We start from the raw sequence: 72,089 nt of genomic DNA, 5'->3' as shown, positions 1-72,089 counted from the left end.
TATAACCTTGGAAGTGACATATGACCATTTCTGCCATATTGTATTCATAAAAATCATGAGTTGGGATCATTAGAGCCATCTGAGGGTCTTCCTACCACATAGAGCTACATATGGTGCCTGTTGAAAATGTGGATGATTGCAGGAGATTGGTCAGGGTGGTGGGAAAAATTATAGGAAAGATGTAAACCTTCTTGGAAGGCTGGGAGGCTTTGCAAAAGCTTTGGGAAAGGGTTATGGTTGAAGGCAGCCTAATCTTCTTACCTTGAGCTAACAGCAAAGAGCAGATAACAAGGGAATGTAGAGGAGTTCATCTAAATAGCTTGTTTAAGCATATTGTTCTACAATCAACCTTTGATCATTCTTGCCCAAAACTGCTCTGTACTGTGGGGGAGTTGGGAAGGGTTGACAATGTTAATTACCCACAAATGGTGTTTGCTCTAGGCCTTTGTCATTGAATCTGTGCTAAATAAATCTCGGCTTATTGGGGCTGCTGCTGACTCTGGCAGGGGTCCCCCAGTTGTGCTGACAGGCAAGTCTATGTCTGTATATTCCGTTCATCCACCACTTGGCCAGAGTCTGTGGGACAGCCTCAGCAATTGATTCAATTTCATCATTCATCTCTTATTTGTTTATTTACTCCCTGAATATTAATTGAATGACTACTAAATCACAGGCATTATACTTGTGACTAAAGTCTCAATGCCTAAATGAAAAAGAATAATCATTGGAAGTCAATGATGGCAAGGCATAAAGTGTAAAATGTTTTGAAAGGTGAACATATGTTACCAACCAGGAAAACTATTCAAATTGAGGATAATGACAAAGCTATGGATGAACAAGATAATGTGGCTAATTTTGGCAAATGCAAATTTTCATAAGCAGGGTTAAAAGAATAGTCATTAGAAATTTATTTTTAAAAGTAGATTATAATCCATAAAGCGTTTTAGGTACTAATTAAAAGAGTTTGTCGATTATTAATTAAGCATTGGGAAACCACTATAAAGAGAGTAACATGATCAGAGTAATGAAAATTCCTATGTTTGTAGAAGATCTAGAAAGTCGCCATGGTCACAGTGTGGAGTACTAACTATTTAGGGAGCAATTCTAGAGACAGAATAATTATTTATATATGTTTTTCACAAGAGACAAAGTAGGAGGTAATCCAATCAGCAGTAAAGGTGGACTTTGAGAATATAGATTCAGTAATTATATAGGAGGTGTAATCGATGGATGTAATCCTCAATTGAATGTGGTGGGGAGAAGGAGGCCATAATTGAAACTGAAACTTGGTCAGATTATGATTGGCTTTGGTAAAAAGTGGCACCCTTTAAAATTATAAGACATGTATTGGAAGAGACATTTTTTGTGGTGGATCATATAATGTTATTGTGACATATATAATTTAAGTTGCCTGTGGCAATAAAGTATAGTGGTTGAAAGCACGGGGTGTGCAGAAAGTCATACATATATTAAAATATTGTGGAGTCCACTATAGAAAACGTGAACAAGATTTTTAGCTTCTCAATGGAGGCACACAAATCTTCATCTGCAGGTTTGGTGAAAATGAGCACATTGACATGTAAATCTTATAAAAGTAAAATTTTACTTTGGCAGCTGAAAAGATACATTATTAGCAAATGAATCCAGAATGCACCTGACCCCGGTTAGTGACCAGATTACTCTGAGTCTCTCCATATTCCTGAGGGGAGCATAAGATAGGTGGCATGGATAGTCTGTAGCGCAAACCCCAAGTGGGATGTTACAGCAATTCTTATGTCCAATTCAGATCATAGTGCATGTACCTTTAGCACAACTCAGATCCAGGTTTTGGGCAATATATTTTCCTTTGGCCTATCAGGGTCAATTTGCTCCACTGTTTTTATGTTTTATGATGATGATCAGGTATCATGCATGCATAAATACAATGAAACAATGAAATTATAATCAAATTCAGTGGCAATCTCCTGTTCCCTGATGAAACTTAATAATCAAGAACAACATAATACGGCAGTAATACTTCCTACCTACTAAGGAAACATGTTATGCTAACTTAATTGCTACGAGGCACATTACACTATTTTTAGTAACTGAACAGTTTATTGCACTTACCCTCAGACACTAATTGGAATGGTTCAGAGCCACCTTCATTCTTATTGCCCTGTTTTAAGGTACAGTAGTGGCTGACGAACCATTGTATTTTAATTTTTTCCCCAAATCCTTTACTGATTTATATAGATATTTTTTATAGATAAGAACATGATCTATCTAACATGGTGTGTAAATCCTCCAAACTGCCAGAAAGAAGTTGAGGGCCAAGTGATTTAGTATTACAACTTCATAAATTCTATCCACTTCCATTAGAAGAGCTGCCTTAATTCTTGTAACAATAGTACCAATAATTTTTATAGTGGTAAAAATATTAACAATCATACTTTTCAATTTCCATTCCCTTATTTCCAGAGAGTTTGTATATAATATCTGTGGGACCTGGTACCTTACATTATGTAAATCCCAATTCTGGCCCCCTGTGATGAGTGAACTGCTGTTAATAAGTCATTGCAGAAGAACGGAACATACGACAAGACCCGCTGCTGGTATCCCTGTTCCAATAAAAAACAGTATTTTATAAATGAATAAGTCTCCCAATCAGGAACATCACTTGTCTCACTCTGCAGATGACTGTGATTCATGCTAATACTATAAATATCATTTATAGCGGTAAAAATATTAACTTGCACTGTTAGGTTACTTGCACTGTGGTGAATACTGATATGATATGTGAACCTTCTGTTTGTACCTCAGGCAGTTTGTATAAAATTAATACCATGCTTACTTCTGCATCCTCACTTCCAGTACTGAAAGAACAGTAAATAAATACTTTTTTTCTTTTAGACAGAACTACATTGCTTGGCTGTGTTGATATTTTTAGCTAGATAGATAAACAATGGCATGGTAATTTTCACATGAATTACTATCAATTTATTTCAAAGTTTAGTGGTTATTAGGTAACCAGGAGGTTTAATGCACATGGCCAGTTTTGCCTAATACTGTATAGCTTTGGCTGTAAAATTATTTTCTTTTTACTGGGGATCATTTGGGTTTACATTTATGAGTGTACAGTTTGACTGTGAGGATAATAGTTACAGTTGCTGCAGGCATGAGCTCTCTGCAACCAGAGAAGGAATCCAGTGCAGTCAAGTCAAGGCATATTTTCACCTGGCCTTGATGGTAAAGATGCTGTATAGTCCACTTTTCAAACCTGACCTTCCTTTGGGCGCTGGGAAACAGTTTTATGATGCTGTAATTATGAAGGTTTCTTGCTGGCTTGGAGGGCTGCTGCTATGATTGCTTTATTTTTGGTTAGTAGCACAAAGTGTTTTCTAGTCCTCAGTAAGATAGCACCTAGCCATTCTGGGCCTATTAGATGTGAGGCCAGGTTGTAATTTCAGACATCTTTGTAATAATATCTGCTTTGCAATTCCAAAAGGCAGGTGGAGAACTGCCCCTTTGGTGGGTATTTGCATTGAACATGTTGGGAGATTTGTTCTATTTCTATCCGAAGCCCCAGCTCCACAATACGGCTCCACAAATGAATCAGCTTTTGATAGACCATTCTGCCAGGTCCATTGCAAAGTCTATTAGTATTTGCCTATACTTATATCTGGGCCTTGACTTGCACTCCTGTGCTATGGCCTATCCAAAACCATGTATTGCCATATGTTATGCTGTATTGTTCTGGCATCCACTGAGTATTGAAAGGAACTGCCTCAGCACAAAAGAGTTACTGCTCAGTAACATTCCCTTTCCATAGGATACCTCACACCCAGTCACAGGCCATTGCAAAGCTATGAAGCCCCAACTGTCTCTCTGTAATTTAGGACAACTCTGAAGGACTATGTCCTTCACAGCTACCTATCCATGGTGAAGTAAATCATCATTTCATTTCTTTTTTTTTTTTTTTTTTTTTTGAGACAGAGTCTTGCTCTGTGGCATAGGCTGGAGTGCAGCGGCGTGATCTTGGCTTACTGCAACCTCCACCTCCCAGGCTTAAGCAATTCTCCTGCTTCAGCCTCTCAAGTAGCTGGAACTACAGGCGCCTGCCACCATGCCTGGCTAATGTTTGTATTTTTAGTAGAGATGGGGTTTCACCATGTTGGACAGGCTGGTCTGGAACTCCTGACCTCAAGTGATCCGCCCACCTCAGCCTTCCAAGGTGCTGGGATGACAGTTGTGAGCCACCACGCCCAGCCAAATAAATCATTAATATGCCTGCCACAGCATAAGATTTCCCTTTTTCAAAATCTACTTTCTTCTTAGTAATTTTCCTAGACACCACTAATTTCCACACGGAGTTTGCTTCCTGGAAAATACAATTTTAAGCAGATATTAAAAGAATACCTTTTTATACTAGGGAATTTTTGGGGTGGTGATATTAGTTTGACCCTAGTATCTAGTAAGCCTATAAAGGTTTGCTCATCTGTTATTTTCCAATGGACAGTCATACCAATATATGATGCTGGCTATTTCTTCCCCATATTTTTCTAACCATAGCTGTAGCCACTAATGAATGAATACTCTGCCGCCTTAGGCACTTCAAATCTGTCTTTTGAGCCATATTGATATTGCTCTCCTGTAACTAATGTTTGTCTCTCACCCAGACAGGAATATTTTAAATGATGTTAATTCACTTGTTATAGTGACTGGAGTTCCCATACAATATCTATCTGGACTTTCCAATAAGGAGGAGGCTCTGTCAATAATAAATACTCATTCAATTCATTTTTCACTCCTAAGAACATCCAAAGCTAGAGAAATGTGTAATCTCCTCCCAAAAGATGAAATTTAATCTTAGCAAAATGATATAGGTTACATAGTTCATCAAGCGTCACTATTTCGTGATGACTACTTGTTCCCTGGGCCCCTAATATTGCATACCAAGGGCAGAGGGTACTTCTTGATTCGGCGATAACTATGTAAGTCTCCAGATGCCATTCACACAGGCCAGGGATGAAATCTACAGGTCCTCTATTAGGCACAGTTTGGTGGAATTCAATTTTATTTAATCAAATTAGTTGTGACCCACCACCATTCCTTAGGTTTGTAAACATTGTTCTTAGTTGCTATCTGTCATCTTAGGAATACCTAACATTAAACAGAAGTTGTTTCTTAATATGTACTACCTTGTAGCCTTTGTCATTTGCCACATCTCTCTCACTGCTTCTTTTTTATCATTCGCCATGATATAATTCCAGGCAGTATACTGTAGCAGTTAGAAACATGGATTCTAAAGCCAGACTGCCTGTATTCCAATCCTGACTCTACTGTTTTTCAGAAGTAGGGAATTCTCAGTTTCTTCTTGTGTAAAATGGTGATCATAATAGTACCAACCTTAAATATCAAGTTGTAGTAAGGGTTACTACTTGATAAATGCAAATATGCATCTTACTACAATATCTGACACATCATAAGTATTCTATAGTATGAACCATCAATTATGATTAGGCAGAAACAGTTGCCAGGCACCTTCTGTTTGAGAAATTGCCTTGCCCATCCCCTGAAAGTGAAAAGGAGAAAATAAACAGACCTTGGTATCATTATAGCATTCCGTTTTTGCATAGATGCATGGAACTAGAATAATAGCAATCTTCTCTTTAGAAGACAATACTTCCAGATTCTCATCCTTCCAGCTTTATTCTTTCTCAATAGCATAAATTTTATCTAACAGAAGGAACTCGTGCATGCTTGGAGTATGCCTGTAGGCTCCAATCTCTCTACACTTGAGTGGTAATTAAATCAATCAAGTCTTTCTCTACTATGATTCCAAGTGCTTTCAGAAAGTGCAAGCTGCCTGAGGCAGCTTCTCCCCTTCTGCTTTCAATTAAGTTATCACTGCCCCCACCTGTCTAGTGAATCAAGAAAAAAGGTAACATATGTCTTCCAGGAAGATACTCCACTTCCATTCCTGTGTTTCGTGCTTCTTAGCTGGTACAATGTACCCCCTGGACCCTACTCCTGTCACACTGCTGGGCAGGGAGAGATCTCTCAGAGGACTCCATGCTCTGCTGTGAATAATTACGGTGGTTTTCTGAACATCTCTCTGTAGAGAAGGGTATTCTATTAGTTTTTTAAGACTTAAATCAACAGGTGATTTTTTACGAAAGCATTGGTTTTTACGCCCAATAAAATAGAACATGGGGTCAGAGGATGGTAAAAAATGAGCACACTACAATATATATAGAATTTTTTTTTTCAATGCACTTAAAATAAGCAATTTCAGGTCAGGATTTGTCAGGCTGGAGAGTAGTTGCTGAGCATGTCCCAACTCTCATTCATGATGGATAAATTGGTATTGGGTGGTGGTGGTTTAATGCCTTTCCAGAGAAGATCCTGCCAGGCTAAGTGACATGGTTTGGATTTGTGTCTCCACCCAAATCTCATGTCAAATTGAAGGACAGGCCTGGTGGGAGGTGATTGGATCATGGGAGTGGATTTCACTCTTGCTGTTCTCATGATAGTGGGTGAGTTCTTACAAGTGCTGATGGTTTAAAAGTATGTGTCATTTCCTTCTTAGCTTTCCTTCTCTGCCGACACCATGGGAAAAGGTGTTCACTTCCCCTTAACTTTCCACCATGATTGTTAGTTAGTTTCCTGAGGCCTCCTAGTCATGGTTCTTGTTAAGCATGCAGAACTGTGGTAAATTAAACCTCTTTTCTTCATTTTACTTCAAATTTACTTCAAATTACTCAATCTTAGGTAGCTCTTTATAGCAGTATGGGACTAGAATAATACAGAAAATTAGTACCAGGAGTCCAGTATTGCTATAAAGATACCTAAAAATGTGGAAGAGGTTTTAGAACTGGGTAACTGGCAGAGGTTTGAACAGTTTCGAGGGCTCAGAAGAAGACAGGAAGATGTAGGAAAGTCTGAAACTTCCTAGAGACTTGTTGAATGGTTTTGACCAAAATGCTGATAGTGATATTGTGACGTGGTAATTGCCCCATAAACTGCATACCTTGACCATACCTCGGCTTTCCGTTGAAACTGCTGTCTGTAACCCTAATGTGACAGGCAAGCAGTACCAACCAACACCATTTTGGCCCCTGCACCATTTTAAGAAGAACTAAGACTTGTAGTAAGTAATTAAGGTCTGTAATTTCAACCCTATTCAGACAATGTGTAAACTCATGCTTATCTTGACTTCTGTGAACCACTTAAGCAACATTCAGAATGTCCGAAGTCCCCTGGCCCTCGGAATGTCCAAAGCCCCTCACCTTCACCCCCGCCCAGGAGGTGGTTTACGGAATGTCCAAAGTCCACTGGCCCTTGGAATGTCCAAAGCCCCTTGCCCTCACCCTCACCCTCACCCAGGAGGTGGTTTACTGGCATAAAAGTTCTTGACACCCACCTTTCTGGGCCGCGGGTTAGAGAGACGAGAGTCCTCCGTGGCTACTGGCAATAAAGATCCCATAATCTGGCCTAGTCTTTGTCTTGGTGGTGATTTCGCACTTGCTCAGTTACAACAATATGGACAATGAAGTTCAGGCTGAGGTGGTCTCAGATGAAAATGAGGAATTTATTGGTAACTGGAGTAAAGGTAAGTCTTGCTATGCTTTAGCAAGAGACTGGTAGCATTTTGCGTCTGCCCTAGACATGTGTGGAACTTTCAACTTGAGAGAGACAATTTAGTGTATCGTGCAGAAGAAATTTCTAAGCTACGAAGCATTCAAGATGTAAATAAAGTATATTTACAAAAGTGTACATTTTGTAAAACTTATAAGTGTATGATCCGTTGCATGAAGAAAGATGATCTGAAACTGGAAGTTATATTTGAAAGGAAAGCAGAGCATAAAAGTTTGGAAAATTTGGAGTCAGCCATGTGGTAGAAAGAAAACCTCATTTTCTAGGGAGAAATTCATGTCTGCTGTAGAAATTTGCATGAATAAAGAGGAGCTGAATATTAATAGCCAACACAATGAGGAGAATTCCCCACGGCATTTCAGAGAACTTTACAGCAGCCCCTCCCATCGCAGGCCCAAAAGCCTAGCAGGGAAAGATGATTTCATGGGCCAGGCCCAGGTCCCAGCTGTTCTGTGCAGCTATAAGGCATGGCACCATGCATCCTCGCTGCTCCAGTTCTAGCCATGGCTAAAAGGAGCCAAGGTACAGCTCAGGCCATGGTTTCAGAGGCAGTAAACTACAAGCCTTGGTGGCTTCAATGGGTGTTGAGCCTATGAGTGTGCAGAAGGCAAGAGGTGAGGTTTTAGAACCTCCTCCTACATTTCAAAGGATGTATGGAAATGCCTGTGGTGTCCAGGCAGAAGTCTGCTGCAGGGTCAGAGTAGGAGAACTTCTACCAGAGCAGTGTGGAGGGGAAATGTGTGGTTGCAGCCTCCAGATGTGAGAAAAGGGCCATTGTCCTTCAGACACCAGAATGGTAGATCCACTGATAGCTTTTACTGTGTGCCTGGAAGAGCCACTCAACACTAGCCTGTGAAAAACGCCTAGAGGGCTATAACCTGAAGAGCTACAGAGGCAGAGCTGCCAAGGCCTTGGGACCCTATCCCCTGTATCAGCATGCCCTGGATATAAGACATGGAGTCAAAGGAGATTATTTTGGAGCTTTCAGATTTAATGGCTGCCCTTCTTGGTTTCAGACTTGCCTGGGGCTGGTAGCCCCTTTGTTTTGGCCAACTACTCCCATTGGGATACCCCCAATGTATTTTGGAAGTAACTAACTTTTTATTTTCCAGGCTTATAGGTGATAAGGACTTGCCTTGTCTCAGATGAGACTTTGGACTGTGGACTTTTGAGTTAATGCTGAAATGAGTTAATACTGGGGGACTGTTGAGAAGGGAAAATTGTATTTTGTAATGTGAGAAGGACATGATATTTGGGAGAGGCTAAAGGAAGAATGATATGGTTTGGATTTATGTCCTTGATCAAATTTAAGGTCAAATTGAAGGAGGGGCCAGGTGGGAGGTGATTGAATCATGGGAGTGGATTTCCCCTTTGCTGTTCTCTGACAGTGAATGAGTTCTCATAAGATTTGATGGTTTAAAAGAGTGTGGCACTTCCCTCTTTGCTATCTCTTGCTCTCTCCTTCTGCCACGTGAAAAAGGTGCTTGCTACCCCTTAACCTTCTTCCATGAATGTAGTTTCCTGAGGCCTCCTAGTCGTGCTTCCTGTTAAGCATGCAGAACTGTGAGTCAATTAAAACTCTTTTCTTCATAAATTATCCAGTCTCAGGTAGACTTTATAGCAGTGTGATGACAGACTAATACACTGCAGGAAACTCTGACCTTATCTCTGAGAATTTATAAGCTTAACATGGTGAAAGACCAAAATAATTACTTTATATGCCTCTGAAAACTACCTTTTCAGCAAGCCATTTCATCTGGATCTAACCTCTGTTTTCTTACAGTTTTGGTTGTCATATCCAAACCGTCATGTTACACAGTCTCCAGGAAATGTGCAGTGATAGGCAGCACACAAGGGTATGTGCATTGCAGCTCTGTGTCCATACTCAGTATGTAGCACAGTGGATGCACACTCTGAAAAGATCCAGAGGAGCCTAAAATTCTAAGCTACCTGCCAGTTACCAGTGGTCTGTATATGTGGGTCAAAAGACTGGTGCTGTAAAAGCAAATCAAGCTCTGATAGAAGGTACATGCTAAGAGTGTGACCTGGATGCAGTTGGTGGACATCTCAGGACCCTAGTTCAAGCATCCACATTAATTATGTTATCTTAGTTTATTTCTGAGGTAACATATCATCTATCACTTACGGTAGTGTCTGGCATTTAGTATAGTTGATCAAGTACTAATTCATATGCTTCAAGAATATATCTTTCATTGGTCTTCGAACATAGACATTATATGTCCATTTAACCTCATTCTAATACACCAAATTTTTCTTATATTAATACTGTAATAATTCAGCTTTCACTAATGATATTAGGCTTTTCAGTTTTTTCAATTACAGTGTTTGTTGGGTTTATTTAACTTCATACTTCAAAGTGGAATCATGACATAATTATTTAAAAAAAAATCTCAAGTTCTGCAATAGTTGATAAGTATTTTGGGGGACAGGCAGGGAGTGGTTAAAATATCTTAATCAAATAGAAATAAGGTTTGTCCTGTGTTTGAGATAGCAGAAACAACTTAAAACTGTGGTAGTTATCACGACAAATATTGGGAATTCAGTCTAGTATAAGGGCAGCTCACAATTAAAATGAATATAGGGAATGCATAGAATTTCAGTGTAAGAACTGTTCAAATAAGTGGTCTCTGAGGTAGAGTTGGCAAATGAGGTGGGAAGCAGGCTTTAAAATCTTGCTTTAAGCAGCATTTTCTTGCTTATTAATCTGACAGTTTTTTCTGCTGCTCTCAAGCTAACTACAGCAGTTTTAATCACGGAGAGAGCATGTCAAATTGCTCTCAACTCAAGCCCATCAAAAGTGGAATGCCTTCAGGATTTAAAGAACCTTGAGAGGTCAAAGATCTTACTCCCTATTTACTATGTCATTTGCCATCAACTTTGGTGAATATAGACAAGGACTTAAAATACTCATATGCCTGTCTTCCGTTTTCCATTATCTATTTTACCTATTTTATGAAGTTACACAAAATTATGTCTCCTTTCACTAGAGATGTTTTCTTATTGTTTAAATGCTGCAAATTTTGGTATTGTCACTATAGAACATGCTGTGTTTAAATGCTCCAATATAGGAAAACAAGCACTAATCATACCCCTGCTTGAATTTTCCATTTGTTTATTTTCCAAATTATTTTTCCCACGAATATTTTTCTACCTAATGAATCCTAAAATAACACAGAGTATACAAGCAGTACTTGCATTGTACAATACATTGTTTAAGTGAAACACATATATATCAGAACCCTATCAGCAGTTTGCACAGTTCATGGTAAACAAATACAAGAAATATCTCTGAAATCTAGGTCTATGATTCTTTCTTTTATTGTAGTCATATTATGAAAATAGTGTTGGATGTCAGAAATATTTTAATCTATTACTTTTGAATTTTTTTTTAATGATTCTCATTCAATCTCTCACTCTTTGATTTGTCACCTTTCAATAGCATCTCTTTCTCCTCTGTCTCCTTATCAATTGTCAAAAGCTGAGCTGAGCTGGAGACAGTTGAGCTGCCAGATGTCCAGTAGCTAATTAAGACAAGTCAAAATGAAAGTAACAGTTAAGCCTTTAATCACTTAGTTGTGACTGTATAAATGAAAGATGAAACAAGAGAAAGCATCAGCTCTCTTAATATTCCAGTTTGCCCCCATGGAACAGCACCAGGTGGGCATTGCTAGTGGATTAGGGCAGATGTTCGGGGGCTTTTGGCTGCACAGAAAGCCTCAGGCAGAAGGCTCCTGCTATTTTATTGACTTGAGGGTGGAGTCAAGGGAAAAGAGAGAGGAAAGGGTTAGGTGTGAAAAAGTCCTGAGTACTGAGTTAAAGAAAGGAAAAGTATTTCCAAGGTCCCCAATAAGGAGAAGTCTTGGCAGAAACACTTTAGAGAATGTCTTACTTCATTTGGACTGCACTGGGTAGATTATAAACAACAGAAATTTATTACTTACAGTTCTGGAGGCTGGAAAGTCCAAGATCAAGGCACCAAAAGATGCAGTGTCTGTTGAGGGCTCACTTTCTGTTTTATACATGACATCTTTTCACCAGATCCTCACACAGCAGAAAGGATGAGAGAACTCTCCAGTCTCTCTTTATAAGGGCACAAATTCCATTCTTGAGTGCTCTACCTTCATGACCCAATGGTACATAAATGTTATGTCCACAGCATAGACTGACAATTGATTCTAGACTTTGACCTTAATTGTTTTTCTGTGGCCATCATAATAATACCTGTGGGAAAAATATAAAGTTAAATAATGTTATTAATGAGATGAATAATGTATAATTGTGAGTACATGTGTATACACACACCTCAATTTTTACTCTCCACCTAAATGACACATCTTACTAACACTAGCGTAGGCTAGATTTATAAATTAGATGTTTTTTGACAATTTGGAGTTTAGTCAACATTCAGTAAGGTAGCCTTCCTAGGTGAGCCTACTGTTGTCATAGAATGAGGTATGGTTCCATTACTTTATTTTGAACGACACATTACTGGTTTTCAAGAAACAGAAAGTAACCCCAATCAATGCCAGTTTTCAACACCATTGGAGGTCACTGAATAATGTGAGTAAAAGAGGCAAAGAGACTTGACACAAGTTTAATTATTCCTGTGGCACAGCTTCATAATTGTATTGGATGTTTCAGTCAACAAAATTCATAAAGATCACTTTATTAGCTACCATGGTAAGTGATATTCACCAATATACTATAAATAGTTCTAGTTATGCAAATAGGTACTGTAGCATGAATGAATGTTCTCAGTGATGGCATCACTCATGGATTTTAAACAGATGCTTTATTTCAAGCAACATGGATAAAAGTGAAAGTGATGTGCCCTAGAAAAATCGTTAGATAATTCAAAAAGTGACCCCATTCATGACAAAAATGCTGAGGCAGAATATGTGTGTGTGTGTGTGTATATATATATACACATATATATATGTGTTAAAAAGTTATTCAAATTATACATACATATATATGTATATGTGTATATATGTAGATATACACATATATGCATGTATAATTTGAATAACTTTATATATACATATATACATATATGTATATATACACACAAATGTATATATATACACACAAATTATACATGCATGTATATAAGTATAATATGTATGTGTAAAAAAAGTTATTCAAATTATAAATACACATATACATGTATATGTATGTACATATATATACTTACCTAAAAAGTTATTCAAATTATAAATACTTACATACATGTATATATGTACATATATATACATACATATGTATTTATAATTTTAAAAATAAATAAAATGTAACCTTAAAAGTTTTATTTTGAAAAATAGTACTATATGTAGTATGTATTTTTAAGTATGTATTCTTAAATTCAAAAATTAGAAGCAAGTCACAATTCAACTATACTGTATATATTATATAAATGTTATATATTAAAAAGGATAACAAAAAATATGGGAGGTTTTCTTTTATTCAGGGTTGTCTCATCTATTTCATGGTGATTGAAAGAAAAGAAAAACTTCAGCCAAATTAAGTTTAAAAGAGTTTCATTGAGCAATGAACAATTCATAAATTTGGCAGCCTCCCAAGCCAGTGTATGCTCAGAGACTCCAGCACAACCACGTAGTAGAAGAATATTTATGAACAGAAAAAGAAAAGCGATGTACGAAAAATGGAAGTGAGGTACAAACAGCCAGGTTGGTTACAGCTTGGTATTTGCTTCATTTGAACGTGGTTTGAACAGATGGCTACATGTGATTGGCCAAAACTCGGGGCTTGGCACACATGCAGGCTATGGTCTGTTTATACATTTACTTGTTATAGTTCAGGATATACAGAGAAACCTTTAGTCCAACATCAAATATGAGAGGAAGCAGCTTTAGGCTAAACTTGATTTAACAATGTTGTATATCATGTTATTATTTTTGTATAGAACATTATACTTTGAGCCTGATTTGAAACCACTAAGTGAAATGACAAAGACCCCACTATGTTCAAGAAAACTTTAAAGGTCCACTTTATTAAAATAGATGCAAAAAGCTTAGCAATTTAACTCTTAGAAAAAAGTATTCAATCACAAAAGCAATGCTTTTTAGGACATGTTTTGAATTTGGTTAAGAAAAGTCACCTTAGTTTGTACAAAGTGATACTAACTCATTCATTCATGTCCTTGTGTCTCCGGCACAAGAAATAAAAGCTTGTTAGTGTTATTTACACAAGTTTTGAAATAAAGAAGAAAAGAATCTCTGTTGCTATATTTCTTTTGTGCTTTCCTACTTTTGGCTGAGCCTCCTGTAAATAAATCAGCTTATGTAATGCCTTATACAAACAGATTTAAAGAGTTCTATTTACTTTTCATATTACAGGTAAGAACTTTTATAGGACATTTTGTTTTTAATTGCTTCTCGTATCATCTTGCATGATTTTTTTTTGCCACAGGATCTTCAACGATACCTGTTGTCTGGCCAGAAAGTCCAGCAGAACCACTAGCCTCTTTGGAGGGTGATGTTATTGAAGCTGCTTTTCCAATTGCCAGCAAATGATATAAATTGTAGGAGACTGAAAAGGTCACCTCTGGAACAGTCCTACTTAAATTAGCTCAAATGATCACTAACCTGCAGCTACAGAGAGAATCTGAAGCCCAAACTGCAGGAGTGGTCATTCCAGCTGACAGCGAGCTGGTGCCTCGACCCCACATTAGTTTTCATTTGGAAAACAAAATCAAAGCACAATTGTGGCTGAAACTCACTTAGATATACTTATGAAATTTAAAGATGTTTTTTCCTGATGTCTTGTTTCTTTAAGAGATATAACTATCTGTTCTTTTGGTCACTTCAATATGTCTATATTTTATATAAAATATATTTGGTTACATTAAATCTCTTATTTTAAAATGGGACTTAAATTTATTACATAGATAATATGCATATATATATAACCATAAATATAGAAGGTAGTAGAAATATAAAGAGTCTGTATCATCCTATTGCCGTTTCCTTGAACGTTATTTGCCAAAATACAAGTGTAAATACAATGACTTTCTGTTTAATTTGTAATACCTAGGACCATACAGAATCACTTAGAGTTTATTTCTGAGTCAAACTGCTTGGCTATAAAGTCCAACTCTCCTTGGGCAAATTGCTTAACATCTCAGTACCCACATTCACACAACTTTAAGAAGAGCAAAATAATAGTCAGCTCCAAGGTACCTAACATCCAGTACAGCCAACTACCCTTGCTACTCTGTTTCATGGGGTCCAGTGAGCTTCCTGCTAGGCAGGATATCAACCCTTTAATTGCTAGAACATGCTGAGGTACAGGGACATGCATGGGAGAAGCTGGTATGGCCAGGATAGAAGTGGAGTGTATAGTGGAACAAAAGTATTTCAAAAGTTTATTAACAGATGTGAGCCATCTGGAGCACACTTGCAAAAGATTGGCCTTGTTTGTGAGCATGGATTAAGTTAATATGCATTAACTTTAGATAGCACCAGGCATATAATTTCTGAAAAAATTCTTTTAGAACTATATGCTCAAAATGTTACAATATGAAGAGTTAGAGGCCTAAGAGATACATTGGGAAGTTAATGTAGGAGATTTTCGGTCTCTAAAGAAGCCCCTAGTGTTCCATAGGCATTTACATTTTATCTAGTTGATTAGAACAGATTACAAGACTAAAAATTCCTTCTAAAAAGAAGAGTTGATGGAGACATGGCCATCAGATATCATTTCTAGAGAAGTTGCAAAAACTGAAATAAGATGTACATATAACAAACCCCAAAATAAATACTGTTAAGTTTGTGATGATGTCTTACTAGTAGTAAGTTCAGACCAAGTCAGTAATTTGGTAGTTTATGAAATGCAATGGTTGTTGTCTTTACTCAGGTTTAAACAGAGAAAAGAAACAGTACAATACAATAGAGAAAAGTCTTTAGAGTTGCATTGGCCTGTGTTTAAATCCTGATATACATGTTTATTAGTAATAAATAAAAGAAAGAAAAAAACCTCACCCCTATAATCCCAGCACTTTGGGAGGCCAAGGCAGGCAGATCATGAGGTCAAGAAATACAGATCATCCTGGCCAACATGGTGAAACCCCATCTCTACTAAAAATACAAAAATTAGCTGGGCGTGGTGGTGGGCACCTGAAATCCCAGCTACTTGGGAAGCTGAGGCAAGAGAATAGCCTGAACCAGGGAGACAGAGGTTGCAGCAAGCCAAGATCCGTGCCACTGCACTCCAGCCTGGCCACAGAGCAAGGCTCTGTTTAGAAAAAAACAAAACAAACAAACAAACAAACAAATAAAAACAGAAAAACCATGTAACAAGTTTTGTGAGCCTATACACATACATATCTGTTTAAATCATGAGTCATATTAATTCCCAATACCTGGGTTTTAATACATTTGACATTCCTCTGGAAGCATTTCTGCACTTCTTAATTTTTAGTGAAAAATCTGGGTGGGGTAATCAAAATTTATAATATACCTTTTAAATATTATAGAAGAATCTGAAGATTTTCAGTTTATCATTACTAAAACAAGTTGCATGCATATTTAGCAAATCCATTAACATACGCATACACAAGAACATTAAAATAAAATATAGAAAAAAATTCAGAATGTAGTAAGTGACTTCAAAATAGTGTTACAAATGCTATGTCAAGGTAAACACAGGAAATGTACAGATGTATATCACAGAAATACAAACCTAGGCCTAAGGGAATTAGAAAATTGGGTCTAGCTGTTTTCTTCTCCTATGTTCTTCCTGTGTCTCCCAAATCACACATAAAGAGATCTAATTGCCAACTGCATCCGGAAGCCTAGTTTTAAAGCATAGTGGGGACATCTCACTTTTTCTCCCCCAACCCCTCTAATGATTTTGTCAGAACCAAGTTCCCTGAAATAAATATCTTTTATGCTTGAAAAGTCTAGAGATATTTCTGGTTTTTGTTTTTGTTTTGCATTGATACAGAGGACTTTCTAGAGAAAATAAATGTGTCTCAGAACAAGACAGTAAATCTATGTATATTTAATTATATAATCATAAGTTTGGGAATCAGTATCTTTTTCTTAAAAAAATTCAGATTCATCACCAGAAGCAAGCTAATCTTGATGATTAAACTTTAAAGCCATTATTTTTAAGGTTAGCATTACTTTTTTATGGAAACCACAATATAATGCACTGATATTGCACAATGGATGTATCTATTCCTTTTTCTGCATAACAAATGACCATAAATGTGGTTGCTTAACACAACAAAAAATTATCTAATATTTTCAGTGGGTAGAGAATCCAGGTCTTAGTTGACTCCTATATCTGGACAGGGTCTTATCTGGCTGAAATCAAAGTGCTGGTTTGACTTGCATTCTCACCAGAGGCTCCAGCTCTGCTTCTAGGCTCACTGACTGTTGGGAGACTTTAGTTCAGTGTAGTTGTAGGACTCAGGTTCCTGTTTCCTTGCTGGCTGTTGGCAAGGAATTGCTGTCAACCCCTAGAGATGGCATTTATGCCACTGTCATGTGAATGCTTCCACAGACAGCCCACAAAGTGGTTGTTTGCTTCTCCAAGGCAGTGAGAGAATCTCTGTCACATAAAATCTCACTGACTGTATTAATCCGTTTTTACACTGCCGATAAAGACATACCAGAGACTGGGCTGTTTACAAAAGAAAGAATTAATTGGACTCATAGTTCCATGTGGCTAAGGAAGCCTCACCAATGATAGTGAAAAGTGACAGGGATGTCTCACACCGCAGTGACAATACAGAGAAGGAGAACCAAGAGAAATGGGTTTCCCCTTATCAAACCATCAGATCTCGTGAGAGGTACTCATTACCACAAGAACAATATGGGGGAAACCGCCCCTGTGATTCAATTATCTCCCACCGGGTCCCTCCCCAAACATTTGGGAATTAGAGGAGTACAATTCAAGATAAGATATGGGTGGGGACACAGAACCAAACCATATCACTGACTTCTTTGAACTGCTCATCTGATTAGATTGGGCCAACTCATACTAGTCCCCTTTTTTATTAATTCAAAGTCAACTGACTAGGGATATGAGTTACATCTGCAACATCCCTTCACTTTTGCTATGCAATGTTGTTAATGTGAAAATAGTTACCCCGCCGTATTCACAGAGTTTGTTTGTCTCTCAGGGTAGGTAATTACACAGAATGAGTAGTACACCAGAGGACAAGATTCTTGAGTCCATGTTCGAATCCTGCCCATCACAAGAGTGTTCAGATAATCCAGAAATTAGTGACATACTGTAACTGGGTGACAGAAGCAGGGGTGCGGGGGTGTTCCAAAGACACTGTTCCCCAATCAGACGTGCTTTCCCAGATCCTTGGGCCTCACTCACCCAAGAATGGGGAGGGGGCCCTGGTGGCCTGGCGTTCAAGTAAATATCGGACCCAAAGAGCTTTGCAGAAAAGTGATTTATTAGGTGGAGAGAGAGAAAGAGAAATATATAGAGAGAGATAGAGCTCCCATGCCATCTTGGGAGGGGATCCAGAGATGGAGTCCGTATGTACGTAAGGGAATGGGGGGATTTTAACCCTGGAGTTACTCCCACTCCATTCAAGTTATCCTACAGTGAGAGGAGCTTTTCCAAACTTCCTCTAGAGTGACTGATCTTTGACCCTGATACTGGATTGGCTGCCTGGTTCACAATAGATTCACTCCTTCCAAGGCTTTTGGTGAGCTTTCTAAATAAAGGAAGCTCACCTGAGCTATCTACCTTTCCCACAGCCAAGGAAGTTAAACAAACAAAGAACTCTAGGCTCCCGGATGGGGAGGTGGATGGAGGCATGGAGCTGGGAAGTGCTTGCCTTTGAAACTACACCCCTTGTGGACCCCAGAAGAGAAGTTAACATAGTCACTCAATATTATGAACATAATTACTAAAAGTTATTTATCACCCTTTCCAGTGATATTATTCAATGGCTACTTAGAGAAATGTATGCTTTTATGTAGAATAAGATGTTCAAGTTATTTAACCCACATGCATAAATATTATTTCATGCCAAAAAATTAAAATAATTTTTAAATATTAATTAGATTTTTTGTTCCATAATCTTTGCTCTTACTCTACATAATCATATTTTGTGGACTAAAGAAATTCGTTGATAATAATTATAATAGTAGAGGATAAGAGAAATAAAAAGTGAATTATGTGTTTCAGAGAAACAGAGGATACTTGTCAAAATTTATTATACTTACAAGAAAACTCTCTGCCTTTGTAACAAAAATTTTAAAAATCCTTTCAGAAGATCTATCTGAACAGTAAGATTTGGGCCCTTTCAACAGCAAAATAATCAAAGAGCAAAAACAAATGCTTTTGGAAAACATCTTTCTTTTTTACTTTTTTTTTTTTGCATTTGTTTGATGGAAAGCTTATTTCTGGCCTAAGGCAATGTTTAATTTAGCCTTAATATATTTAGGTGAAAAATGTCCCATGTAATGTTGAAGCTTAAATTATTATGGATTAAAAATATATGCTTTAAAAATGAACATTTAATAAAATAATTAAATGCCCTGTGTTATTTAAAAAACTAAAGCTGAATTTCCAATATTTCTATTTTCAAAGCTCAGCATTACTATATTCAAAATAAATTTATGAATTGATATTTGATTAACATTTTACATCACTTTTTGTTGTAATGGGACAACAGCATAAGGCACAGCAGAAGCTGTTCTTTGAAAATTGTACTGGCATGTTATTTGTATTGACATATTTCTATAACTATTGGAGGCATTTATGATTGCTGCTCTTATTGAAATTTTTCTCTGGATATTTCCTTTTCAGAGACAATAAACCTCGGGGTTTCCTCTAGGGCAGAAACAATAACAATAGTCATATCTTTTTAGGAAAATACATGTAAAATTGCCTAGTTGCCTGCCCTACCATATGCGAAAAACTCATGTTAGTGAAATTTTGTTGATCAGATAGCATTAAGAGTGGTGCTGCTTCTGGATAATTATTGGTAAAACACATAGGCTTTAAATAATTATTGTCTATTACTTCATATTATATAAAATATTAATATTACTGACATATGCAACATTTTAAGTTAAAAATTGATAAAATGTTCAAATTTCCTAGAGTTGATTATTCCAGGTTCTTCACCTCAACCACAAATAAGTATTTAGTCCCTATTGTGTGTACCATCATGGTGGCAAATTGGAAAGAATATTTTATATTCTACAATCAGAGAGAACAGGTTTCAATTCAGGCTCTCTCATTAATGAAGTGAACCCAGGTGAATACACGTTTTAAATTCTATGAGTTTCAAACGTCTTATGTGATAAAATAAGGTTCTGATAATTAACTAACAGACAAATTACCTAAAATTATTCAGGTTATTTTTTACCATAAATGAGGTAACTACCTGGAACATTCTTCCTTTCTTACCTCATCTCATTTGTCTGACTAACTCCCATTAGTCATAATTCAGCTGTCAGTTTAGATATCATCTCTTGTGGAAAACCTTCCACAGCGTTACCCTCACCTCATCCCTCCTTAGACGGAATTAGCTGCCCTGCTCTTTGCCCTTTTATTACTCTTTCCTATAATCGTAGCCCTCTCATTTTCTTTCTCCTCTGTTCTATGTCTAGCTCTTAGAAGACTGTCAAGCAATGAAAACATACATTTATAAAAATTGCACTTATATATTGTATTTATTCCTAATAGTACAACCCGGCCCATTAATAATCTGGTGAGTTTAAGTGATTTTTCTGAATCATCTATTTGAATGTTAATCCCATGAAGCTACAGGCTTTGTATATTTATGTAACGTTAAATATATGTGGCAAAAGGTAGGTACCTAATAATCATTTTTGAAAACTTTATTAACAATAAATAGCAACCAATAGAGTACTTACAGAGTGCCCAGCACATAATCATTTATAAATGTTAATGTCTTCAAACATTCCCCTAAATATCTGAAGTCTTAAAATGTTTTTTGTAGTTAACTTTGTACTGAGCCATCAATACTTTGGATTTATAAATATGACACGTACAAGAAGGGCTGACTAGAAATAAAATACCCTATTTAACCAGTAATGTAAATAAATCACTGACCTACCTTTAGATAGCATAGATCTTGACATAGATCTATGTGACACAGAAATTGGAAAAGCTAAACTAGGGCTCTAACTTATAAGATGGATACAGATAAGCATTCACAAACACACACATATTTTAGGAAGGAGATCTAAATTGCACCAAAGCATAGAAAAAATTGTAATAAAATTAAAATAATTACATAAATATAAGTAACATACATAAGCAAAAATTTAAAAATACAATAATAGAAATTATACCAACTGATTTTATGTTGGAGAATACTATAAAACAGTTTTAAATAAATTTGTGGGAAATTAAGCACACCATTTCTAAAGAAATACATAGTCAATAAAATAAATATTATATGACTGTGATAATTTGGATCTCCTCTTTTGTGAAAAATAAAGCTATCTGATTTCAAATTTGAATTGCTAACACACCTGTAATTTTGTGTTTATGTTAGAAATTAACACAATGTAATTAATAACATCAACACATTTACAGATTCATTAAAGTACTTTTCAGCATTAGGTTATTTGTTCTTATTTTTAAGTTTTTTGTTTCATATGTAGTATAAGCTTGTATGTGGGAAACATTTTTCAGTGTAACTCATGGGAACAATCTTATTCTAGGATCCTCTATGGGAAACTATTGTTAACATACGTAACATGAGAATGGCCTAGTTTCCAGGAGTTTCTCAAAACTCCAGTTAAATATACATTGGATCTTAGCCTAAAATCCTTGGCAACTTTTATTGCCCACTGCTTACAGATATAGTTGCTTGGATGAATGAAATATTTTCAATAGTAATTATCATCAATGGAATAAATAGTTCCATAAAGACTTGGACACAATTTCTATTCTAATATGTAACAGACTTTTCACTGAACCAAAAAATAAACAAACATCTTCAAAGGTTTATTATGTTGGTGCTAATATCTTCACATCTAAAATGTTTCCTCCATTTCAAATAATTGCTCTATTTTTGTCTTAGCTTGATTTTTGGTATTCTGCACAAGAAAACATTTCTTGGTTTGGCAATCTGTTACCTGGATTTAAACTTTAATTTTTTTTCTCTTCTCTTGAGTTGTTAAAAAAAAAAAAAAAGCAGAATAATGTTGAGGAAGAAAAATGAATCTTAATTCTCTTTAGAGATAATATGTCAAATTTATTCCAAAATAATGGCAACTTTGAAGAAGGTGTGATTTCTGTAAGACAGAAGGTTATGACTGAATAATGACATTCTCTCCAAAATTCATGTTGAAACCTAATTCCCAGTGCAACAATATTAAGTGGTATGGCCAATAAGAGGTGATTATGTCTTTAGGGCTATGCCCTCATGAATAGGATGAGCACTTTAATAAAAGGGCCGGAGATAAAAGAGATTGCTCTCTTGTTCTCTCACCTTCTGCCATACAGGGGCACAGCAACAAGGCACCATATTGGAAGTTGAGAGCAGCTCTCACCAATGTCTGTATCTTAATCTTTGACTTCCTAGCCTCTGCAACTGTAAGAAATAAATTTTATGATTTAGGAATCACCCACTATGTGGTATATTCTTAGGAAAAATAAACTAAGAAACATACAGTCATGCATTGCTTAATGATGAGAATACATACATTGTTAGGTTTTTCTATCATTGTGCAAACATCACAGAGTATATTTACACAAACTTAAGTGGCATAGCCTACTACACACCTAGATTTGTGTGGCATAACATATTGCTAGTTATATTTAGATGATATAGCCTACTGTACATATAGATTGCGTGGTGTAACCTATTGCTTGTAGGCTACAAACTTGTACAGCATGTTATTTTACTGAATACAGAAAGCAATGATAACACAAATAAGTAGGTGATAGGAATTTTTCAGTTCCATCACAACCTAATGAGTATATTTAGTCTGTATTTGACATAAATGCCATTTTGCTGTGAATGACTGCATTTAAATTTCTAGTCCAGTTACAAGACATGAATTAGGACACAAAAGAAGTTTGAATCCTAACTAATAGGGAAACTGCAAAGTAAACTCACAATTTCTAATAAAAAGGGTATACAATTATGATACTATCTTTACATAAAATATGTATGATATAATTTATATCCTCTATCTTTTTATAATTTTGTACTTTTTAATGATACAATTTTTGTCAACTATTTTAATGTATCTTTGTTTCTCAATTCTGGGAGGAAGTCAGTGCACCACCAATTAGCCCACTGTAAAATTTTCAATTTACAGAAAATTGCAGGCAATGATCAAGAAAGTGTTCTGTCCCTCCAATTGTCTTGCTTGATCTCAAAGTCATTAACTGGGTCAAAGGTCTGAATGTAATTGGTTGTAATTTAGTGAATAGAATCATATATTTCTTTGCATCAAAGATTATTATATTGATGTCAAAGATCACAAAACTCTACCCAGAATTAGTTTGATGTGAATCTAAAAAGGGATGTAGTCAAAGAGCTTAGGCTAGAGAATAATATTCTGAAATAGGTCAAACCTCTGAAATTCCCTAGCTTTAAAGGAACAAGCTATGCATAGCAAAGAAAAAAAAAAAAAGCATTTTAAGTACTTTTATTTTTTTTTAACACTTAGAGGAGTAGTGAATTCTTGGTAAAGTATTGGCAGATGGTCTCATTACATAAAATGGCTATTAAGGAGTGTCATCACTAATAAAATGCAGGATGCTACCCACATTCAAAGTAGTGAGTTACAGAAACACAATACTGCATTATTGCCCTTCTGATGGTTGTGATGGTTTTACTATAAATTCTGCCCTTCCTGTGAAGTCATATCTTATATGTGAATATTACATGATAAAAAGTTCTAAAGCAAACTCATATCCATTATTAGAAAGAAATATTAAAACATTTATTCTTGGTTGGTAAACAATATTTCATACATAGTAGACAGAATATACGTAGCATAAATGAAGAGCTTTTGGCACCTCCTCCAAATATGATGAAGAAAGGCAGCCCGACTTTAGAATTCAGTACAAGACACTCCCTCCTGTGCTTTAGGAGCCAATTGCTTATGTACTAGAAAAGCCTTTCCATCCCTGGTGTTGTGGGATTGCATTTTGTAGATATGTTTTAGAAAAAAGTTTTTTTATACTTAAATGATCTCCTTTCCTGATTCAAGAACAAATTAAATTTCAACAAGCCATCTTTTGATTCCATTTATTTGGATAAACTGAAAATCCAGGGGTACAACTGTTAAAAAATTGCTGAGATAATATTTAGAATGATATTAGCTGAATTCCTCTTACAAGAGTGTGTAAGCAAGGGTATTTCAGAGGCAGGAAGAAAAGAGTTTTAGTCCTTCCTATTGTAAGTTTGCTATCCATATGCCTAGATGCAGCCTGACACTTGGGCTCTAATTTATAAACTGGTTGGCAGTTTGTGGGCCAACATTTATTGTTTCGTTTAGGGAGGCATATGGAGCCGAGCGGCATTGGCCTAGCCAGGTCAAGTGAATATTAGTGTCTCATTAAACATTACTTCAAATTCTGTGAAAGAAAAGAGGCTTTGGTCAAATAATAGGAACACATTGTACATTGTGTCTTTTAAAAATGATGAAATCAAAGTTGTAGAGAGTGTGTGTGTTTGTGTCTGTGTACATATGTGTGTGTTCAAGCCACTTTTTAATGTTAGATATAGAATTAAATTGTTGAAACACTGGTGTAGAGAATTCTAGAGAATAAAATTCTCTAATTTTTCTTCCTCATTAATATTCCATTGAGCTCTATCTTAAAGTCATATATGTATCTCTTGAGGGCAAGTTATCCAATTTTGATGTGATGCAGTTTCCTCAGTTACAAGACAGGTTACTACTCATAGAGTTGTTATTTGGATTAAATGTGTTAATATTTCCAGAGTGGCTGGCTCATAATAGGCATTATATTACCTTTTCTTTAAAGAAAAAGTTAAAAAAAATTGAAAAACTATAATAAAGAAAATCAGAAAACTCTCCTCAGAAGATTTAGGAAAACTTGCTCATTTCTCTAGATAGTAATTATTCTGAATTATGCCAGATTTAAATTTCAGGTGTGATTTCCTTAACATATCTGTAATAAGGTCAAATAGAAATGAGTTAATATACTTTGGTTTAACAAGTCTTCACAATATGGAAAAAAAGATAAATATTTATAACCGTGATCAGAAAATGAGTCTGACTCCTACACTGGCAAAATATGTGATCATCATGCAAAATTTAGATTCTACATAAAAAATAGAATAATTTGACCCTTGGGAATAATTTATTCTGCCAATTATATTAATAATAAAATTCCATTCTATAGTGCTTTACTTTCATACAAAAAATATACCAACAATACTTAAACATGGTTGTTTGCTCCCCTATGGGAATGTAATATTATGAATCCTTGCCAGAATTTGAAGTAATTGAATCATATTTAAAGTCTGAAGGCTGACTTAGAACTAAAGGAAATATAACTTAAAATTCAATTGAGATTAATAATAAAAATAAAACAGTCATTGAAATTCATGTGAACCTAAAACCAGTGAATTTCGCACTGCCCAAATTAGGTTATCTCTCAGGAAACTAATGATTGTTTGTGACATTTTAAAAACCTAATGTTGGAATGAAAAACTCTATAATAAAAATATATTCATATATTTGCATTTATATATGTAAAAAGCTCTTAAATATTTTCTAGTTATTTCTGAACTGACAAAAAATTAAGAAGCATCTGTGAAACAGTATATAGAACTACCTAGAAATCAAATGATGCATTGGCTGTGTTTAAATTAATCACAATGATGATTTAGGCAGTAGTTTTATTGTTTTCCATTTAAAATTAATCATACGGCATTTTTAAAGTGTACAACCATTTTTCAAATGTATATGAGTAAGGGATATAATACAAAATAAATAAATAAATAAATAAAATCCCCAACATGTAAGTAATTTCTTATTTTCAAATGGTAAAATGGCATTATATATCACAGTTATTTATTGGCTGAAGTGGTTTCCCTTGCAGTGAACTACTTTTTCCTATCTCGTGAACAACCAGGTGACAATGACATTTAAGTGAAAGTCCATGTGCATTCATTATTGTATATGAAGATAAAGGTTACATTTGGTAAAACTAACCTCTCTGCAGTCTCAGTAACAGAAGAACAATTTACCTATCAAAGATTGAGCTACCCAGATAGACTGAGAGCTTTTCAATAGACCCCTAAAAAAAAAGAAGAGGTGATCTAATTCTCTAAACCAATGTGAAACCTAGACTGATTTTAAGTATAAACAGCCTCTCTACAAGGATAAAATAACTTTATCATTATCATATTTTAAAATATGGAGATTTGGGATTATGTAAATGATTTACTTTCACATACCTGAAAACAAAATGGTGTTTCTTATTTGGCAGCCGCAAACCTTCACATTGAAAAGATGACTTGATACCCGTGGTTGAAAATTTCCACTTCCTCTGTGACAGCTGGATCTGAGATCTCATAGTCATACTACAGTGATGGAGGAATGAGCAAAACAAACCAAGATCAGAATTACTTCCCTGGTGAAATACAGGATATAAGCCATTTTCTGCTTGAACTAGCTCTTTGCCCTCTATCCATTAATTCCTATTCATCACTGAAATATTATGAATCAGTATTTGTGCCTGTAAATTGTGTCTTTTACTTTTGTCTTCTCAAGTAGCCTCACACAAAGAAAGAGTTTTACAAATAAATAATAGGGTTTTCTTAATTGAGATGCTGTAAGTGAAAGTAATTGAGACAAAATAAATTGGAAAAAAAAAATTACATGAAGCTGTGGTTCAAGTGCCAAATCACAAGTTATGCAACCTTGCTATTTCATTTTCTTCTTTTGAAAATGAAATTAATACCATCTTCCCTACTTGCCTCATAGCATTTGGGTAAGGTAAAAAGGGATAATACATAGGTGAAAGCATTTGACAGAGTACACGCCTATACATTCCTCATGATCACCAGGCCTTTGTCTCCTGTCTGCTTTTTTCTCTCTAATAAACATAGTTCTGTCAGATACATTACATAAACACCTGAAGTGAATGTATAAAAAGTAAGCTGTATTTAGAACAACTGTAAGAAAGTAGGATTAAACCGAATTTCACCAACATCAAAACCTGGGCTTTTATTTAAAACACTTTTTCATTTAAAGGCCTTCTAAAGTCTAAAACAATAGCCTCATTATAGAGAAATTCTCACAATGTATTGGGAACTTAATGGCAGGTACCATGTTTAAAGAAAATACAGTGTAATCCAAAGGTCTGGTATTCATTTATTTTACTAGTTTACTTGGATTCCTGTGATATTAACAGAAATTTGAATATTAAATGAAAATAGACTTTAAAAAATATTTTAATTGTTCTAGTTTTGATTAAAAAGGACATTCTATAAAATATTCTTTAGAGAGAACTAAGCTATTGCATAGCATGTGGTTTTAGGGATATGTTTTAATGGCTGTGTGTTTTTGTGTGTGTATGTATTTGAAAGTGACAACCTGTTTTGAATTACTTGCATATGTGGGTATGGCTAGGATAAAAATGGTAAAGCAAAACAGGTTCTCTACACTATACAAATCTAAACATTCCTTAATTTGTGGCCTTCATTTTTTTTCCCCTAGAATAGTTTGTTGAGATTTTACTACTCTTCTCAAAATAAACTTTAAGCAGAAAGTACTCTTGAATTACCTGCAGAGTTGAAAAAGTGATAAATGTGAACAGAATTTCCCCAGTAGGGTTGGCAGATTTTAAAATAATAAATAAGCAAACAAATAAATAAATAATACAATTCATTCTATATACTAAATTCAAATTTCAGGTAAGAAACAAATATTTTTCCCCATGTAATATTTGGGATACACATATACTGAAAACAAACTTTTTTTTTTCCTGAGCTTTAATTTTCAATGACTGTATGAATTTTTTATGCCGTGTAATAAAGTACCACAACTTTAGGATCTTAAATCAATATCCATGTTTTATTTGATTATTTCTGTGAGTCCAACACCAGGGCACTTCTGATTGACATCTGGGTTCTCTGCTCACGATCTGCAATGGCTGAAATCAAGGTATCAGCTGGGCTGTGTTCTTATCTGGAAGCCAGACTACAGAAGGATACATTTCTCCAGACTGGTGAGTGAATTTATTTTGTTTCGTTGTATAGGCCATGATAGCTTGCTTCTTCAAAGCCAGCTATGGAATTAAAGAGTTTCTGCTCCTTTGAGTCTCCTCTTTCAGGGAAGACCTAGGTTTTTGTTGTTGTTGTTGTTGTTGTTGTTGTTTGTTTGTTTGTTTTAAAGGCTGAATATAATTTGGTTAGCCATACCCAGCATAGTTTCCCTTTGTATTAACTGAATGACAATCAACTGGGGATCTCAATTACATAAACAAAATCTCTCATTTTTTTGCCATCTAAGAAAGCATAATCACTATGATATCTCATCACCTTTACCATATTCTCTTGAGTAGAACTGTGTCACAGGTTCAAGAGGATGGGCTTACACAATGATGTGTCTCATTTTGGGTGACCCTAAAGGTTCCAACCACATTTATTTAGCAAGCCTATCCCAGAAAGCGTGTGTGTTTTAATTATGCATGATTATGATAATTGGAGATATCAAATCTATACAAATTAGTTTTTAAGTGGTATGTATACAGAATAATAGGAGATTCAAGGATTTTAGAGAATAAACGTTGCATAGTTTCTACCAGCTGTTTCTCTGTTTGTATTGTTTTCAAGATTTATCAAATTATGCTCAAATTGACATAAATTGAAAAAAATTAGCATCATGTTAATTTGAGAGTGATACAGTGTTAGAATTACTGTAATACAATCATCACCATTTGATATTAATTGCATAAACATCTATTGAATTTCACTACATTAAAGAATTATGTTAGGTGCTAGCATTACAGAGATGGACAATATCGCACTGCTTCCCTCAATGAATCTGAAGTCAAGAAAAAGAAAGATATATTCAGATAAACCTAAATTATTAAACAGAAAGGTAATTGATTGAAGCCTTTTTCATGCAATTTTAGTTTGTCAAAAATGTTGTGGGGGAGTTCAACTAACAAATAAGTTTTAGACAAGTCAGGAAGTTGCATCCTATAATCATTCTTTGAAGATATATAATGCACACATTAATATGGAAAGTCTTTGACTTATAGTTTATGAGGTGCTTAACTTTGTATAACTTAGAATTTCACAATAATTTCAGACTGTCAAAAAAGATTTTTACATAACATATAGTAACATGTAGAACCAGAGTTCTACCAAATACCTTCTGAATATGCTATAGTAGAAAGGTGATGTTGAGAGGGAACAGGCTACTGGCATGTTAGGTTTAAAATGATACGTTACAGTAATTGTACACCTATATTTGGATTCACCATCTAAACATTTACCCAGCATCGTATCTTGATAGTTTTTCTAGATTTCTCCTTTTTACTTTGCCACAGCTCTTGTTACTTAGTAAGGTCTGTCCACTCTACTTCCTAAATAAGTCAATGGATCAAGTGTGTATTACTGGCCATTGTAGCAACCCTGAAGGATAAGCTTCTTGGAGACAGGTTGTCAGGAAAGATCATTTCTGATAGGTTGTCAAAAATATTTTCAATGACAGGTATTGTCTCTGCAATGTATGCGGATCTCAGTGAAAGAAGAAGAAAAGAGGTGTAATGTCAGCACAGGTATGTAAAAGTGTTCTTTATTCTTTCATTTAACTGTCAATAATTTTACAGCTGTTTTGAAAACTCTCGTAGCAGTGCACCTGTTCAGAAAATGAATGAATTCCATTTACATATTTAAACAATTAAAGGTGTTAAATCTCACTAATTGTGCATAATTAGAATTCAGTGATTATTCCAAACAAATCATACTTTACAATTTAAATGATGACTCTGTAATTCATTACTATTCTGTGTGACTCAGCAAAAGGTAGCATTTTTAGGCTTCCATCTTTAAAAATATTCGATGTCAATATTTTTCCATGAGCTTGGTTGAAAACATAAACTTCTTACTTGCAATGCAGTCTAGGCTACAGAATATTTGTGCACTGTTTCTTAGTCACTGGCTATGACCGCTGCTTGCAGGACCTGTCATCGTGCAGGATTTTGCCTCTGCCCCAAGGACTTCATGACATTTTTGAACAAATTGAGCTTTCCTTATTCAGTAGCTTACACGCTTGTATGTATTTTTTTCTTTCCCTGCTGTCACTTCTCAGCCTTCTCACAGTGCTTTAACTTGCCAAATAATGGGGTTTTGTGATGTTTTCTCTGCCTGACTTGTTTGCGATCACCCTGCTTCAACTTATCAGTCAGTATGTGGTTTGACTTCCTGTCATTCACCCTCTTTTACAGACTAGCCCCATAAAGCTAAATTGTAATGCCTCTGACCATGACCACTGGGCTCACAGTGTATCACAACCGAGGAATTGTCTGAGAATTTTATTTTAAGCGGAAAGTATGAGCTGGAAGCCACAGGACAATATGTTATCTGTTAGTGTGCCAAAGATGTGCTCACTTTCCCCATTAGCCTCTTTAGCTCATCTCTGCCTGTATCATTTGATTGGCATTTTGCTAAACTAATACACTTTCATGATCAATTTTCGCTGAGAATGTTCAACTTCCTATCTTGGCTGAAATTGGATCTTCTTGACATGACCCAGGATTGCTTCAAGGCAGATCGTCAGCCTAAAGCATTCGTCACATTGTGCATTTTCTAATGGACATTGCTGCACAATGATGCTTGCAGGAACATCTTAAGGAATTTGGCAATAGCACAGGCTGCTGAAGAAAAAGAAGTTTATAAAGGACTACAATAATTTGAATTCAGTTAAGGAAATAGCAGGTTGTCCAATCATAAATGGTGACTATGTTTGAAATTGATTATGTGGTAATCTGAGAAAAAACAGATGTTTGTTTTAGAAAGTAAACTAGTGCTGATTGCCAAGGTCTGATTCCACAGGCAAAGTTGAGTATCTCATTTATTCTCAAATAATAAATAAAATGTGTTTATATTGAAACGTTAAACATCATAATATTAATTGTCCAGACCTATCTGTTCTGAGATTTGTGTAAAATCTTGTCAAACCACTTCTAATTTTGTATTTCTTTCATCTTTTTAAAGATTAATTTTAGGAAAACATTTTTCTACTTTATATGACTGGCAAAATAATAAGTACTTATCTCGAAAAAGGGGCAAAAGAGAACATAAAATATAGAAAATAAATCACTCAAAATGTTATACAACAATTATTATTTATATTTTGGTATTTTATTAAATATTTTCTACATCTATATCTGTAAGTAATGTAGAGAAGTAGCTGCTGCTGTCAGTATTTGCAGAAAGACCATATTCTCATTTTCCTGTGAGCCATTCAAAGTATCTTACAGAAGCTATATGTGTCTTTTTTGTTGTTGTTGAGAAAGCCTTTTACTGTCTATCAATAACTCAGAAAAGACCTATTAGCATTTCAAGGCTAGATTCCTGTTACTTTGTTAGAAGGTACACTTTTGAAATCACAAAAGCAGTAAACTAAACCCAGTGATACTTGATTAGTTCCTTCACTATGTTGTTTTTCTCCCTTCCTTGGCATGTGTATTTTAATCTTTGTTTGAAGAATGCTTATGCCACGAAATATCCATATTATCATTTAGAAAACTCATCTTGCTATTGTCTTGAGACCCTATAACGAAACCTTCATTGCACATTAGTCAAAGTAATTCATTCTGGTTTCCTATTTTGAAGCAAGTTGACCTCAATATGGCAAATGGAAGTTTTAAGTTGTAATAAAAGACAAAAATGTCAACATTAGACATTCCTATGAGACAAAATAAATCATTTAATCTCTAAAAATGACATAAAAGCATACAAATAATCAGGCTTCATATCATTTTCTGTGTGTAAAGGTGGAATGTTTGTATTCCTACCATGATGAGATCATATATTGACAGCCGAAACTACCGTTGCTGCCAGGATTAGGTCAATCGCATGGTTACTCCTTTAGTGTGTTGAGGCTAATACAACTTAATGATTTGTATGACATGGCTTTACTGTTCTGACTTCTGCTTTTTTGATATAACACATTTCCTTTTCACGCTGTTTTTCTACAGCCACAGTTACAGCTGCATCACTCTAAGAGATCTCTACATTAGTTTCATTCCTAAAAGGTGTTCTGGAAATGCCAGCAACTCAGTATTAACTAAGTTTACCAAAACCAATAATACAATGAACAAATAAATTTAGAAATAAACTCATTCTGCAAAGCTGCACAGATGTTTTCAACTGGAGACTTTAATATGCTAATGTGCTTTCTGAATTTCTATGATTTCCCAAATGTATTTGTCTATAAATGCTTTACTGGAGGCATCTTCTGGACTATTTGTTCCTTGGAATGTCTTTGTAAAATCCTGTCTTAGTTAATTCACTGTAGATCCTCTGGGTCTTCTTCTTAATCTAGACAGTGATTATAATTTTCATTAAAAAGCATAAGATCAGCTTAAGATCAGCTCCTTATGGGTACCAAGAGTTGGGTCCAGAATTCTGGGGGTTTTTTTGTTTGTTTTTCTGTTTAAATCAGAGAATTTCCAGTAATGGTCAGTTTTTGCTTTTACCTACATGGAGTTAAATCCAGAATTCTGGTCCTTGTTTCTCTATTTAGCATAGAGAGTTTCTAGGAATGGTTGGTTTCTGCTTTGGCTTATAGGATGTCTACGATCTGGTACTAGGTAAGGTGGTTGTAATCTTATTCAGTGTTTGAGTTTGCATCTATTTCCAAACATAGAAGCAAGTAACCTCTCAAAGGGACTATTTGCCCATGTCTAGCGTAATCTCTTATTAATTTTCACTTGCTTTTGTTAGGCAATGGAAAGTTTTTATTGAGTTCATTGTATAAGCATGTTATAAACTACGATGTAGTAACAACCCTACTCTTACTGACTTAACACTACAGAAGTCTGTTTTTTCTTATGAATATTTGTTGATGATCCCTATAACATTCTTGGGCTTAATATCAAATCAGTGATTCCAAAGTGCTCTTGAACATGAGGCCTCCATATTAATAGCTAACAGGAAGAGAGGATCTAAATAATGGTATAGCAGATGCACTCTGCTGCACTCACAATGTCCTGCATGAAAACAAAGAATGTATGAGTTTAGAATCTATGCACTAGCTAATGTGGTCCTCTGCTCGGCTCTTTTGTGATTAGCTGCTCATTCATATTTTGATGAATCCCTTCTGCTATCAGATCCTAAAAATAATGAATTTTTGCTAGTAATACTTATCAGTGTCTATCCTAATTTATTTTCTCACATTTGCAGGCTGTATTTTTCACGTGGCCATGTTCAGTTTCTATTTTGTGAAATCTACTGAATCCATCTTGCCATAGTCCTCTGCATATGAAAAATACAAAAAGGGCTTCTTTGGGAAAAAAGGGCCAATTTTACTTTTAGTTTCCAGCAGGGAAAACAGTTATGATTCGAAGCACATATAAATAAATCTGCAAGGCACCATTAAACAGTGTGAGTGAGTATATTCTATAGCTTATACTGCTTTAGTCCACAGACAGGCTAAGCTTACCATAAAATTAAGTGGAGAAGCAAGTTGGTCTTTGGTTCTTTTCCATACTCACTCTGGACTATCTTCCTCTGCCCACTCCCTTTGATAAAATACCCTCATGAGGTGAGTGAGTTAGAAGCCAGATTTAAAGCAATATTTAAAGCATTATTGCCAGAACAGTTACCGATGCTCCAATAGAGAAAGGGAAATCGTGAGTAAGTATGAGTAAGTATAAATCTAAGACTAGATAATTTCTCTTTCTATCAAGGCTGATAGAGGTCAGCTGACATCTGTTTTAATCCCTATTTGTTGTTGTGCAGTTTGGAATTAGTTATACACACTCTAAGTTTCCCTGTCATAAGAAAGGACTTTGGATCTTATTATCTTAAAATTCTCCTCAATTCACAAAGTAGGAACATTTCTTAACATCTTTATTTTCAGTAAATCCAGTAGAAACTTCATTTTCTATTAGGTCTTTCTAATTTAATTGTCACTTAGTAGCACTTTCTGCCTAACAATAGTCTCGATAAAATATAATGTAATGGAATGATGCAGAGCAATAATAAAGGCTTTAAATTTAGAATTCTAGTTTAAATCCCAGGTTAACAGCTTGCTAGTGTGTATCACTTGGCAAGTTATTTAACTCTTAAGTCTCAATTAATAACTTCTTAAATGATAGTTTAGTGAGGCAAAAGCTTGTACAATCCTAGGTGTGTAATGTACACATAAAACTATTATAATGAATGATATTATCTTCTGTGTTTTGAAAATGATATTTGGACACATATCGTAATAACAATTGTCAAAACGTGGGGGCAGTTTGTAGAGTAGATATTTGGACACTCTGAGGAGCCTATGATATTATGTCTTTCAGATGGTATAATTTGTGGTTGAACATACTCTTCCCTTATGGGTGTGGTCCACAGAAAAAGCAGACAAGGTCATTGTGGAAATTGTCATATCAAATCCCAGATTACTGCACCTATGGGAAAAGCCAGCTGTTCTATGGTTTTTATGCTAACAATAGCAAACTCACTTTAATCAGTGACAAGGTTTGGCTGTGTCCGCACCCAGATATCACCTTGAATTGTAGCTCCCATAATTCCCATGTGTGGTGGGAGGGACCTGGTGGGAGATAATTGAATCATGGGGGCAGTGTCTCCTATACTCTTCTCATGGTAGTGAATAAGTCTCATGAGATCTGATGGTTTTACAAGGCGAAACCACTTTCACTTGGTTCTCATTCTCTCTCTTGCCTGCTGCCATGTGAGACTTGCCTTCTGCCCTCTGCCATTATTGTGAGGCTTCCCCAGTCATGTGGAATTGAGTCCATTAAACCTCTTTTTCTTTGTAATTTATCCCATCTCAGGTATGTTTTTATCAGCAGTGTGAAAACAGAATAATATAATCAGACATTTATTTTTTGAGAAAATATATATACCCAAGGCAAGTATAATATAAATACTAAGTTTTAAAATTTAGCTTCTTTTCTTGCTGAAGAGATCAAAACTCAGAAAAAAATTCCAATTATTATCTCGGATGCTCATTATCTAGTAGAAATAATTCTATTCAACTTTCAATTATTGTTTTTTCCCCTTAATATTGGACAACAAAAAAGAATTATTTAGAGTGTGAAGCTTGTGATAACAACTGTCAACCTCCCAGAGCCAACAACAATATGTTACAACCAAACTAAACATCTACAAAACCAAACTAATCACAGATATTTTTACTTTAATTCACAATTGAATCTTTAGAGATTCTAATAACTATTTGGTTGAAAAGAAAAATAAAAGTATATGTATGAAATACTGAGTCAAATTTCAGCAGTTTTCTTAATTGTAAGCGTTTTTCAATATTTTAATATGCTGTTTTGAACTTTTAAGAGAACAGATATATTTATAAGTACATATTTATAAGAGGACCTATATAGTATATATAATATAAAATAAATATCTATTCTAAAAGGATATGATATACATTGATAATAAATACATATTAAGTATGTAAACAAATTCAGTATATATTTTATTAAATATATACCACAATTATGGTTTTTGGAGAATATAGTCTTGTATAAAAATATATGCTTTATTACTACCAGAAAATTAACAATTTTTAAAATGTTGTTCTTTGCTGTCCATGATCCCAAATACACCCTAAAAAACTCTGAATGTTGTCAATTTTAATTATCAGTGCTACATTTAAATAACTATAGTAAAAAATTACATTTTTTTTCTGAAATCTCCTAAGAACATGTGCTTTATATGTTTTGTTGTAAAAATTTCCAAAACACAGCTTACACTGAGCCTCCTGCTTATCTTTTCTTCTGTCTTAGTGACAGATAGAAAAAATATAGAAAGATAGATGAAAGTAAAGCAGACTGACCCTTTGCTTTTCTCAGCCGTTTTCCTTGCTTAGATAGAAATTGTTCTAATTTCCAAGTACAGTTTTAAAGCTATAGAAAAATGAAAAAAGAAAAAACGCATACTATTATGGAAGTCTCTACTTTTTTCAGCTTTCAATCTTCAGTTTTGACATTATCACATTTGAATCTTTTAATGTAACGGTTTGTGATATGTATTAAATATAATATTTTGTGTTGAAATAGGATTAAAATTTTAATATATCCAGAGCTATATTTGCATCTGAATTCCATGTTGTTCAAATCATAATGTTCTACTACGAATGTGTGAATTTCAATATTTACCATATTTAAATGTAGCCTATGTAAATTCAGATATTCTTTCATTCATATAGTTCATCTTTGTATTCAACATCTGTATAGGTTTGTGCAAAAGTAAAATGCTAATTATTTGCATACTACACTTATATTAACATAGTAGCTATAGGAAAGATGAAAAGTATCTAAGATATAATATACATGGGCCAAAGCAAAGGAAATTTAACATTGTTTTACATTTGTTATTTATTCCTTATTTTGACAACACTTTGATATTAGGCAGGCTTGCAGTTACTCTTGAGCAATGACAAGTGCAGGTGGCCCAGCTGACTGTCTAATATCCTGGGCCACCAGCCACAATTACTGGAAACTTGGGTGAGAAAGCAGTTCAAATGCTCAGTGCTTTTGATAGTTTCTTAATTCTAGGTTTTTCCTTGGACATACGCAAACTTCCTACACTACAGCTTTGTGCTGCTATAACTTCACCTAATGGGGCTTGTAGAGCACTTTTTCCCTGTAGTTTTAAAAATTCACCTTATGGCATTATTGCATTATTGACTAAGGGTAGTTGTTAATAATGAAGTCTTTTATTTCTTTTTCCAATACCTTTAAAAGCAATTATACAAATGTAAATTTATGTATCACTAGTTAATCACACTACCTTTTATAGTAGAATTAACTTAGGTAGATAAATAAAACTCTCAGCATATACCTACCAGTTTCACACAAAAATGCATAGAATGGATAAATTTAATTTAAAAAAAATTAAAGTACTTTTGTAAATTAAAAATTTAAAGAACAGCTAAGTTTACTACACTGCCCACATCACACTTACTTAATTCTTTTTTTTTTTTTAATTGTGAAATAGGTGTATATTTATTGATATGGAAAAATGTTAACAGTAAAGAAGGTTTTTTTAAAAGCAAGATCTGCAACCTCCTTTTTAAAATTACAAATTAGTCAAAGCAGATTAAAAAACAATATTCATAATGTTAAGACAATTTAGTAAATGTATATTTATAAATAATTAGAAAAAGTCTAGAAGGATGTAAATCAAAAGGCTTATAGTGAATATCTTCTCAATGAACATATATATTTTATGGAAATTTAAAATAATTCCAGTTTTTATTTTAGATTTGGGGGCATATGTGCAAGTTTATGAGATAGGTATATTGCGTGATGCTGAGGTTTGGAGTACAACTGATCCCATCACCCAGGCAGTGAGCATAGTACTTAACAGTTTTTAAACTCTCCCCTCTCTACTAGTTTCCAGTATCTACCATTGCTATCTTTATGACCATGAGATTTATAACATTTAAAAATATTGAGAATATATGTATGTAGTATTATTCAAATATTTCCCTTTTTTTCTAACATTTTTTTCAGATTCAAAAAGTATACATGCCCAATTTGGAAGCTCATAAAAGTATATGTCAGAAAATATCATTAACTATTCTCTTGATATTGAAAGATAACTAATATTATTGTTTTAATAAATTGTTTCCAGATGTTACTATAATTACACATTTTAATATCATTGAGATCTTATCCTCATATAACAATATATCCTCCTTTATCTCTTGGTAACAGAACCTGTACCTAAGTATTTGTCTGAATTTCTAATTGTTTCCTTAGAAAATATTCTCCAAAGTGAAATTAAAAGACGCTTACTTAATTCTAAAATAATTTGAATAACATTACTTGAAACTAAAAATGTAGTAACAGTTATCAACAAAGAAATGCTTAATTATATCTACAGGTTTTCTAAGTTTTCGTGTTATACACATCTACTAATATTTTCATCAATAAAGGTTTACATATGTCAGAAACATCATATTTTTAATGTTTCTTCCATTTATATCTGCATTTGGCTATTACAAAAATGCTTCAATATCAAGAAGCTAACTTTCAACAAAATGAATAAAAACTGCATTACATTCTTTGAATTCTGGGTCCCTTTGGAAGAGGAAAAGAGTAATACAGAATTTTCAAATCGAAATCCAAATGCAGGAAAGTCATCTAATAATATTTTTTGCCTGCTGTGTTGTAGTTTGCTTATTGTTAATATTGGCTCCAAGACGTTTGTTTTCACTTACTTCCCACAAGTTTTCTGTTTCCTATTGAGCCTTAAATGACTGACATATTAAATTATGCATGATCAACTGAAAAGAATCACTTAAAATGTTGGCACTCAGTCACCATCTGTGCTTTGTACGTTGACATATCTCACATCGTTTGCATGTTTGCTTTGTAAATGGTGTGACGGTTAGGCTTTTCATAATGTTTATTGTTCCATGCAACTAATTCTGGTGATGGTCATATTCTGAGAATATAAAAGTCCATTCAGAAAACTGTGAAGAATTTTGAAAATAAAAACCTTCATTGTGTGGTGACAATATTTCTCATGACAATCAATGCAGGTACATATTCATCAAGGATTTCATTCAGTAATATGCAATATTAATATCTAAATTGTATTGCAACACAATTTCCTTCAGAAAAGTAATCAATGGGGCCTTTCCCACATAATGTGCATAACTTCAAAGCTTGTTCTAAAAATAAAATGAACATCCAAAGAAATATTTCTTAACTATTATCATCTGATTAATCTTAAAAAGTTAAGAGATCATTATGCATACAAACTCACACACAATTATTCACAAGTAGAAGATACACTGAGTAACAAAGTCAAATATAGTAAGTATAGTGCATTAGAAAATCATTTCAAGGTTGAAGGAAAGAGTATTAGGATATATGCATCAGAATACTAAGTAAAGCATTTTTATCATACTCTTGTTCCATAAGATACCATGGACCTAAATCTTGGACACATGATTATTACTCTCACCTATGCCCCAAGTATTTTTCCAAAATTTGTATTAAGTTTAATTTCTACCTCATTGTCTGAATGACCATACTTTCTATAAAACAAAGTGAAATCCTGTGAATCACTTTTTGTTTGCTTGTATTACTTGACTTACTAGGGTGTTAGGAGAATCATTTGCAAATATAATTGTATGTGACAACCACTTTGTGTAAAATAAATTTTAAAATGATGACATATATAAACCATTATACTCCCCACAAAGGAGGACTTTCCAGAAATCCGAATACAACTTTGAAAAATCCTTAGAAATTATTTTCTTTTTCTAATAAACTCAAAATTTTTCCTTAAAATTTGTTTCACTGATGCAGGCAAAATATGTACCTAAAATGCTTATTAGAAAAAACCTAGATCAACAAGGTTCCTATTATTAAAATGTTCACAGAGTAAAGGAGAGAAAACACAAGTCATGAGGAAGAAAAATGAGCTCATTTTCTTGGCAACCAAATGAATATTTGGAAGCAAGGATTAAATGAAGTAAAATTTCAGTTACACTCCCCCGTCTTTTCCTGAAAGTAAACACACACTGAACCATTCTTAGGCTATTAGAGAATCAAAGATTATGAAAGTCTCACTTTGTAAAATGTTTTGAATATGGACATTTCCAACTGATAGATCTTTCAAAAAAAGAGTTCTGGCTTTTCTAACTAACTACAGAATCATTAGGATTGTGCGACTGAAAATAAAGAAGAATAGGTACATTCTTTTCTTTTATATTCTTTCCTATGCTCTATTTAAGAATCCTGTGTTTATTTTTTTCTCTTTGAACTAGAGTAGTGGTTTTAGGGTTATATTTTTAGCTATTCTTATTAAACATTATTTTTGTAAACTTAGACGGTCTCTGGCACCTCTCTGTTACTGCTCTCTTCTACTTTTCTGAACAAAACCCAGCCTTCATTTCTACTCATGATTTCAGCTACCATTGTCCTATTTCTTCTTTCTTCAATGTGGTTTCTTCTGTCAAAGTTTTCTTGCATTTACCCTCTTTGCCTTAGGCTTGACCTATTTTCCAGGTACCATGAAAGCCTTTTTTTTTCATGTAGATATCTTGACACCTATAATAACTACAGCTGCTGTTTGTTAAAAAAAAAAGAGCACATGTGTCAGGTTGTGTGCCTTGCCTTTGACCGATAATAATAATTTTCAACATTAATCAATGTTTCCCATGGGCCTAGTGCCATTCTAAACATTACCATTTTATGTATAACATTTAATTCTCACAACCAACTAACCAATAGAAAATATTATTGTCCCATTATACAATGAATGAAACTTGGCCAAGAGAAATGAAGTAACTTACCCAAAATGACACAGGGGAAGGTTCATCATTTTTGTTATTCAAGCTGACATCTGTTTTACTATAAGCTTTGTATTTTACACTTAATACCTACACATCTTCTCAAATCTAGTAAAAATATGGACTTAGGTTTTCCCCATTACCATCTTGTTAAGCTTCTATAATTTTTGTTCTTATTAATAACAACATGAAAATATTGTTAACGTTAAACACCGGGTGACTCTGTCTCAAACACATTTCATTCGATGCTGTATCCTGTCAGTACTGTCTCCTAGTTCTCATTTTTGTTGCTAGCTCTGAGTGAGCACAGTTACTTCTAAATCCATCTTTTCCTACTTACTGCAATGAACTCTCTCAAATTGTCTTCTTGCCCCTATTAGCCACCCTTTGTAAGTTGCCCTAAACTCTCTAATAATGTTTTAAACATATTATAGAAGCATAAGATTAATTTTTTTAACTTTTCAGTTTCTCTGCTTCTCATACTCCTTTGTAAGACCAATACAACATTTCCTTCCTATTATCTCAAACTCAATAGCCTACTGTTAGCCCTTCTGCTAGTTACAGTAAATTAGTCCCTGGATATACATGGGGTAGTGGTTCCAGGACCTCCCACATTTACCAACATCCACACATGCTCAAGTCCCTCAGTCATCCCTGTGAGAACCCACATATTTGAGGAGTTGGCCCTCAGCATATGTAAATTTTTCATCTGGTGAACACATTTTCAGTCTGTGTTTGGTTAAAAAAAAATTCACATATAAGTTGACCTGCACAGTTCAGACCAGTGTTCAAGGGCCAACTGTATATATTTACCTAAATAAAGCATCCTATTTAATGGTTCCAGGCACTTGTTTTTGTTTTTGTTGTTGTTTGTTTTCAGACAAGGTCTTACTCTGTGGCCCAAGCTGGAGTGCAGTGGGACCACAGCTCACTTCAGCCTCTACCTCTGGGGCTCAAGCTGTCCTCCCACGTCAGACACCCAAAGTGCTAGGATTACAGGTATGAGCCACCAAACCAGCCAAAGTTCCATTTATAATTGATCATTTTCACCTTTTTTTCATTGTATATTTATGTCAACCATTGTGTATCGCTATGTCTTTACATGTGTGTGTAGTCTTATATGTACATGAATATGTGCTTATGTACACACAAGCACATATATATGCTATATACGCATATACACATACTTTGATATAGAACTTAAGAGAATGTATTGCAATTATTTGTTAATGCATTTTCTACTCGAATGTAAGGTTCTCTATTTGTGGGGTAGAATTATACACTTTATTGTGCAAAGCAAAGGAAAAGAAAAACTTTAGAGTGATTCTCAGGATTTGAAGTATGGCTAATCAGTTGTCATTGCAATTATTTAAGACTGTGAAACCAGTAAGGTAAACTAATATGTATGGATTTTACATTGATTTATATTTCGTTTTGTTCTGATATATTGTTAAAGTTTACTACAACCTATTAATGGAAATATTATTTTCTAAAAGTAGGGTACAAAATACGTTGTATACTTGATGAAAACTATATCATAAGGAACACTTAAAAAGAAAAATGACTAAGATTACATTTTAGAAAGTTTCTATATGTGAGCAGGGCACGGTGGCTCACGCCTCTAATTCTGGCACTTTGGGAGGCTGAGGCAGGTGGTTCACCTGAGGTCAGGAGGTCAAGACCAGCCTGGCCAACATGGTGAAACCCCGTCTCTACTAAAATACAAAACTTAGCTGGACCTAGTGGCAGGTGCCTGTAATCCCAGCTACTCAGGAGGCCGAAATGGGAGAACTGCTTGAACCAGGGGACAGTGGTTGCAGTGAGCAGAGATCATGCCACTGTACTCCAGCCTGGGTGGCTGAGCGAGACTCCATCTCAAAAAAAAAAAAAAAAAAAAAAAAGTTCCTATAAGTGAATGAGCTATTTGCTCATGTGGTTGAATTGCCTATGTAATATTAGCTTAAATTATAGAAAATTACTTAAACCACTGGTAACAGATAAATAAAATAAAAATTAGACAAAGAGCAAACATTTGTTTAAATGTTACTGTGTACACCATTTATAGATGTATTATTCTGAAAAAATATTCAACCATTTAAAATACATATGTTGGTATGGTTGCTATGATGGCCATAGCATTATTTTATATTTATTGCGATTCAAGGTACACAACCTAAATTTTCATAATTTACATCATTTCTTAAACTTTACAAATTCACAAATTAAAAAATATAAAAGAGTTGCAACTTATAAGCATGTTTAAATAATGACTTTTCTATTGAAAATCTCCTTTTAATATTATTTTCGATTCATTTTTTATAATAGATTGCATAATTCAAAGAAACTGAAGGATAATATTAATATACTTAATTATTAAACTTTAGTTTTTCCTACAAAAGGCAGACTGAACTGTGAATTTCATAAAGCTATGGTTATGCATATTAATATATACTGAGTAACATTTTTACTAGGAATGTTAGCAAAATAGTTAGGCAGGGTATGTTATACCAGTTGGTACTGATGAGAACAGTGGAGGCACAAAAATGTCAACTAGCTAACCCTCAATCATAAAGCCAAAACTAGGGTAAGAAGGGATCTGAATCTTGATATTCTGCAAAAAAATCAAATATCTCATGACTGATAAGTATTATTTCTCATTTGACTCAATTTTCAACATTTAGGAATACAATTAAAATACTAATATTATATATCTTACTCCAAAAAGAGATTAGGTATTTTATTTAGTGTAATCAAAGTATAGTGATCATCAATGCAGTTTAGTTGTATGTTTATGCCATTCACTTACTTGTTATAGCCACATGCAACTTAATAGCATTAATGGATTTTCACTGTATCTCTTCTAAACTCGATGTCATTGGATACATTATAACATGCTTTATATTTTTAGGCCTTTCCTAGACCTGGTATGAAAAAGAAACAGTTCCCTGTACATTCTAGATTTTTAAGCCCAAGACAATAGATCTATCCATTAAATCACTAAGATTTAATGCTAACATTACATTTCAGAAAGTGCCTATATATGAATGAGCTATTTGCTCATGTGGTTGAATTGCCTATGTAATAAATGCTTAAATTATTGAAAGCTACTTAAACCACTGGTATCACATGAAGAAAGTAAAACTTAGACATTTATTGAGCATTTAAAATGCATATTCTGTTACCAAAACACAAGTGTCTGGTCTAGGTTCTGCTACTTACTGCACAGAAAGCCAATCACTGAGACAGCAAATATTGCCAGGGAAGAAGGCTTTATTTGGGTGTTGCAGTGAGGAGAACAGGAATCAGTCTCAAATGCATCTCTTTGGCCAAGCAAAACTGGGGGTTTATGTAGCCAGGAAGGAATGTAACTACATGCAGGTAAACAGGACCTAAGGAGGGGAAGAGAAACCATGAAAGATAAAGGGTCTGGCCTCCCACTGTCTGAATGTGGTGATCTGGTGAGTTTCAGTCTTTTGATACTATTTGGGATGGCCGAGAATGGTTTCCTGAGGAAGGGACTCAGATAAGACAAATGTAAGTTTCAAGATTTAAGATGGGAGCCTCAAGTTCTATGGTTATTTTAAAAGACTAAAAATATCAGTTATTTGGGACAAGTAGTCTGGTTTCATTTTCTCATTGTGATTGGACTGGTAACATTACATGGTGTTAATTCTGAAACAAAAATTAAAAAGGGACTGATCAAGTTATCTTTAAAAATATTTTGTCAGTCATATTATTTTTATTTTTGTTTATGATACTTCAAAATTTACAGACTGTATAAGGATCATGTCTGAATATATATTTATTAATAATATACATCCTCAAAGTAACAATTGAATAAACAAAAGCAAAAGAAATATGGTAATTTCATTACCATTATAAACCAGTAGTACCATATCCACTTTCCTCCACTGACACTAAAGTTGAAACCAGCAATCATTTCTGATACTGCGTCTAAACAATTCACTTTTCCTTTTGCCAATCTTTTCTTTCCCATATATAATAAAGTACTTTTACCTATTATAATCACTGATGTTACCACACATTTTTAGACAGTATGGCCACAGACCAGGGTTCATGAGAGGAACAATGTTTCAGACATTTGAATTATTTCATAAAAATTAGATTATGGTGAAAAGAATTTGAAAACTTTAAAGAACATTTTCCAAAGCCTTTTATTTTTGTATTCTAAGCTGACTGCGAGTCTCTTAGTAGATGATGAAACACATTTTTTTTCTCAAGATGTTTGATCTGTGAATCTTACCTTAAAAACCAACTTTTGGATCTTTTTCATGAAACATCCCTTAGGAAATAATGTTTCTTTAACTAATTAATACTTCTATGGAATAGAAGATTCCATATCAAATCATATGCCAAATCAGAAAGAGATGGCTGAGTGTTCATTTGATTCCATTTACATGCTATCTGGCATTATGATCTTTTCCAGATTAAATACTTTTATGAGTATTTAACAGGAGTGAACTATAGTAAAACTAATCAGAACTAAAAGCCAATACCAGCTTATTTTTTTCTTTTCAAAAAGATTGATACAATTTAATGAGTATGAAGAATGCTTATTAATATCTTAGAAGGAAATAGTAATGGCAACATTTACTTCCTCTGGAAGTTTGTTGTTGTTTCTTTGGAGCATTAGGTAATTGTAATTCATATTTTGGTCAACAAGGACAAAGTGAACAAAGGAAAAAACTAACAACATTTGGAAGGATTAGATGCTTTATATTTTATGCCTCAGTCATCAGCCATTTAGCCTTTTTTCTCCCACTTTTTAAGTTTTGGCTCAGTGTTCTTGAATTTTGTGTCAGCTAGCTTAATGCAGCTTCCTTTCCCTCAAGCGCAGTAGATTAGCAATAATTAGATCTCTGTAAAGAATGCAATGTTTTATATAAGCAGATGTGAACTGATTCTCTGGAAAATCAAAAAGATGATCTGTTATTGAAGACATTTATGTGAAAAAAATAGCCACAGTCTAAATTGGTTCAGAGTTAAAATATAATTTTAATAAAAGGCAATGTTTAATCCCATGTAAATGTGTTTCATTAAATCCTAGTGAGTACACACTATGTAAGTGCCACAGAAAAATAAATTACAAATTCCATTTTAAGAAATGAAATTTGCATAAGTAGTTTTTGAAATAAGAGCATTGGTCATGTGTTGATGACACTACTTCGCTACACTTTAATTAGCATTGCATAAATCACGTAAGGTTTATAAAACAAGTTAAAAATTTAATCTTGTAAGACGAATTTTTGTACGGTACTGTAACATTACTCATTATGCAGCTTTAATTAAAGCCTACTATTTCAGCAAATAATTCATCTATTTAAATACCAATTTTAAGATGTTTATAAATCTTCACAAATAGAAAGATTGTTTTTTCTCCCAAATTCTTAGTATTGAAAAGTAAGAAAACTTAGAAACAGTATACACTAAAAATTTTTTACTCTATTACATGTTCTTGGGCTAGTGACAGCCTAAAAATCAAAGACAACTTACATAATAAATTTCTGCAATTAAAAGTCACACACTGCTCAGATGGCAAACCTTCAGCTGACTGTATTTTTTATCAAACAACCTTGTTTTAAATGGTCAAAGTGAGAAATATAATAATGTTTATTGTAAAAGTTGTGAAATTGCTACTGTAAAGGTATCATAGTTACAGTGCAGTTCTGTTTCAAAACAAAAAAGCAATGTGATCTAGTTGTGGGATCTGAAAATAGATATTCACCATGCTGACTTGTGCTTACACAAAAGATTTGGTACAGTAGCTGCAAATGAAATTAGAGAGAAGGAAATGAGGATTCATTTTGGAGAATAAGCAATACAAAGGGGAAGAAATAAAACCATGACAGTTCTTGCAGTGAGTGTGAAAGTTTTAAGGGGTCATAATGCTAAAGCCAGTAACATTAATAAAATCTGGGGTCCCCACTGGATCTAGTAGGTATTTGATATATCCAAATAGAGATTTGTGAAAGAAAATGAAGAATAGCTGAACATGTATAACCAAATACATGTTACTAACCAAATAATTAAAACATAATACATATGGAGAGGGAGAACAGGCTTGTGTGAGAAACAGCAGTCAAAGAGTTTGCAAGGAAGATTTCATGCGCTAAGGTTTTCAGATCAATTACCATAGTACTAAGGATTGAGATAATTGTGGCCAGTATTCTTTCCTGGAAATATCATGGAAAGTTATCTTCGGGGGCAAACACATTTTTTTGTTTGCTGTACATGTTGGCACTCACTTGGTCAAATACCTCTGAAGGTTTAGTACTTCCTGTAAAATGAATATTCCTCTAATGTATCTTTGAACTCCCCAAAACAGGCTTAACGTCATATTTTTATAAGAGTATTCACATTTTCTCCAATATAGGCCCTGCATACTCCCCTGAACTCTACTAGATGCCAAGGAAGCAACATGCCTTGTATCTTACCTTTCCAGACCCTGGAAAATGCACTCCTCTCTGCTTGCTTTGTTTCTGCCCATACTTCAGATCCTTTGCTGGTGAGAAGTCTTCCCTGATTATTCCAAGATGCAGTGGACAATTCATTCTCAATAACTCCATAGTGTCTGTCCAAGGCCAGGAAAACATGTGAGATTTACACACTGTCCTATTTTAATGGTTAACTTTCAGGTATTTTTTTTTCAGATAGAAATATAATAATAATATTATGGTTTATTTATAGTAACATATTATCAGTTGTAAAAATTGCCAGTTATTAAAATAGGTTTTCAGACAAATAAACAACTCAAGAAATTTTTAGCTGACAAGCACTTCTACATATCTATCTGTGGGCCAAGATGGCCAGGGGCAGACCTATGTTATTTCTAATTAAATGATTACAAGCCTGCTTTGCATTTTATGCATTGAGATTCGTACCATGGATCAAATATTGAGTTAAGACAACTCCAAACAATGGTGAAGTAAAATAAAAATTGTTTAAGGCCTGTAAGAACAGAAATCAAGCAGTAACAGGAGGCCTATCGTAAAGGCCACACGAGAGCACTTTAAAACCGGGGAGCGCTGCGGTGTGCTTGCAAGGCCCGAAAGACTGCTTTGGTCCCAAGGTCTCTTCTCACCACAGGGTCTGCCTGAGGGTCTCGTAAAGAGAGCTTGTGCAAGAACTCTGGGAGGGAATGCGACCTCTGCTTACAAGACTTGGGAGGGTCTTTGCAGACGGGAGCTTGCAAGGCAGGAAGGCCTTGCAGGGCAAAGATAACCGGAGCACCACAGGCTGTGCCTAGGTTCTTGGAATATGGAATAACTCTGATTTCTCTGTGTCCGCAATGCTCTGGAGATAAATGCCCCTTGAGGCATTGTGTGTGGTCACACTTGGTGGCACCTTGTCTGCTGTGCTTCTATGCAGATGCACCTTGATAACAATCAGTGGTAAAATTCAGTGTTCTGGGTTAGTATTTCTTAGAAGAATCATATGTGCTATTGAATGCTGCAGGTTCACGCTCTACCCTCAGCTGTCTTACCCCAGGATAGCTTTTAGTTTACCCTTCCCACCTCCCCTTACCACAGCCCACAAGATTAATGAGATAATGCACCTAATAGAAATGTGTGGAGCCCAGAGCTCAGGGCCAGCATGGTCCCTGCACTTGCGTTGGTCCCCTGGACCCATATTTTGAAACTCGACTCTTATCTTTGTCTTTATTTCTTTTCTCACTCCCTCATCACCACCGGGACTAAGGGCACACATGTACAGGTTTGGGGCTGGCACCCAACATTTATCTGTGCTGTTAAAGACTGCTTTTCATATTCAAAGCACTGAGTATAACAGAACTCCCCTCTTCATATTTGATCTTCTTTAGCTTCTCAAACTCTTTTTTTTTATTATTTTGAGAGAGTTTCACTCTTGTTGCCCAGGCTGGAGTGCAATGGCATAATCTTGGCTCACCACAACCTTCCCCTCCAGGGTTCAAGTGATTCTCCTGCCTCAGCCTCCCGAGTAGTTGGGATTAAGGCATGCACAACCATGCCCAGCCAATTTTGTATTGTTAGTAGAGATGGAGTTTCTCTATGTTGGTCAAGTTGGTCTCGAGCTCCCGACCTCAAGTGATCTGCCCACCTCGGCCTCCCAAAGTAGCTGGGATTACAGGCATGCGCCACCACACCTAGATAATTTCATATTTTTAGTAGAGATGGGTTTCTCCATGTTGGTCAGGCTGGTCTCGAACTTCCGACTTCAAGTGATCCGCCGCTTTGGCCTCTCAAAATGCTAGGATTACAGGTGTGAGTCACCAGGCTCAGCCTCTCAAACTCTTTTACCTCTGCTATTGTACACTTCAGCAGGAAAAACACTGCTTTTCCTCACCCGTGGATCTTGTCTAATATTTTAGCATGTTTATATAGAAGGTAAGATTTCAAGGCATATTGAAAAACACAAGCTATTTTCCTCTGCATGTTTTATTTATATTTGTTAGTTTATAATATTTGTTCATTTAAATAGTTAATGCAGAGAGTAAATACCTTCATGAGAATGGTAGATAAATGCATAATACAAATGGATTTTGCCTTCTACATGATACTCTTTCCAACTAAATGACTTGATAGCATCGATATTTTAATAATAATTATGTGGTGACACACAGGTGTATAAGCAGGGACTGTTTGGAAAAATAGGAACATAACATCATGCCATCATGCTATGAGAACATGTGAGGGTGCAGTCACTTTTTTTGTGACACTGCATAGGTGTGTGTATGTGGTGTGGGTGTGTGACACTGAAGGATTGATTGCACAAGTTCATATATATATGTATATACACATACACACAGACACACTTTATGTATTTTAAGATTAAAGAAGATATTGAATATTCTGCTGCTGCATTTCCCCAAAATTCCAAAATGTGTAGCAACTTTCATTGAAGCCGTAGACTGAACACTTACAGTGATAATGATACTAACAATAGTGAACACTTACAGTGATAGCAATACTGATAAGGTACTTTCAGTGTAATCTAAATTTGGGCCCATAATTTATTACTTAAAATATCTTATTGGTATCTCTGTAATGTAATACTCAAATGAAGGTTATGACATATTCAGAATTGTGTGGGAATGGAGCTTTAGACTATTTTCTATTTTCATCTTCCCTAAAATAAACATTAGCTTAGCATTACTACTTTCCAAAAGAAGCTACTGCTCTGAGCAGGCAATAGTTGCTAATTTTATTTGTTTTAAGGAGATATTATAATAATAGAAATGTCAATTATAAAGACATACTTTTATTTTCTCTCATTCTCTCTGTATTCATTTTTTATCTTTAAATAGAAATAATGGCTGTCTTTTGAAAAAAACATTATATATACACCAATGAACAAGAACAGATATTTATTTTCATTTACTGGAGCTAAGAGACTGTTTGCAATAACATATATTAATTGAACTATATGGCTTCAGTCAAAAATTGTAAATAAAATTAAAGAAGAAACAGTAGGATATGTGAATAAAAATTAGACACAGATGTAGACATATACAGTGCATCTGTTGTATACGTCTGGGTACTATGTAGTGGTAGCAGTCCTAGAGTTATAGCGAAGAATTCTCTTGTTTATCTTGGTAAGTATTATTTCAATTTTGAAGGAAGTGCTACCTTCAAAATTGGAAGACTGGAATGGAAAGCATTTGAGACAGACTAAAACAAATGCAAAAATCTGTGGTAGGAAGAAGACTAACCAGACTGAACAACAGAAAGCATCCAAACGTAGATGGAAATCAAAAACTATTGGCAGGGCAACTTCTGCTATGTAAAGACCTTGCTGTCTATACTCGAATCCTTATAAAAAGAGAAGGTTGGATACATCGAAAATCAATGGGTTTTCTTAGACCACACAGAGAACTGAGGTTGCAAGGCAAACCACCATCCTCAGATCTGGAGAAGCCACAACTTCAAGAGAGACACAGTCAAGATCTGCATATCTGGAGCCAAAAGCTAGCATGAACTGTTACATGATGAATTTCGGTAAATTACTAGAGGACAGGTAAGAACTAGCATGACAGTGAGAAACTCCGTGTGGGCCACAGAGGGAGATCCCTCAAACTTTCATAGGCTCTCTTTCCAGGAACTTGATCAGATTTCCATGGAGAAGACACCCCACTCCTGGCTCTGTCTGAGAGGAGATATAGTAATCACTGTGAAATACACCCAGAGACCTGTCCATTAAAACAACAACAAGAAGAAGAACAAACACCTTTACAGAAAAAAAGACTTTTCCAGAGCTTTATACCAGCTTGGGGTAGGGCACTGCTTCCACATCAGCTCCCTCTAGCCTCCCACTGTCTGCTAATGTGTAGCGAAAGCCAAATTAGTGTGAGTCAGGGCTTGAAGAAGGTAGATCAGGATGCTGTTGTCAGTGAAGAGAGAAAAGAGCAGGAGGTTAAAAAGAAAAGATAGCTGTATCGCTGAATATTTGTGAAAGTCACAGCCCGGAAACACTGGCCCCACTAAACGACTAAGATTTCATCAGAACTATGATTAATATGTTTCAGGCTCTAATGGAAAAAGTGGCTGGAAAAACCACTATATGCAAAATTTTGTATGTCTTCTAATACAAAGGCTATACCAAAAGTAGGTGGATAATGTAAGAAGAAAAGATGGAAAATTTAAGAAAGAATAAAAAAGAATTACCAGAAAATTTTAAAAACAAAAACAAAGTAACAGAAATAAAGAATGTGTTCGATAGGCTTTTCAGTAGATTTGATCCAGCTAAGAATAAAAACAGCAATATGAAAATAGTCCTAGAGAAACTTCCCAGAGGATGCTGTCACAAGATCTTTCGGGTGTTGCTTCACCGGTCAGAAACTTCTGTGGCCAGCGGCACCTTCTGCCTGAGTATTGCTTGTGCCTGCTGGGCTCCTTGCCCTTGTTAAGCCCAGTAGGCTGTGCTCAGCTAGCACTATAAGCCCAGATCCCACGCCTGCCAAGGGTGAGCCAGACCTATAGCAGCAAGGGGTGTGTGGTCGAGCAAGTGCAGGGTCCAATCACTGCACACAGCCAGGCACACTGGCTACTGCAGTGAGACAGGCAGTTCCAGGCACTGGCACAGGTGCCAGCTCCATGTGAGGCTGCAGCTGGACCAGAGGTACTGCATGTGGCTTCTGCTGCAGATATCCATGTTTGGGAGAGGGGAGCACGGTGGTGCCAGGAAGCCTAGAGACACCAGAAACCATAAAACCTCAAAGAGAGTGTCACAACCCTGACTCAGGGAATCCCTAGGTCTGGGCTCCCCAAAAGACCACAGCTCTTCCCTCCTCAAGGCCCACAACGTGGCAAGCAGGGTGTGTTTCAGCCCTATTTGTGTTACAGCTCTTTCAGTCCACCATTCAGTAGGTTCCGAGTTCTTGTCCTACATCTAAGAAGAACGAGGTATGTGGATAACTGGAGGGTGAGCAAGGCAGAGAGGAGCTTCACTAACAGAACAGCTCTCAGGAGACCTAAAGTGAGTAGTTCCTTTATGCAGGCAGGTTGTTCCAACAAGTGTCCAGCTCTCAGCCAATAGGAGGCCTGCAGTGCATGGCTCCATTCCACAGTCAGGTTGTCCCAACAAGTCAAGTAGAGGAGATCTGAAGTGGGTATCTCCTTCCCACCGCTGGTAGGCCTGACATCCGTGTGAGTCTGGCTGAGTCCAGAGGGTTTTATGGGCTCAGAAGGGAGGAAGTATGTGCTGGTTGTCCATGGGTAACCATGGATGGTCCCAGAAAAAGTACTGTAAGTTCTCACTCCAGGCCCACACTCCACCTGCACCTGGAAGCCCAGGATTCAGGCCATCCCTAGCCTGAAGATAGGTCACCAGGGGCCCACCCTTTTGTGGCCAGGAATCTGTGTCTCTGCCATCAACATGCTGTCTGTCTGTAGCACCCAGGCTGAGGGGACCTGCAAGCCCATGCTGAGCTGCTCTCAGCTGCCCCTGGCCTCCCTCCTGTACTCATTGGCACCCAAAGTCCAGAGAAGGCCAAGGTGGCAGGAGGTTGGCATTGTGAGTGCCATCTTGAGTGTACACACCCCTGGCTGTGTCGTGACAGTGCCCGAGCTCAGCTTCAACTTTGCTCCAAAAACAGAGTAGGCATCAGGGTGGGGAAGAATGGGAGTAGGCACTTCTGAGTCTGCAGGGGCAGAGGGGCCTTCCAAGTGTCCAAGAACAGTGATGCCTGGGTCTGGAGCCATGGCTGGCTAAGCTATGCTCAGAAGTGCAGGGCTCCATTCCTGACAACTTGGTCAGTGGCAAGGCTCCTGCCTATTCCTGGCTCCCATGGGCTTCAAGGGGAACACAGCCCCATCTGCTCTTCCCACACTGTAGCTGGCATCCCTGCTACGTCAGACATACAGATGTACTGCCACTGCCATCAATGTTATGAAATTTAAAGACAGATTTCCATTTTCCTTTTTATTTCTGTATATTTTTATTATGATGATTATTATTTTTTGAGACAGAGTCTTGCTCTGTTGCCCAGGCTGGAGTGCAGTGTTGCAATCTCAGCTTACTGTAACTTCTGCCTCCTGGGTTCAAGCAATTCTCCTGCCTCAGATTCCTGAAGAGCTGGGAGTACAGGTGCACACCACCATGCCTGGCTAATCTTTATATTTTTAGTAGAAATGGGGTCTCACAGTGTTGGCCAAGCTGGTCTCGAACTTCTGATTTCTTGATCCATCTGCCTCAGCCTCCCAAAGTGCTGGGAATACAGTCATGAGCCACCAAACCTGGCCTGAATTTTTCTTAATAAAGAACTTTTATATCAGCATAAACTTATGGATGCTTGTTTTATTCTGTGGATTGTAACCCAATAGTAGTGTCATTTATTTTATTGCTCAAAACATCTATACTTAAGATTACTTAAACATCAACATCAAATACAGATTATTTAATATAATTTTAAATAAAAATAAATGACACTGGTATATTATTGTCTATGCAGTCCTACACTTCTAAAATATAGAATAGTTCTACCAAGAAATAGGACACAACATTTCACAAGTACCCTTTTGAATTCTATCCTCTGCGAGGGTAACTAGTATTCAGTCACCTAATATTATGAATGAATATCTTTTCCTTGTTTTATTGTTTTATTTTTGTTGTTTAGTTGTAAGTTATACATATTTTTTTGTTTTTGTTTTGTTTTGTTTGAGACAGAGTCTCGCTCTGTCACCAGGCACCAGGTTGGAGTGCAGTGGCGCTATCTCAGCTCACTGCAACCTCTGCCTCCTGCCTCCTGAGTAGCTGGGATTACAGGTGTGCGCCACCGTGCCCAGCTAATTTTTATATTTTAGTGGAGACAGGGTTTTACCATGTTGACCAGTATTATCTTGATCTCTTGACCTCGTGATTTGCCCGCCTCGGCCTCCCAAAGTGCTGGGATTACTGGCGTGAGCCACCACGCCCAGCCTTAAGTTGTATTCTTTGAAATATTAATTTATTTCACTCACCATAGCAAATTTATTTATTTAAAATTTTTCAGTATTCTTTATTAAAGTTTTTGAGGCCTCCTTAGTCTACATTGCTATATACTTTTTTATTTCTAATATTAGTAATTTGTGTTTTCTCTCCTTTGTTCTTATGAACAATCTAACTAATGGCTTAGCAATTTTATTGATATTTCCAAAGTAGCAACATTTAAATTTTAGTTTTTTACTATTGCACATTTGTTCTTCATAGCACTGATGTCTGCTGTTATTTTTACTATATTTCCTTTTAATAGCCTTAGGTTTTTTCTGTTTTTCATTTTCTTGCCTCTAATCATGCATGCTGCAATTGTTTCATTTTAGACAGTATTTTTACATGTTAATTTAAGGCAATATATTTTTTCTCTAAATACTGCTTTAGCTACATTCTTCAAGTCTCACTGTAGCATATTTTTCTTATCTTTTAAAGTACTTTCTTATTTCCAGTGTGGTTATATCTTTGGCTCTTGGGTCGTTTAGTAGTCTATTACTTAATTTCTACACTGTTGGCCTTTCTGAATTTATTTATGTAATTTATTTTAATTTTAATCCTACTATGGTTGGAAATATACTCTTAATGATTTTAATTAGTTTTAAATTGTTTAGGACTTCATATATGATTTGAAATTTTGTAAATGTTGTGTATGATCTTGAAAACAACATATATTCTGCAGTGTTTAATAGGGTGGGTCATATTTGTAAATTAAGTCAAATTTGTTGATTATGTTACACATATTAACTATAGATTGACTAATTTTTGTACTTTTTGGCTATTGACAGAGAAGTGTGTTAAAAGTCATATAGTTGATTTTTAATTTGCTTATTCATTCTATTCTGTTGATTACTGATATGCATATTCTGGAGCCATCTTATTAAGTGTATAACAATTTTAAAAAGTTGCATCTTCTGCTCTCATTGTCCATTTCATTTCCTTTGCTTACAGATAGCATCTCCTCTGGACAAGATTCGTTTGCATGAAATGACATCAATCTTTTTACTGAAATAGCTGAATCTCCATGATTTTTCCCATACATTCGATTGTTCTAGTATTATCACTGTGATGGAAGTCCTACGAGTGCTCCCCCAGGCTCATATATGTGTGGACCATTCTAACAACATTGTGTTGAAGCAACTCACTTTCCCTTTTATGATCAGGATCTGCGTCACACATTTTTCCTTTCTTGTCTTTATTTGGACATAAGGACTGCAAAATGGCCAGACTGCAGTCTAAACTGTCCAGAGTATTAGAAATGTCACCATGTCCCCTAGTAGAAGCATTTCTCCTTTAGAAATTAAAACCTCTGAACAAGCAAAGACTAAAGGTGTGGAGAATAGAAACAAAGTATTTGCAGGTTTGTAACTAAGAGAAATAACACTTCCACTTTTACCCCTTAGTTTAGGGGCCAATATATTCTGGCAATGAGAGAGACAGCATTAAGCACTATGCATTATCTCAAAATATATACCAAATCCTATGGTACATCACCTTGAAGTTGCAAGTTTTATCTCTAAGCTGACTTTCTAGCTGAGTTTCTGGAGCTCAATTTCATATATTCCTAATACTTGGTGAAATTCTTGATGAGAAATATGATAATATCAGTTAATCTCATTAAATTATCCTATTGACTGGTTTCCTTTTCTGTAAAATGTAAACTTTTGTTCAGAAACAAAATCAAATGGTATGGCACAGCAACTAAGAAGATACTCAAGAAATTTTTTAGTGGTGCCACTGAGAGAGGTATGGTAGGCTGGGGTAGTAAATCCACCCCCAATATAAGTGCTTATTCTAACAAACACAAATTGTCATACACTATATGATGGACATAATGAAATGTAATTGAGCATCTGCATTTATCAGATGGATGGTCATATCAGACATTGATATGGTCTGAATCTGTTTTGTTGCCCAATCTCATGTCAAATTATAATCTTCAGTGTTAAAGGTGGGGCTGATGGGAGGTGACTGGATAATGTAGGCAGATTTCCACCTTTGATGCTGTTCTTGTGATAGAGTTCTTATAAGATTTGGTTATTTAAAAGTGTGTGGCCTCCCCCTCCCCACTTCCTCCTGCTATGGACATGGAAGACATGTCTACTTCACCTTTGCCTTCTGCCATGATTGTAAGTTTCCTGAGGCCACCCCATAAGCAGAAGCCACTATACTTACTGTACACCCTGCAGAACTGTGAGCTGATTAAACCTATTTTCTTTATAAATTACCCAGACTCAGATATTTCTCTATAGCAGTGCAAGAATAGACTAATATAGACATAGAAAATTGTTCTCAGGGTCTTGGGCCGCCCTGCAAGAGTAGAAGTTTATTACTAGTCTACAGAAGTTCATTACTGCCCAGTGTCAGCACATCATGAAGAATTATCTTTCAAGCACCTTAATGTTTTGTTCCTCAATGATTTGAGCATTGAGGCCCTCAATGTGAGTTGAGTAAAGGTAGAAGTTAATCAAAGAGGAGATGTACTTGGAAAGGAGCCACAAATGCTTACACCTTAGGAACTGCTTGCATCTGATGTCATATTTACAACCTCCACTTGATTCTACTGCCCAACAAAAAATATGATGAGATGGATCAGATAACACCCATTTATAACAAACATCTTAGTAGTCATAGTCATTTGATGCTCTAAGTTGAGATATTCAACCTCTGTTAGGCCTCAGAAGCAAGGCAAGGTCATTTTCATAAGACTGATTTCATGAGATATGCATGGATTTGCTCCAAAATCCTAGGTTACTGCACAGCTTTTCTCCCAGTATTGTTTGACTCATTGCCTATACACTATAGATTATCCTGATCAGTCAAAAGATAATCTCAGTGGGTCATAAAGGCAATGTTACAATGCTCCTTGCCTCCAGCAGACTCCTACTAGAAAAACATCTTTTGTTGATTGAAAACCAGAAGGCTTTTGGCAGCCATATGTGCTACTCAGTAATAGCTTCCAGCAGCACATCTAAAAGCAGATCACCACACTCCATGGACTCCTAGTATCTCAGTTTCTAATGCTGATTAAATCCTTAATACCTTCACCCTCAATGAGATCAGATGGCCAATCTTAGATTTCCATTTTATTCATTGTTATTACTTATAATTATTCACAGCATATTTATTGATTTATTTTACTTAAACATAGTAAAAATAATTTTCATTCTAGAAATTAAGTGACTTTCAGAATAATGTAGAAGGTTATATTATAGTAGGTAGTTAGTCAGATATGAGTAGGGCAGAAAGGCCCCAAGCTCCTCAACCAGGAATGTCAGATAACCATCAGATGATGGGCAGGTGGTTGTTACACTATCTCTCTAAAATAAAAATTGGTTCCAGCCAGAGCCAGGGAAACGCAGTCTCTCAACAGGTAAGATGAAACTGGTGATCATCAGTTTCCCTACAAGATCTCAGGAGTTGGGCAAGTGGGCTCAAGCATGTGCATAAAAAGGCAAAATGGCAGAGTTTACCTGGTACATAACCTCCTAGGAACATTCAACTGGTAAGGGAGGAATGCCTCAAGGGGGCATGTGTAGAACTCCAGTAAACACACTGGGCACGCGGCCCCTCTCAAGTGCTGGCAGGCCACTGCCCATGTGGACAGCCGCGATAGGAAAGAATCAGAGGAGAAGTAACATGGACCTTGGAAGAATGTCAGTGTATGAAACCCCAAGTCAACGGTAAAATTGGGCACTTGAATCTTCCAAGTTGTCAACTTGGCCCTCTTCCAAGTGTACTTTACTCCTTTCATTCCTGCTCTGCAACTTTTTAACAAACTTCCACTCCTGCTCTAAAACCTGCCTCAGCCTCTCACTCTGCCTGTTTTGCCTCGATCAAATTATTTCTTCTGAAGAGGCAATAACTGAGGTTTTTGCAGATCCATACAGATTCACTGCTGCTAATAGGTGAACACAAGTTCTCTCCCATCCTGGCCATGGCAGCACAACTCAGTAAGTATGATCAGATCCAGCAAAATGCAATCCTTATGGTGGTCAGTCAGTTTATCAGAATCCAACACGTGTTCTTTGTCTCAATGCTGCCTTCTAGATACACCTTGATTTCACCTGACTGAGGGAATATAAGTCAAGTCCAGAATTTTACCTGTTGATGATTCTAAAAATGTAAATTTTTTGCTTTCTAGCATCTGCAATGTAGTATAGTATACTACATTCCTGCACGCAAACCACAGTCTGTGCAGTAATTGCCAACAAGATTTTAAAGTGATTACAGATAGATAAAACACAAAAATTGCTTTACAAAAATCAAGATTTACATCTAGAAAAATTGAAACGAAATATGCCCAATGTTTACTAATTTAATGGTTCTGTTATATACTGGAGATACATTGTCAAAAAGAACTATACTAATTCATGTGGCTTTGTCTTAATATTTTATCCATGTATTAAGATTCTAATGGATTAGAATATATAGATCTTGAATAAAATATTGATGGATATTTATTTTTATGCAGATTTGTAACATTTTCTTTCCTAATAGTTTTGATTCTTTAAAATTTTTAGATAATTTTTAAAAAGTTTTCTCTATGTATATGCATATGTATGTATTTGTACATGTATATAATCAAGAGTCATAGTAATTAAGGCATGGGAGAGGTATTTCACTTTTTTTTTTTAAGTAAGAGTGAAGAATAAAGCTTATTTGGGTTTAAAAATGTGTATAAAGAATTCCTTGGCTGTAACTGCCCAATAGATTCTTCTTGCCCACAGACCAGATAGAGTCAATTTATCAAGGCAGGGTAATTGCAATGGAGAGTGTTTAATTGACAGAGAGTTGACTAAATGGGAGCCCTGAGTTTTATTATTACCCAAATCAGTCTCAGGGAATTCAGGGGCTAAGGTTTTTCAAAGGTAGTTTGGAGGAAGGCGTGGAAGTGGCTAGGCAATGGGAGCTGGCTGCTGATTGGTAGCAGGTTTAATCATATGGGTGTGGGAAATGGTCCTCCTGCATGCTGAGTGGCTTCTGGGTGGGGCCACAGGAGTAGTTGGCAGGTCCAGGTAAAGCCATTAGTGTCAGACATCCAAAACCTGAAAAAGGTATCTCAAAAAGCCAATCTTAGGTTCTGCAATAGCGATGTTACCTGCAACAGTAATTAAGGAAGTCATATATCTTGGGACCTCCAGAATAATGACTGGCAAACTTTTCTGTATACAGCTTAGCAGAATACAGATTCCTCTATCCTCCTACCCCCCTGGGCTCTCATTAGCTTTACAAAGGAGGTTGGTTTCGGGGAAGGGCTATTATCATTTAACTATAAACTAAATGTCTCCTAAAGTTAGCTTGGAATAAGCCCAGGAATAATTAAGGGCAGCTTGAAGGCAAGAGAGGGTTGGCCAGATCAGATCTCTTTAACTGCCCTAATTTTCTCATCGTTATAATTTTCTTTTTTTGCTAAGGCAATTTCAGGTATAAAGGAGTTTCTTGGCTTTTCCTATAAAAGCAGGATAAACTAGGACTGTGCTTTTTATAGATGTATTAAAGAGGAAGTTGCAACTCTTTCCAACCCTTATTGCTTCCTAATTAAGTAGCCAGATTGATTAGCAAAATTACTGGATAATTCTTTCCAATAAAGAATAACATATTGACGAGTGAGTATTGTTACTGCGTTAAGTACAACTGCTTACACATTGTAGAATATTTCTTGCATTCTTGAGCTCTTACCTAGGTGCCTGACTGACGTTTTTGCTGTATATCTATCTGCAAGCAAAAAGCAAATCAGGCGGGATCTAACTTTTGCAGACCCATTAAAGAAAGTAACCTCTCTGTTAAGGTGACTTAGTCATTTCTAGTCAGCTGTGGTTAATCAGAGAGCATATTATATTTCCCACTTTAACTTCAATAGATTTCCCTATAGTATGGGACTTGTGCAATTGTTTAGCCCAAGAGTAAAACAGCATTTGTATTTAATCGCCATTTAGCTGTTGCGTATTTGTGTGTATCAGCAAGAACACAGAGTGAGATGGTGAATGGCAGTTTGAATACAAACATTGACTTTATTTAAAATGATATAGTAGATTATACTTTGGCTTTTGGTTTTCCTTACCAGGAACATCTACTACAGATACATTATCCATTAGTTAACCTATTGAGGGACTGTGTTAGAGGGACTTCCTGGTAGTCTGGGGGCTTGGTTTCCATTTTTACTGCCTCTGGCCAGCCAGAGGCTTTTGTTTCCACTTTCCCTCCTCTGGCTTTTAGGGGCTTTAAGGGCTGGAATCTTACCTGCCTCTGGACCCTAGAGGCAGAGGCTGTGTGACTCAAGGTTTGAAAACAGTAGCCAATCCGGTAAAGGATTCCAAGATCAATTAATCCAGAGAAAGGCTGAAAAAACCCTTCTCATTGGACGAGAACAAGAATGGGGAGGGAATAACTCAGCGGAAAAACTCAGGGGTATAATCTCCAGCAGCGCAGCCTGCAGTGGCATCCCTTCCAGGTCCCCTTACACGGCATGGAAGTGTGCTTTTGCTCTGCCTGATAAACTGCACTACCACACACTCTTTGGGTCTATGAGTTCTATCTGAGCTGTAGCACTTACCATGACACCGAGGCCCCCTGTCCCATTCTTCACGTGTAGGGAGGCCAAGAACCTGCAGCGGATCTTTTTATACTATGATGAGAAATAACTTTCACAGACGCACAAAGAAAATACTTCTAGCTTTTTAGTCAGAAAATATATTGCTTAACTTTTGTAATTTTAGTTTGACATTTAGGGACTTCTCAATGTACTTAACAAAGGGAGTAATTCTATGTGAAAAATAGGAGCATTTAAAATATGTAAATCAGAAAAGAACATTTATCCTAATTTAGAATTTAACTGTAGTTCACTTAGTTCCTCTATTCTTTTATTTACATTAATGTATAAAGAGTAACATTTTGTTTTACTCTTATTTTTGGAGAAATGACACAAGATGACTGACTCAAAAAACTTGCCAAACTAGTGGCAGTCATAGCAATGTCTAAGCTTTAGCTCACATTGTGAGAAAACAATATTATGCATTTTCAAACTGTATCCAAACGGAAATGCTCATTGCTCACACTTGGATAATTTTTTTGCTACATGGCTATGACAAAAGAAAAGTGTTCTAATAGAAAACCTACTAATCTTAACATACGAAAGTGTGTTTTTGAACTGACTCCTGATATTAGAAACAGACAAACAAAAATGTATTAATTTTGAGCTGAGCTTTATAGTGTGGCTCCATGCCAACTTTGCTACAATCATTTCCCCCAAAATAAGGAAGTATACTATTATCTTTGTTAGTGTTGCCTGTATATTTAGGAGTTAAAACATACATAAAAATATCAAAGCCATGCCTTATTTACAAAAATACATAATCTGTATCTAATCCAGTCAGCTGACCTACCCAAGGCAATTTCTGATTTTCAAACATTAAGAAACAAGGCTGATTAGAAAATAAAAATTTTGTTAATGTCATACATTTTTTATATTTCATACAACAGAGAAAAATGTGACTTCCACAAATATGAAAAAATAATTATTTCTAAATATAATTTTCCTGTGATTAAGAAAATAGCTAGTTTTATACATGGATGTTTATATGAACACAAATTATATATTTCTATAGATTTCTGCTTAAAATTTATGGCAAACTTCACACTATCTCAGTTAAAGCTCCATTCTTCGTTCCAATAATGTTTGGAGGGCTGGTTTTAATAAGGAGAAGAAAAGAAATGGTAAGGAAGTAAAGATGGGAAGGAGAGAGATAGAAAAAAAGAAAATTAGAGACAGTCACCTAAAATAAGTCTGAATTTCCTGTGTTCCTGTTGACTCTTCAGTTTTCTTACAGGAAAGCGGTCCTAATCCAGGCCCCAAGAGAGGGCTCTTGGATCTTGCACAAGAAATAATTCAGGGCAAGTCCGAGGTGCCAAGAGAAGGCAAGTTTATTAAGAAAGTAAAGAAACAAAAGAATGGCTATTCCATAGACAGAGCAGCCCCTCAGGGCTGCTGACTGCCCATTTTTATGGTTATTTCTTGATGATATGCTAAACACGGGGTGGATTATTAATGTCTCCTCTTTTTAGACCATATAGGGTAACTTCTGGACGTTGCCATTGCATTTGTCAACTTTTATGGAACTGGTGGGCGTGTACTAGTGAGGACAGCCAGTGGTCATTCTCGTCACCATTTTGGTTTTGTGGGTTTTAGCCAGCTCCTTTGCTGCAGCCTGTTTTATCAGCAAGGTCTTTATGAACTCCCATCTTACTCTGTGACTTAGAATGCCTTCACCGTCTGGGATTGCAGCCCAGTAGGTTTTAGCCTCATTTTACCCAGCTCCTATTTAAGATGGTGTTCTCTGGTTCACATACAGTTTCACATCCAGTCTCTGCCTGTCTTCCCTCTATGCCTAACTAGAAAGAAAGGCTTGTAATTTTCTTGGAATGCTTAAGCCCATTTAGAATAGGCTTTTAAATTATTTGCAATTAAAGCAATATTAATTATCATTACAATACATTTACAATACACTGAATAATGATTATACCTTCTTTTTCTTAGTTAGCAATAGATGAGAGGGCTGGGCAAATGTACTCATGACATGTTACATATTTTCAGAAAAATTCTACGACTGTAATTTCAAAAAGAGAAAGAGAAGTGCACCAATGACAGCATATATCAAAAGACAGACATAAGTTGAAATGTGTTAGAACAAATAGAAAAGTATTGGGAGAACTGGATCCAATTAGCATTTTCTGCATTCCTTTGGCAGTAGCAAATTAATTCAGTACAGGAACCATAGATGAAAAAGTTTCTATACCTGTGTGCTGACCAGATCTCTCTACCCATGGGACTTCACTTTTTAGAATCAACTGGTCATAATCTTAGTGAAAATGGTACTTTTAAAATAAAATTATCAACTTTATACCTATTGAGAAGACTGTATGCCCTTCAAAACAAACATATGACCAGGCCCAGTGGCTTATGCCTGTAATCCTAGCACTTTGGGAGGCTGAGGTGTGTAGATGGCTTGAGCTTGGAGTCTGAGACCAGCCTGAACAACATGGTGAAACCTCATCTCTACAAAAAATACAAAAATGAGTTGGGAATTTTGGTGCAAGCCTATAGTCCCAACTACTCAGGAGGTGGATGTGGATGTAGGGCGATGGCTAGAGCTAGGGAGGTGAGGATGCAATGAGCCGAGATCATGCAACTGCACTCCAGCCTAGGTGGCAGAGCCAGGCCCTGTCTCAAAAAACAAAAGAAAAGAAAACAAAACAAAACAAAAACAAGCATATGACGAATATAAATGAATTAGTGACTTTTTTAAAGGATAAATTAAGGCTCTGTGATTCACTAATCTTGCATTTTTGAGATTAAAGAATAAAGAAGTCTTCTAGAGCAATCTTTTTTTTTTTTCTTATCTCAAGTCTTTAAGACAAGAAATCAGTCCCAATTAGCCACTAGCCATTGTGCATGTATGTTGTACGTGTGTGTGTGCACGTGTGTGGATATTTTACTGTAATGACTCATTAGGGATTTAATTAAAAGGATGTGAATAAGCAATGAAGCCATATTCCATATGGATTCAGCAAGAGAAACTATGTATGCTACGAAGCAGCAACATTAGCTGGAATGTATGTCCCTTTCTATAAAGAATCTCCTAAGATACATACCTCCAAATAAATAAATGCATTTATTAAGATAATGTTTACAATGTAGATTGAAAACTTTTCTGTAGGACCCAATAAGATTTTTTAAATTAATTAATGTCATGTAAGAATGTGTGAAAAATCAGTGTTAGTATTCTGTTTTATAATGCTGTGTTGCCTGATTCTCACCCATAAGGGTGAGAATTTTGTTCATCCTTGTTCTTGGGAAGGACATTTTTTCTTTACCAAGTCAAAGGCTATTTGAATATTGATCAATTCTATTTCAGGAGTCTGAGATTTAAATCTGTAGTCATTCATTGTCCCTAATTTTTTTTCCCCTAATTTTAAATGACTTGTGTTCTATGGAGCAACTAATCTCTTTTGTTTATTTGGTTATTTTAAACTTCAAAAAGGCCACATCTATATACAAGCTATCTCTGAGGATCAGGGCCTCCTAATTAAAACATTTTTAGGCAGGAAATCTGACATAGTGAATTGAGACACTATGGGGTCAGAGGTTCAAATATCCATTTCTAGATCTATTATATCTTAATCTCTTTCCAAAAGCTATTCAAATGAAGAGCTCCCTACTGGTATCAATAATAGATTATTCATTTCATTTTTGAAAATATGCATCTGCTTCTTAGGATACAAAATAATGGACTCTGTTTTGTGTTAGCTATATTCAATATCTCTGTCTTAGATTAAAACTATTCATGAGAAAAGTAATGGCAAGCCTTTCAATATTATTTACCAAATGTTTCATCCTTTTTGTGTAATTTAAATGGACATAAAAAGTTTATTTACTAAAATAAAATGTAGAGAAATCTCTTGTTTTTGACAGCACATATTCATTTACCTTTCTTCCCTTATAATAAAAAAAGAAGATGAAAAAGGAAACAAAGGAAAAACAGATACTTCAATGTTCTGGAAATAATTATCTAACCCATTTATGTGGGGGAAGCTGACAACACCAGCTACAAAGTCAGTCCTGATTGGTGTAATAGTTAGGGTATCCTATCTTACAGGACAAAAGGCATGACTCAAGAATTGTTTACGTGATCCAATTTAGGCCATGCAGGTCCAGACGTGGGGCCTCTCCATTGTTGGAAAGCTATGATTTTCTCTTCTCCTGCATGGGAAACTATGAGAATATGAGAAGAGCTCAGCACCAAGGATATGCTCATTGAGCATGTGACCAGCAAAGAAGACATCAGAAAGCAGAGGAACCAAGGTCTTGGTGACATCATTCAGCCCCGTAAACAAGAATGATGAAGCAATATGTCAATTGTTTGCTATAAGACAGTTAGATTCGTGATTCCTGAAAAATGATTTTGGAAGGACTTCTATCACTTAAATTGTTATTAACAATATTAAGACAAGAGGAAAGTTTGTAAATCTGAGGAGACAGATTTTTTAAATATATTATTTGGGATAATAAAGAAGAATGAAGAAACAAAAAGTGGAATATATAAAGGTACATATATTACAAATACACAGGTTATCTCATAATGCAGTTACAAAATATAAAACCTCAGAGATTGAAATGATACAAATTATAAAAAAAGAAAGTTTAATTATGTAAAAGTCCCATATTTATTTGGTTATGTGAATTCTGAGCAAAAATAATTTATTTTATTCTGATAGCATCTGTCATCTTTAGATGGCTGAAAAAATACATACATATAATTTATTATTCAAAATTCACAAATCTAAATACAGGTAAACAACATTTACCTAATTAAAGTTTATATAATTTTTTTTTCTAAATTTGTGTATTCCAAGGTTAAGTACAAGTGGTATGCCTTTAAAGCAACCACTTTAAAGAGAACCAACAACAACAAAAACCCATGAATTAAAACCTCTTGAATTTCTATGTTTCTTGGTGTCAGTGTTGTAAATGCTCCTCCCATGGGTTGTTGCAAGCTACCAATGTGATGCCATTAATTGCAGAGCTGGTAAGATATGCCCAGTGGACTCTCCTATGCTGGAATGGAGGCTCCAGAACACATAAGAAAAGAACAAATTGTTCTTAAAGTAAAATTAAATTCAAACAATAAAAGCTGATTATGTGATATTTGAATATAAAATGAAGAAATATATTTTTACAAGGAAGGCAGGTATTATTTATTTCAAAGTATTAGACCTTACATCATATTCTGATTCTTTAGCTAAAATAAGACAAATTATTAGATACATATATATTATTATACATGTGTAATCTATGTAAGAATATTTATCACTATTGTTAAGATCTAGGAAAAACTGGAGGTTTTAACCAGTTCATAAGCTAATAAAAAATCTCACAGTTTCATGGACACTGGCACAAGACCAGCATTTCTTGGGGCAAGGTCAATAGACTTTATTTATAAGGCACAATAAATAGAATCAGTGTCAAAAAATATGTGTCCGTTTGTTTCCCCCTCAAGTTTAACAGGATGACACACAGGTCCCAGGTAGACGTCTGCATGTGTAGTAGGTGATGTTACATGAGAGGGAAAATCAGCTTAGGGAACTCACATTTTTTATAGTGGGCAGTAAGTATGCCTGCCATTTGCTCAGGCAGGAAATTGTATCTTCTTAAGTTGTTTGTTAAACAAACATTCTTGAAGAGATACTCTGGAACAAAAGCAAGGGTGCCTTTGCTTACAAGATGTCTACAGACCCAAAGAGAGAATTGTTTCCCAAATTCTATAACATATACAGACAATTATTGCTATTCACAGTCATTACGTGTTATAAAGTCACTGCAAACACTGAATAAATAAGTATTGAGCAATTGCTCACAGAATAAATACAGATGGGCTCATGTTAGCCTTAGATTACATTTTCATCAACCAATCATTATATAAACTTGTTTTATGTGTCTCTCTGATTAATGACACATTTAGTATATACATTGAACTAACAGCCAACAGCACCATAACTTATGCTTAGACAACGCTTTTGTAACACATGTATTTTCTGTGTAAGGCACATCACAGGCTTCATAGTAATGCTACCTTCACCTTACCATGTTTGGGGTCATTTGAACCAGTTACATCACTAACAAATACCACACAAATTAGAAAAATAAGCTACTAAGTAGTCTGTGAACAGTCCACTTGGTCATAATATGAGAGGTGAAGAACAAAGGCAGACCATCATCTTTTCTTCAGCTGGAAATGGGAGCACTGGGTGACTCAAAGTTGTCACCACTGTGCATGTAACCAAATAACCAGTAAATCACTAAGAATATTACTTATGGTTATAAATAAATTTTAAGAAGCAGGCAAATTTGTAAACATAAAATCCACAAATAGTAAAGCTCTATGGCATACTATTGCAGTATAATAAGAATACAAATTACAGTGTGAAGAAAGTATTTGTCATTGACTCAGCTCTTATTTATCCATATGGCTTTGTGCAACCATATGTATCTAGTATCTCCTGTTGAGTTAGTTGAGAGTGAAGTCGTCAAAGGTAAAAGATATGTAGTGTCTGCTCCAATGTTTATAATATGTGGTTGATAAATTAAGTGAATACATTCTTAGTGTCTAAATGATATAGCAATATGGGATGGTACCACATAGGCATTGAGAAAGCAGGAAAATTCACCTTTATAGGAAGAAGGGAGAGATCTATATTAAATAAAGATTTCAAAAAGTTTGATTTCAATTTCTGTCTCACAATACTAAGACAGAGGTAGTCTTGAAGATACTGTAGTAAGAAGAAAGAGCAGAGGCAATAATTCTTGGCTAAGTTTTACTGAAATTTCCAATATAAGGAAAATGGAAGTTGAAATTAAAAAAAAAAATTTAAATGTAAAAACAGAAATAAATAGAATTCTTAATTAATAGAAATTTCTGAACCCAAACTATTAGTTTTGCTTTTAGACTATATCTCAACCCTCTTATTTCTACCCCAATGATTTCACTCCATGCAATTCTGGCCATTCTCATTTTTTAAAGAAACCATTGTAATTCCGTCCTAATATGAATCCTGGCCTCCATCCTTTTTTCTCTTATAGTTTATGATATTCAGATACAACATATAAAAATTCAGTCTTTTAAAATGCACATTCAGTCCTTTTTATAAAATTCACAAAATTGGGCAATTATCACCATTTTCTAATTTCAGAACATTGGCATAACTTCAAAAAGAAATCCTGTATCCATTACCAGACATTCTCTGTGTTGCCCTCTTCTCAGTTCCTGGTAACTAATACTGCACTTACTGCCTCTATGAATTGGTCTATTAGGACAGTTCACATAAATGGAATTGTGGGCTTTTGTGTTTGGCTTAAGTTACCATGGTGTTTTCAAGGTTCATCTATGCCTGTAGCATGTATCAGTACTTTTCCCTATTTATTACTAAAAGTTAATCAATTTATGGATATATCCATTTATTTTTTGCAGACATTTGGGTTGCTTCCACTGTAGAATGTTTTCTTGTGGACAGATGTTTACTATTCTCTTGGATATCTCCTTGGGAAAGAAAGTGCTGGGAAACATAACTCACATTTGAGAAACCTACTCCATTCCTGACATTCAGTTTAGCAATGTTGGGAAAGAGGTAATGGAGTGAGCTGGGGTGGCATGTTCCATCGACATTGTTAAGTGCCTCTGACATAGAGCTACTTTGGAGATTTTTTCAGTGTTAAGTGTAAGCTGTGTTTCACTGAGAAAACCACAGCCTGCAGAAAAGACTGCATCACTCGTTCTGTTTAGAACTTGAGTTTGTAAGCCCTGAAGTGATTAAAGGAAACTTGCTTCTGCAAGTGATTGGCCACCTATTGAAATATGAGAATAATACTACTGTTCTGTACCTAAATAAATAGATTACAATGTCAAAATAGGCCTGAATAAAGAGAGATCATCAAGTGCATTATTTTTTTATATGCCTTGTTGGATAGAAAGTTGCTATTATGTAGTTTTTTAGTCATTCAGTTTGTATTACTATTTTTCAATATTTACAAAAGAATAATCTTACACAGAGAAGAGATCTTTAAGTCTTTTATAGACCTTTCTATCTGGTGTTAATATTGTGTGTGATAGCTTAATTGTATTGTAAAACCTTACTATTTAAAATCTTTTGGCTGGGCACAGTGGCTCACAGGTGTGATCTCAAGACTTTGGGAGGCCAAAGCTGGCTGATCACTTGAGCTCAGGAGTTCAAGATCACCCTGGGCAACAAGTGTTGCCAATGATGTAATACATCCTAATGATATATAATGAATTTTAATCTGAAATGAATTTTTAAAATAATGCTAATATTCATCTTATTCTTAAGAATTTATATTTTATTTTATATAAATGTTCTGTTTGTTGAAGTATTGAGAGCTCTAATCAAGAGGAAGAGACTTCAAACTATGAAATTTGAAACAGAAATATAAAAAATTTTTCATCGAATGAACTGTATCTCCAGAAGGATTTCAGGAGTCCTTTGAAGAAACTTGCCAGTAAGAAGAAAATACTTGACCAGCACAACCTCAAAAGTGACTAAAAGCAAAATACTAAATATTTTATTACTCCTTTATATTTATCACAGTAATTATTTTATTAGTTCTCTTAGGAAAATACATAAGGAGCACCTACTACAAAGCAGGCATTCTGCTAGATACTATACTGAACAAAACTGGTGCAATCTATGCCCTTATGGATTTTTAGTGTCTGTGACATAATACAATAGCCTGTGTGAATACATAATTACACATTATATGATATTGCACTGCAGGTTTATGAAAGTCTTCATACAGAAAATTCAATGGTAATCTTATTTGGAATGAGAGATCAGGGAAAACCACTCATTAGAAGTTACACTTCACTTGACAGAAATATGAGTAGAAGCTCTCCTGAAAATACTGAAAAAAATTATATTTGAGCAAGAAAGATGCTGTCACAATTGCAGGATTAGAGAAGAGATCCTATAATTGTAGCATAGTAACAGAAGGAAAGAGTACAAGAGATAGATGGGAGCAAGGAAGGGACTTCCTAATCAGCTTCCTGCTAATTAGGGGTTTGTATTTTATCATACGTCAAAGGGACACCAACTAAGGTTTAAGAGAGAGTGACATGTGATCAATAATATTTTTTAGAGTCTAGCTCTATTGCCTGGGCTGGAGTGCAGTGGCATGACCTTGGCTTACTACAACCTCCACCTCCCTGGTTCAAGTGATTCTCCTGCCTCAGCCTCCCCAGTAGCTGGGACTACTGGTGCCTGCCAACCCATCTCTACTAAAAATACAAAAAAATTAGCTGCACAATGACCAGCTAATTTTTTGTATTTTTAGTAGAGATGGGGTTTCACCATGTTGGCCAGTATGGTCTTCATCTCCTGACCTGGTGATCCACACACCTCAGCCTCCCAAAGTACTGGGATTACAGGCATGAGTCACTGAGCCTGGCCCGACAATAAGTGATTTTCGAAGATGACAATAGAAATGAGAAAGAGTCTATAGTCTGGATAGTTGACTTGATAGTAAGAATAAAAAATATTGGTTATAAAACAACTGTCCCTGAGCTTCCGAGTTGCCATTCCAAATAACATTAGATGATTCTGGGACTGGGAGGCTTCAAACTACATTTTTCCTTTGCTAGTGGCCTTCTGCAAGGTTCTGCCAACAGAAGGCACCAGGGTGCTTAGAATGCAAGCAAAAGGGACATCTTCCCATCTGTATCACCTGGACAATAGGCACTTCACCCAAGCAGCAGTTCATTCAAGTTTCCAGCTTCTTTTTATGCTCTCACAGAACCAGCCTCATTGGACTTCCCTGGTAGTATCAGCAACAGCCAGAGGATTCCCCTTCTCAGATGCTTGAGTCCAGCTCCTCTTCTGAGCTTCTGCACACCAGCATCAGCTGGGCAGTTTCTCTTCTTTAGTGCCTGACTTCCATGAGGATCTACCTCTAAATTTATATTCTAATTACCAGAATTCTTTCCTTTTGTTTCTCCAGCACCACAGGTGCGAGTCACGCTGTACAGGAATGATTTCTGCACTACTTCAGTATCCCTTTTTAGCCCGCATAGTTTTCTAAGTCCTCCTACACCTGTTTAACTAATTTTTATATAAAATTCTCTTTGTTAAAATAGTTTCAGTGGTAGAGAAATATCTTTATTGTGTACAATTGTGCTGTATATTGCAGGGTGTTCAGCACTTTTGTTATCTCTATAAAATAATAAACTGTTCATCTGACGATTTATAGTGATAAGCAAAATATTCCCACACAGTTCAAAACTCACTTCTAAGGGAGTCAATATGCATTTAGAACCACATAATCATTCCAATAGTGAAAGAGAGACCGCAGACGGATTTATGATAAGTTATGGTGGTAAACTTAATGAAACATAATCTTGAATTGAATTTGGAAATTCTTAAGGAGGAAGGTTTCTGCCATTAGCCACTAGGTGAATAGAGGTGTCATCTACTGAAAATGGAAAGTTATAAGCAGAAGCACATTCAAGAATCGAAATAAAGTGCATATTTATTAGATGTTAGTTACGTTATAAAAGCCTTGCAAAAATCTCAAATGTGCTTAACAGCTGAATATGCAGTTATGGAAATCAAATGTAAGATCCACACTGAGAGAAATCTTTATGAATTGTTATCGTAAAGTTATCAATTCAGTGTTGATATTGCATGGGATCCTTAAGAAAGATTATTAGATAATAAGAGAAGACAGACCTCTAAAGAAAGGGAACAGTCATGTGGTAGGTAGAGGAAGTCAGCATGAAAGAATTAGACTAAGAAATCAGAGAGACAGACAAAACAAAGCAAACCAACAACTTGAAAAAAATTTCAGGTATCGCATCAGGAAATTAAAGAGACTAAAGAAGAAGTAGAAAATGAAAATGTGTAGCATATGGCTGAGAAAACAAGATGAAAAATAGTCTATTGTATTTTGAACCTATCGTTCAAACCTGCATATATACTTTTTTGTTGGAGTTCCTGGGATTGGATGACATGGAAGGAAAGTTAAAGGAGATTGAGGAATGTACCATGCAACAATAATAAACACAATATTTAAGGTTTGTTTTTATGCCTAGTCTCTCTGTGTCTATGAAGTGGTTCAGAAATTTTGCATTTATTTATGTATCTTTAATAAGTTGAATTGTTTTAAGTAGATCCAGGAAAAATGAGCTAGGCTAAAGAAACTCATGGTCAATGTGTAAAACAACACTAGAATTATCTGTGATATAAAATATACTCGTAAAGAAACAAGACAAATTAGGATGATAAAACTATATGATTGGCAAAATGAAAGGCTTCAGTGAAGAGTAGACTTTGTCAAATATATAAAATAACTATTGTAAGTTAGTTTCAATGTACTGCTTTTTCAGTTAGCATCTTTTGCAAGGGTAAATTTTCATATTCATGATCAGTATTTTTACTCTAAATATAACACTGATGTCACTGTCTAAATATTACAACAGAAAGAAAGCATAGACTCCAAAATGTGAAAGTCAAGTCACTGGCTAATCTATTTAGGTGATTTTTTAAAAAAATATATACTCAGTGCTTTCTCTAATCAGAAGAAAAATGAAATTTGCAGTGGATATGCTCTAATAAATATCAGTGCAATTACCTACAGGGTTTGAGATGTATCTATGACTAAATGTGTGGGTGTGAATTCAGCCAAATAATTTGAAAAGTTAAATTACATTTTTGAGATAGGTCATTAATTCTCACAGACCAACTGAATACTTTTACACTAAATCAAACTTCCTCTGCTATTTCTAAGAAATAATAGGCAACTTAAAACTAAAAGCTATCCAGCTATTAGCACAATCTGGTTCATGATTCATGACTCCATAATTTACCCTGGTGGGAAGATTTTTAAGAATACATACATAGAAGAAGTTAAATAATTATTGG

At 35.4% G+C, this 72,089-nt stretch overlaps 1 long non-coding RNA gene across 1 annotated transcript; it reads right to left on the bottom strand.

The window, feature by feature from the left end:
- Positions 1–34,543: 34,543 nt before the first annotated feature.
- LOC119473784 lies at positions 34,544–55,882 on the bottom strand. Its single transcript, XR_005203007.1, has 4 exons — positions 55,714–55,882; positions 38,048–38,058; positions 36,299–36,301; positions 34,544–34,556 (listed from the first exon to the last, which is right to left on the bottom strand). It is a non-coding gene; the product is annotated as an uncharacterized LOC119473784 (long non-coding RNA).
- Between the last annotated feature and the right edge of the window lie 16,207 nt (positions 55,883–72,089).

Source organism: Cebus imitator, unplaced genomic scaffold (genome assembly GCF_001604975.1).
Source record: "Cebus imitator isolate Cc_AM_T3 unplaced genomic scaffold, Cebus_imitator-1.0 Scaffold184, whole genome shotgun sequence".
Classification (NCBI taxonomy): domain Eukaryota; kingdom Metazoa; phylum Chordata; class Mammalia; order Primates; family Cebidae; genus Cebus; species Cebus imitator.
The sequence above is the reverse complement of the archived record's forward strand: the minus strand, read 5'-3'. Positions and strand labels throughout refer to the sequence as shown.